The 72,089-nt window shown below is 39.8% G+C and overlaps 4 protein-coding genes across 7 annotated transcripts in view; 2 read left to right on the top strand and 2 right to left on the bottom strand.

The window, feature by feature from the left end:
* Positions 1-13,029, top strand: part of shank3a (SH3 and multiple ankyrin repeat domains 3a) — a 301,560-nt gene extending 288,531 nt beyond the window's left edge. For all 3 annotated transcript variants that reach the window (XM_084123575.1, XM_084123574.1, XM_084123573.1), the window contains 4 exons: positions 276-397; positions 909-1,014; positions 1,299-3,771; positions 7,654-13,029. In XM_084123575.1, coding sequence (XP_083979701.1) covers positions 276-397; positions 909-1,014; positions 1,299-3,771; positions 7,654-8,203 — 3,251 coding nt within the window. In that variant the 3' untranslated portion in view covers positions 8,204-13,029. The remainder of the gene's footprint in view (positions 1-275; positions 398-908; positions 1,015-1,298; positions 3,772-7,653) is intronic.
* A 2,496-nt stretch (positions 13,030-15,525) lies between these two features.
* rabl2 (RAB, member of RAS oncogene family-like 2) lies at positions 15,526-25,449 on the bottom strand. The gene is made up of 8 exons (XM_084123576.1): positions 24,871-25,449; positions 24,729-24,758; positions 24,467-24,546; positions 22,621-22,700; positions 20,663-20,774; positions 20,455-20,552; positions 19,530-19,613; positions 15,526-19,455 (listed from the first exon to the last, which is right to left on the bottom strand). The coding sequence occupies exons 1-8, from the start codon at positions 24,969-24,971 to the stop codon at positions 19,378-19,380; spliced, it is 663 nt and encodes a 220-aa protein (XP_083979702.1). The 5' UTR covers positions 24,972-25,449; the 3' UTR covers positions 15,526-19,377.
* Positions 25,450-31,199: 5,750 nt separating this feature from the next.
* Positions 31,200-36,068, top strand: trim35-30 (tripartite motif containing 35-30). Its single transcript, XM_084124687.1, has 6 exons — positions 31,200-31,677; positions 32,891-32,986; positions 33,076-33,306; positions 33,623-33,645; positions 33,719-33,837; positions 33,924-36,068. The coding sequence occupies exons 1-6, from the start codon at positions 31,276-31,278 to the stop codon at positions 34,463-34,465; spliced, it is 1,413 nt and encodes a 470-aa protein (XP_083980813.1). The 5' UTR covers positions 31,200-31,275; the 3' UTR covers positions 34,466-36,068.
* Positions 36,069-36,075: 7 nt separating this feature from the next.
* On the bottom strand, positions 36,076-50,532 carry cimap1b (ciliary microtubule associated protein 1B). 2 transcript variants are annotated; one of them, XM_084124685.1, is made up of 7 exons: positions 50,101-50,532; positions 38,480-38,593; positions 37,866-38,069; positions 37,658-37,759; positions 37,446-37,567; positions 37,239-37,379; positions 36,076-36,826 (listed from the first exon to the last, which is right to left on the bottom strand). In XM_084124685.1, exons 2-7 carry the CDS (start codon positions 38,586-38,588, stop codon positions 36,734-36,736), a joined length of 771 nt encoding a protein of 256 aa, XP_083980811.1. In that variant the 5' UTR covers positions 38,589-38,593; positions 50,101-50,532; the 3' UTR covers positions 36,076-36,733. The 2 variants fall into 2 exon arrangements, with proteins under 2 accessions (XP_083980811.1, XP_083980812.1); XM_084124686.1 differs by lacking the exon at positions 50,101-50,532 and adding an exon at positions 38,803-39,057 and having other exon boundaries at positions 36,277-36,826.
* Positions 50,533-72,089: the final 21,557 nt, after the last annotated feature.

Raw genomic sequence — 72,089 nt, 5'->3', positions numbered from 1 at the left:
CACTGCTCAATTAGACAGCATACAGCAGGCAGATCTATAGGTTGGAACTGAGCTAGTGTGTCATACTACACCTTTTGCCATAAATGAGGAGCAATGATGCATTGTTGCATTGTGTTAATTCACTTTATGGCATTAAGCATTTCCATTTCATATTTACTTTGTTATTATTTTATTTGAAAGCTTGTGATCAGATGTGATTCATATTACACCTTTTTGAGTACTATTTGTTTAGATGTGTGTAATGAACTTTGTTTTGTATGTGTGTTTGTTATCAGAAAGGCTAGATGAGATTTTGGCCTCTCAGGAGACAGTACTGAGGCCAAAGGTAGAAGACTACAGAGCAGCCACGGTGAAGCAACGTCCTACCAGTCGCCGAATGACACCAGCAGAAATCAGTGTAAGATACAGCATGTGCACACACACTCAAATTATCATAAAGTGTCCCATTTCAGCTGTATTGACCAGATATGTTATCTGTATACAGTGGAATTTCTCATTGAAAAACGGATTTTATGCAGGTTCGATGCTGGTCTAATGCAGGGTTCACCAATCTCGGTCCTGGAGGGCCGCTGTCCTGCAGAGTTTAGCTCCAACCCCAATTAAACACACCTGAACCAGCTAATCAAGGTCTCACTAGGCATACTAGAAACTTTCAAACAGGTGTGTTGGAGCTGGTTGGAGCTAAACTCTGCAGGACAGCGGCCCTCCAGGACTGAGATTGGTGAACCCTGGTCTAATGTACCAGTATAGTTTCACTGTATATAAGCATCTAAAACTCAACATGCAAGGTACGTTCAGCAGGGTTAAAGCCTCGTACAATAACAACGGCAAGCAGAAACACTCTGTTGATAATGACATCATTTTTTGCTTTACCTTTTAACATACATGTCTTCTTTGTTTTTGTGCAGTCTCTTTTTGAGCGGCAAGGACTTGCTCTTCATGGTGCTCTTCATCCAGCGTTGGAAAAAGCCCACATGCAGCTGCCGAAAAGCATGGCTAGAACAAAGTCTTTTGGTAATCCTTTTTTTGGTAATCTTTTACATACAGTGCTCTATTAAGCTCCATAATTTCATACAGCAGTGAAGTGTTACTGTATTTTGATCCACAAATCTGAATGCATTGAAATGCCATATTTTGGCACACAGTAACATTAAAGGAACATTACAGTTATGGACACACAGTAATGTTAAAGGAAAGAGCAAAGACCAAATCTGCAAAATATTGCACACTTGTTTATCATCCAAGCTCAAACAAAACCCCAAATACGTTTGTATAGATCTATCTGTCTGTCTGTGCAGGAGCAACCGAAGAGGATCGACTGTCTGCCCTAGCAGCGGAACACAGGTTTCCACGGAGCTCCTCCATGACGGACAGCCTGAGAGACAGCCATAGTATTCCTCCACCTCCCCAAATGGCTCCCCCACCTCCCCCGTCGCTTTACTATCTAGATACTGGACCCCCTCCTTCGTTCTGCCCACCCCCTCCCCCTGGCCGCATTCATGATCCCAGCCGTTCCAGTTTTAAACCAGGCTCTGAACCGAGACTGCACGCTTTGCCACAGACAATGTCCGCTGAGCTTTATGAGCCGCCTCGCCATGCCTCCCACATGGAACGGCAGAAGAAAGCCCGCTCCATGATCATTCTGCAGGACTCCACCCACCTCCCCGTAGAGCCTACTGACATCCCCAGGCCAGGTCCTATCTCAACTCCGCCCGAGAGGATCAAGCGGAAAGGTCGAGTCATCGATAACCCCTACGCCAATGTGGGCCAGTTCAGCGTAGGCCTGTTCATGCCGCCTCCCAGCAAACCACAGCGGAGGAAGAGTCCACTTGTAAAGCAAGTGCAGGTGGAAGATGCTCAGGAGAGAGCATCACTAGCACTGGCATCCATCCATGCGAGAGAGCACTCTCCCTCTGGGCGCCTAGCTGCCCACCACACCAGCAGGGCTGATTTCTATCATCATCAGCAGCAGCTGTTGAAGGAACGCAGTCAAGCTCAGGCTGAGGGACTGTTGCAAGGGAAAGGACCTTTTGCTGCTGCAATTGCTGATGCTGTGAAAGACCGGGAACGTCGTCTGGAGGAGAGGCGGAAATCTACAGTCTTCCTATCAGTGGGCACTATGGAGGGCAGTTCAGCACCACCCCCTGAGGCCCCCTCACTCACACCATCACGTTCTGTCGATGAACGAATGCTCACACGTGAACTTGGTCAGTTGCCTCCTCCCGCCTTGGCGTTGCGTCCCTCTCCTGGGGGCACCACCTTCATTCACCCACTGACGGGCAAGCCCCTGGACCCTAACTCTCCATTGGCACTTGCGCTGGCCGCAAGGGAACGAGCATTAACCTCCCAGAGTCAGTCCCCTTCAAGCAGCCCTGAGCCCAGAACTAAACACGAAGCAGCTGGAGGGGTGCTGTATATGGAGACCCAGACCAAAGAGGCTGAGCGATCAGAGGGTGAGGGGGAGTTTGCCTCACCTCCCTTTTCCCCTGCGGCAAAAAGAATTTACGAGACCTCCGCTCCCACCAGTAAAATTCAGTGGGGAAGTCCCATATCCACCAGGAAAGAGTTAGAAACAAGGACAGAAAGGAAGGAGGAGAGCAAAATTGAGGACAAGAAAAGTATGATCATCAGCATCATGGACACATCTCAGCAGAAAACTGCTGGGCTTATCATGGTTCATGCAACGAGTAATGGGCAGGCTGTGGGGCCCAGCCCAGAGCACAGTGTCCCCTCTCCTATCGGGGCATTGTCAGAGAGCCCAAAACCCATGTTGGCCGAAATAAAACGCGCCAAGTCCCCTGGTCCTGACGCTCCTTCGATATCAACCCCACCTCCAGCCACAGCTCCAGCTTCCCAGCCATCTCCCAGCCCAGCCTCAGATAAAACTCTGGCTCAGGGTAGTTCCGAGGAGGATGTTGATCCCTACACAGTCACCTTGCCACCTGCCATGCTCTCCTCCAGTGATGAGGAGACGCGAGAGGATCTTCGTAAAATTGGTGTGGTTCCTCCTCCGGATGAATTTGCCAATGGCCTTCTTGGAAAGACACCTGTAACTGCAGTACCTCCTGTTCATACGTTGGGGCAGACAACCCCTTCTGCCCTGCCCTCAGATCCACCCCCACCCCCTGCCCTTCCAGCAGCGGTTGCCGCAGCAGCACAGGTCCCCGCTAGCAGTGGCCCGCAAGCAGCCTCAGGGAAGCCATCTGAGTCCCACCTGGGCCCAGAGTCTGCTGCTGACTCCGGGGTGGAAGAGGTAGACACTCGTAGCTCCAGCGATCACCACCTGGAGACCACGAGCACCATCTCCACTGTCTCCAGCATGTCTACACTGTCCTCGGAAAGCGGCGAGCCCACGGACACCTACACCACCTACGCAGATGGCCAGACGTTCATTCTTGATAAGCCGCCAGTGCCTCCAAAGCCAAAGCTCAAGTCCCAGCTCAGCAAGGGCCCGGTGACATTCAGGGACCCCCTGCTTAAACAGTCATCTGATAGCGAACTGCTCTCACAGCAGCACGCGGCTGCGCTGGCTGCTGCTGCGGGAGCCTCAGGCCCGGCCAGACCCCGCTACCTCTTCCAGAGACGCTCCAAGTTGTGGGGGGACCCTGTGGAACCCCGTCCGCTTTCGGGGGCAGAGGAAGGCAAGCCCACTGTGATCAGTGAGCTCAGCTCAAGGCTGCAGCAGCTGAACAAGGACACACGCTCACTTGGGGAAGAGCCACTTGGAGCTTCACTTGACCCCGGAAGGAAATCGCCCGTGATTGGTGCAAGGTAAGGCATGAATCCTGCAGAAGAGCAAACGCAAATCATTTTCACAACCGAAACAAAACACCCATGAAAATAAACAACACATTTTTAAAGCAACATAGTAAAGGGAAAAAAGAAGTTGTTTATACTGCAAATGCAAGTTTCCTATTGGTTACATGGCAGTGAGAACATTTACCTTGTGCAATTCTTTTCCCAAATCTGACTAACGATGTTCAGTTTAAACTCACAGTTTGTATTCAGTAATATTTAATAAAAAGAACATGCACAAGATATATTAAATATCCTCGTGAAAATGGCATGCCCCAAAGCATGCTAAAAAAAAGCAAATCCAGAACTTTACTTATGTAGAAATATTAAGTGTTAATGTTTAACATGCTTTCTTCATTGAGACGTTTGGAGCCCCAGAACTATCTCAGCATTCGACAACCACTGGTAAGTAACGTAGAACGGCCTCAGGCTGATCTCAAAGCTCTACCATACAACCCGTAGACAATAGTTAGTGTGATATACTGTAGAAATTTCTGTTGATCCATAAATACACATAACCAGAGCTACAGGGACAGTTTGAGTTAAAACTATTAATTAAGTTGTTTCATATAAGAGCTCAAAGGGCAATGCTTTTTCTGTCTTGATTTTTAAAGCACCAGCTTTGTACTATTTTGCATATATCCTCAAATACAGCTGAAGTCCTTTATATCCCAACAGATGTGACAAGGACATGGAAGACAGTAAACCTTAGCTTTTAGCCACTAGGGTAAATCAAATGTCATTCCTTTTATTTTCTATTGTTTAACAATCCACTAATCCCATACTCAATCACTTTTGCTGACATTGCTCTTGGTTTTATTAATAACTTCTGCAGGTTCTTGTGTTCCCTTGTCCACCCTGGCAAATTAACAAAAAAATAGCCATAGTGCATCCGTTTTGGTCATCAGTTTCGCTATGACACCTTCAGTGTACGATACATGATACAACTCAAAAGAATGTAGGTTGACTACATTGACATGAATTGGATTTTAACCATGAAGTGCTTCTTTAAGTTCCTGTCTTTTGCCATTTGGGTGTTCACAAGGTAACAGATGGCCTGAGGGCATGCACCATCTCAGGCTTTGACCTTTCACCTTCCAAACTCTGACACATCTAACTTAGTGAGCTTTTCCCTGCAGCCTGCTCCTCTGTGGCACTGAGCTAGCAGTATGCATGTGGGTCCATGTGTGACTGATGTTTTTTTGCAACATCCTACGATATGAATGTGTTGTTTGACCCATATTACTCACAGTAGTGTTTTGAGATACGTTACTCCTTAAAACTCATGTTTGTCCAGCCCCCATGTTAAGAAAATGCTATTTTTATTCATACACCAAATTGGATTGTAATAAATTAAATTTTTTAAATTATACCAGCTGAAAGTTGCCATTTCCCATCAGAAAATCCAACATAAAACCAACATAATCATCAATCAACAATCTCTCATTCCTCTCAGTCTGCATAGTCGTTTAAAACGTTTCTTTTTATTTCCCATCATTCAGATATGCTGTCCAAGCTTACTGCGCTTACTGAGTGTTTCATTTCTGTATCTTTCTGACACTTTCATCCTTTAATCATGCTAACACAGTGACCGCTCCGGCTTCTTCTTAGAAAAATGGTTGCTCATGCAGTTTTATGCATTGTTTATTTTTCATACATATTTGTTCATTTTGATTTTTTTTGCTTAATTTTTGTTTCATTTGACCAGAATGGCACCTTACCCCAGACACAAGATGTTCAGAGAAATACTTTAATTTCACGTCATCATTAAAAAAAAGTCAGTCATTATTGGCTATGTGTATATGTGCATCTTCCACTATTGAAAGCTGACGTCTGGGGATAGCTGCGCTCTGGTCCGTGTCACTACGCATTTGTTTTGCATTCGATTGACATTGTTGAGGATGTGATGTGTGTGGTGTTTGTTTTTTGTTCTGTCATGGACTGATGCTAACCGACCGCTCTCTCTCTCTCTCTCTCATTGCCCCCCCCTCTCTCTCTCTCTCTCTCTCTCTCTCTCTTTCTTTCTCCATCTCCCCCTCTATCTCCCCCCTTTCTATCTCTTTATTTCTCTCACTCTCTCTCTTTGCATGCTACGCTGCTCTGTCTAGAGCTGAATCTGAGGCTAAGCCCAGAAGAGCCGGGCACCTGTGTAAGTGCGCATGAATCATCTCATCTCTTTTTTCTGTCTGTTTCCACACCTCTAAGTCAAGCCCTGATCATCATCCACCCTTCCTCATCTACTGACCCGCCCTATGCTAATTTGGCCAGGCCCCCTCTGCTTAATTGTCCTCAATCATCAAGTTACACAGGCAAAAGGATTTGATCAATTCAGGTATAGGACATTTGTTTTCCTTTAGATTTTTCATAGGCTGCTTCTACAGATATGATAGATAATGATCAGAGCTTGCATTCATATAGCTAAATAAGTTCTGTCCTCTTCACCCAGATGCATAAATATTGTTGACTTGGCTATTCACGTAAAAATATCAAATTATTATGAATTCTATATAATCCTTTAATCCTAAAATACTATATATGTTGGATATTATAGGATATATATACAACATATTAATCCTATATTATGTATGTAAAAAATAATACATCATATGTAATTTGAAGGTTGAGATGTTATGCGTGTCTCTACATCTGTCTTCTGTCATCTTCTATTATTTCTCATGTGGTGCATGTTTGGTTGTGCTTTCAGTGTTCTGCTGTAAAGTGCTCATAAAATCTGTGTAAATCTAGACACGTTATACATTTCATTCAGATTTCATTCAAACTCACGTAACACCCCAGTCATTATCATTGACCGTTTACTGAGTAATTATGTCTGATCTTCACTTCAGTGCTCACGGAGGCAGGTTTTAAGTGGAAAGAGAGTTTCTCTTGCCTATTACAGTTGTAGCGTGCAGAACTTTAACTAGAACATTAAACACACTTTCAGTCTTGACAAGCTTAATAAATGATTTTAGTGTCAACAGCTGAAATTAAAATAAAAAAATGTATTATGCATATGCATTTGGTCAACTACATTTAACTAGAACATTTTAATAATCTTAAAATGAAACATAACAAAATTGAGAAGCAGCATGCCATAAGATATTGTGTATTATAGTGTATTTTGTCTTAGTGCACTGGATATTTTGGTAATATTTTATAATAAGGTCCCGTTAGTTAACATTGGTTAATGCATTAACTAACAATGACCAATACATTTGTTAAAGTATAATCTTTGTTAATGTTACTTAATAAATAAAAAATAGTTAGTAATGTTAGTAATTGTAGTAGATTAATACAGTACATGCTCATGTTAATGAATGTAGTTAACTAATTTTAACAAATGAAGCCTTATTGTAAATAGTTGCTGATAGTTTTAGATATTTTCACTGAAGAATCAAAAAAGACATTAAATAGTCGGGGGGGGGGTTACAGTGTAAATAGGGTGCATTTTAGGAAGGAAACATTTTAAATTTAAGTTCTATGACAAATATATAAACTCTAAAAACAAAACTATATATTAACTCTAAAAACTCAGATTTGATTTCACTCTGTATAATCTTGATCATGCTTGATCGTACGAGGTATTCTATCTATCTTTGCTGCACAGGTCTCTAACACCTTTGGACTTCTACTGTTAGAGCTTAAATGCGTTAATGAAGCATCTCACTAACACTAGTTTAATGCGTTTGCCACGTCTAACTCAAAGCGTAGAGTCCTAACATAGCTGATGCTGTTACTAAAACTGGGCAAGAGAGCCACTGAATCTCAGGACTCATACCTGCCGTTTCTCTAAAAAAAAAGTTGACTTTCATCCTCTCTCCCTCTTTCTTTTCTCTTGTCTCTGTTCTCTACTTTTAGACTCTTCAGCAGTTTGGGGGAGCTCCATACTATCTCTCAGAGAGGCTACGGCACCACCTACACCATCAGACCAGGCAGCCGCTACCCAGTGACCCGGCGGACGCCCAGCCCCGGTTCCCCGGACCGCTCGGATCCTCTGGGACCCATCCGGGGCTTTGGCCTGGCCACTTCTCCCATCACACCCCCCACCATCCTTAAGTCGTCTAGCCTCAGTCTCCCTCACGAACCGAAAGAAGTGCGTTTCGTCATGAGGAGCTCCAGTGCGCGGAGTCGCTCTCCCTCTCCCGCCCCTTCGCCAGGCATGCCCTCCCCCCTGCTCGCCCTTCGGCCGTTCCACCAGAAGCCCCTCCACCTGTGGAACAAGTATGACGTGGGCGACTGGCTGGCCAGCATTAACCTGGCCGAACACCGGGAGCGATTCCAGGAGCATGAGATCGAGGGCTCCCATTTGCCCGCTCTGACCAAGGAGGACTTCGCTGAGTTGGGTGTGACGCGCGTCGGTCATCGCATGAACATTGAGCGCGCTCTTAAACTGCTGCTAGAGAGTTGACCAAGCGCCTCCCTCTGCCTGTAGCTAGACTCCACACAGTTTTCTTTTCTTTTCTTTTTATTTTACTTGTGATTCTTGAACTTTAAAGCCAAAGTGTGTCATTTTGATGTTAAAATACTTTCTCCTATCCCAGCTTAATATTACCTTCAAAACGTTGCTCTGATCATTTGAGCATCCCAACCAATCCGACACACCAACATTTGCAGTGTTTGTGCAAGCAATGGTACATTTTGGGAAACAATTTGAACGCAATAATTATTTAGCCATTTCTGATTGCCGCAAAAATGACACACTTCAGCTTTAAATAAGCCCTTTATTTCCTAAATCTATCATTGGTAAAGTGGGTGTTTGTTCCATGCCATTTTTGTAGCACTGTCTTAAGCATCCAATCACATGGGTGCTGTGTGTTTGGTAGGGGCTGTGAATTTAGTGATCAAATTGACTACAAAGTGATCGAATTCACACTGTACACAAATCAACATTCAGTAACAAAATCTGGAATCATGTTCGTCATGGATTCTTGCCGTGGTGCTGAACTCATGATTCATTTAAGTATTTTATGCATTTTTGCAAATGCTGAAACCACTCAGTCGTTCACTCATTTACTATACCCTACACTATATAGTTGACAAAACTGAGGGTATAAAAATGTCATACTGAATTAGGAAAAACGACTTTAAATTGGCACTGCATTTAAATCCAATTGCAAAACAAATGTAGTTTGAAAATTCTGATTTCATGTTTAGCGACAAAAATACACCAAAACTTGTCTGAACAAAGCTCATACAGAACATCTCATAATTGATTCTTCAGTTTTATTAGCATGATAAACACCCACTAATCCCTTAGTCCCAAATCCATTTTTCCCCACTTTACTATCTGCTTCTTACCACTGCATCATTAATCCAGAAAAAAGGAGGGATGCTGTTGAGAAAAGGAAGTTCAGTTGCCTTTCAGAGTATTTTTTTAGGAGTGGATGAGCAGACTGGGCGTGGCCGGATCCTCTCTGTCTACCACCTGCCCCCTTCTGGCTGAGGGACGTACTACACTCGGAGAATGTTTAACCAATACTAGTGGCTTTTTTTCATAATCAGACTCTTACTTTGGGTTTCCAAAGGAAATATGACATTAGATAGAATATCTCAATGTATTTAAATAGCTTTGAAAATGGAGAGGGACAGCAAACAGGATGGACTGGGCAAAACTGCACCTGTCTCTCTCCCTAGATGATTTATTCCACCAATAATTTACTCATTTTTACCAATTATATACATATATATTTGACAGAAAAAAAAGTATAGAGATATATGAATATAACATTTTTGTCATAAATATAAAACTTATATATGATATTATATACATATATATATAAAGACAAAAAACACTCTTGAAGATGATTTTTTGATGGTTATCCTTTTATGATGGACTGTAGCATGAAACGTTACATCACCATACGAAATGACAGTTGACTGGTTCGATTGATTTGCATTGTACCACACCCTTTTTTGCTTTTGTTTGTTATAGTTTTACAGAACCTGGTCTTCCATCTTTTATTGAACATCCCACAGTGGGGTGTAATGGTGTGTGTTCATGTTTGAGCCCTTCACACAGACCACTTTTGTTATTTTTCGTTTGTAATTTTTCATATATATATATATTTAAAAAAAAGGTGTTCTTAATACAGTTACACGCTTTCATGCACACAACCACACTAGTTTCTTATCCAAATATGACTTGCTAAATCAAAAGTCTTCTTAATCTGGTAATAAGAAATTCTGAATAAGAAACTGCAATAAGTGTGCGTGTAAGCGAGTGTGTGAACAAATGTGTGTGAGGTGTGCATGACAGAACCACTGTGGGACGAGAAACATCTGTAATATTGCCACTTATCTTGATGGTAATGACTGGTGTTCAACATCTCATAAACAAACCAGAAGACAGAATCTATAATTGTAAAAGTTTCCACCGTATGGCTTATATGGTAACCTGCTGTAAGCAGCATTTGGCTCATTTGTTTTGGCCTTTTTTATTTCTTTATTTAATGTTTTGTTTTTTGTTTTTTTCTCCTCATAGGTGGATTTTGTAGCTTGTGAAATATGATGCTTAGAAGAATTTTTATGAATTCACTTAGAATTAATTTTAGAATGACAATTATTTAAAAGATGAAGCTAAGGACAAAAGATTTAATGAAAAAACAATCAATCAGAAAAAAGCCCAGAGATCCTGCAGCTGTATATATGGTCAAATGACTAGAATATTTGCTTTTTATATCAATCACAAGCAATGTATATAGGATAGTTTTCATATAAATTTTTAAAAATCAAAAAATATATAGATCTATATATGAATGTTTGGCATATATGCATAGTTAACCACCTGTCAAAAAAGGTGAAGATTTTACTCTTTGTATGGAGTTCGGGGGTGATTTGCACAAAACAAGGTGCTAGCATTTCAAGCCATTCATTCCCACCTGTCTGATTCTACCCTCCATTAGGGCTCAACAGATGACCTGTTTGCATATTTAAAATGAAGCCTGGGACATGCAAACACAGACACACTGATGCTCATTTCTGTTCAGTCTTGTTTTTATTGTGTGTTTTTCTAAACAGACTGTGACAGCAGAAAGAGTTAATGCTTCATCCATTGGTCAGCTAAAATCAGTCCGCATGCAAACAGCCAAGGACAACACCACCTTCTCAGTGCTTCATTAGACGAGTGTTTTTGATGACACGCCAGTAACACTGTGTAGGAAAGCCCCTTCCATAGGAGCGACTTTGACTCCGAGTAGATACCATATTTATCTTGACATGAATAAAAAAGAATCTGTGAGCGATCGAAGTACAGCCAGTTCACGGTGCAGCTAAATACACGTCACTCATCTTCTTAATCCCATTCTGTACACAGTTAAATACGGGAGTGGCATTCTACAACTGAATTTACTAGGAATGAAAAATCAATCAAAAATGTAGGTGTCAGCATTATGAGAAATGGATATTATTATTATTTTTAACAATTTATTACTGTTTTTAAAGATGAATGATATGACAAAGGTGTGTGTGTGTAAACTATATGTATTAATTATACCCTATATACACACTAGCACTAGGCTATTATTATTTATTTTATTTAAAGGAAGCGCATTGATCAAAAGTGACACTAAAGACTTTTACTTTGTTTTTTTACATTCTACATTTACTAGATTTCTACTGAAAAAAAAAAATGTATCCCAGTTTCCACAAAAATATTAAGCAGTGCAACTGTTTTCAACATTGATAATAAGAAATATTTCTTGAGCAGCAAATCAACAGATTATAATGATAGACTGGAGTAATGATGCTGAAAATTCAGCTTTAACATCACCAGAATAAATTACATTATAAAATATATTAAAATAGGAAACAATTATTTTAAATTGTAATATTTGCCTATTAACTGGATTTACTGTATTTCTGATCAATTAACTACAGGCTTGGTGAGCATAAAAGACTTCTTTCAAAAACAAAGTACTGACCCCAAACCTTTCAATGGTAGCATGTATATATATATATATGTGTGTGTGTGTGTGTGTGTGTGTGTGTGTGTGTGTGTGTGTGAGAGAGAGAGAGAGAGAAAATATATTCTTTTCCAGCAGAAATTAAGGGTTTTGAAAATAGGGTGTGACCTATGATCTTAAGACAGACTGTACTTTGAACAGACTGTACTTGTATTGCCTCATAGCCTCATTTGTGCTAATGTACTGTAAATATGGTGGTTACTCTGACTTAAAGTTTATTCCCTCATCTTAGATGCTATTTTCTGCAAGAAAATAATTTAGCCCATTAACAGAAATCCTGACCTCCCCTCCTAAAACAGCTGCTCTGCATTAAACCGTCAGTCTGTTTGACTGTACAAGGGCTTGAATGAAGGTGTTGAGGGGTCATTTGGTGTCAGGCTCCTTTTGATAACTGTGAATTACTTAGTGTATGTGTCCTCCAATGCAGACAAGCCCTGACCCTACCATTCAGATCCCCAGAAAAATACACACACCGATTCCTTGTTAAATCCATAGGTAGCTTTTGCATAAAATCTTCCCAGAAATGCTGGAAATTTTTTATTTAAAGATGACCTATTTAATTTCCCCATCCTGCTGAAAATCATGCCCCTCCCTTTAGCTCATCCAGAAGAACAAAAGCAAGTCTGCATATGTTTTTTGTGAATGTCGTCCCACTCTGGAGACTTGGAACTGCATTTCTGAGCCATATGTACTAGTTTTCGTCCTCTCATCTTCTGATAACTCGCGAGCTGTGATTTTCGTTCCGTACACATCACTCATACTTTCATCTTTCATATTGATTTTATGTTGTGTACATTATATTGCAGGAGATGAAAGGAAATGAACAAATGTGCCAAAAAGTAATTATTGTTTTTTAGCTTTTCTTTGAGGTTTGTAGAGAACTAATGCTGTTCGAACCAGCACTATGGTGCCACCTCCTGGAAATCTTGAGACTACAGACATCTCATATTTTCCTTTTTCTTCTCTTTTGTTTCCCCAAATATAGGAGTTTTTATGTTTTTCAATGATTTGCATATGTGGCCCGATTTATTGAATTTCAAGGGTTCATGTCTGGATTTAAGAATCTGTTCTGTTTGGCTTGAATTCCAGTAAGTCAATTAGTGACTGACTTGCACATCCCTGACCTTTGCCCTTTACTTTCCCCCAATGTAGCGCAGACATCAGGGGTTCTGCATATTTAAAGAGAATGAAAATTGTAATTGATTTCTTTGTCATTTTAATCAATCACTGGCAGGACGTAACATAAAATAAACACATCATTCACATGACTACAGTATGTTCTACAGGTTTGTCCATTTTGTTTTCTGAATAACAAAAGCACAATAAAAATGGCAAGAAATGCAGTATACACTGCTTTAATGAGCATTGTTTTCTGGTGGGTTGATTGCTCAGTTGAGGTTGTGACCTGTTGCTAATGGAGACAGAGGGCCTCATTTATAAAATGTTGCGTAGAAACCATCCTACATTTGATTTTACGATCATTTCTCCAATGTGCATACGTGTGATTCAGAGAGCGCACAAAAACCGTGCACACAACACTCTTCTAGATGAGAGATCTATAAATCCCAAATGATTTTGAAATTCTGCACAGCTGAATGGTTTCAGATCTCCATGGCATCTAATTAATGTCATTAGCATATAAAAGATCACCAGTCAATGTCCAAATCCTTTAGGCTTACTTGAGAATGGCGGGCGGCAAGAATTGCTTAGTTCTCTTTCGAGTCGGTCTCTCGAAATTGCGTAATAGCTTACGCTTTAGGGAAACTCCTTTCTCCGAAATTCCTGAAGCCTGATTGAATCATGCTATTGCACTTGTAATAGCCAATGGCACTCAAGCGCTCACACGCTGGGTGGGCCCAGCCGTTATATAGGTAGCACTGAATGCCAGATTATCTCAGAATCTTTCTCCTTCCCATAGAGTTCCTGGACTTGCACAACGAATGAAGGGGCGCTAGGAAAATCTGATTCCCATGCCTGTGAGAACCTGCCTATCAAGATTCTCTGCACGAGGCTCAACGGCGGCCCGCTGGATTCCGCGTGTCCCCCTCCTACCACCACAGAGCCGGCGGAGAGGCCGCAAACAGCTCCCTCGGGAGGCTCTGCTGATGAATTAATGCTGACCCAGCACCCGTGTTCTCATCCTCCATGAGAGCCCCCAGTCTCCTACACTGAGGACAGCCTCTGCCTCAGCCTCTGAAGTCTGGGTCCTGGTCTTTTTTTGGAAGACGACATGTCTACCAGCGCCTATGGAAGAGATGAGCACCACTCCAACTTCTCTGGATGGGGAGCTCATGAGTATCATTTCAGAGGCTGTGGCGGAGATGGGCTTGGAGTGGTCAGTCCCAGAGCAGCCGGTAAAGAAGAAGAAGATGGATGGGTCTTCTCCCCAAGCAGGCCGCCAGTTGGATGCCCCACAGAGACCAGCTCCCTTCTTCTCTGAGCTCCACGATGAGCTCACACGGTCATGGCGCTCCCCTTACTAGCCTGAGCCCCTGCCCAAGGAACCCACCTACTTATGGTGGTGGAAGGGGCAGATAAACATGGTTATCCCCGGTCGCGGCACACCTGTGTCCGTCCCACGGATGGAAGTCGGCTACGCTGCCTTCACAGCATTCATAGAACATTTTCAGTAGTATCCGGGGGCTCCAGCTGACTGTTAGCTGTCTGCCCTATTATTAAGCTTGTGAACTTGGCTCATCCCGCAGTTTTATGCACCAATATACTTGTTGCTTCACTATTATCACTGTGCCACATTAGTCCAGCGTTGCTCGATTGTGTGCAGGGCGGTGCTGAAGTTGCCGTTGCTAGTTTGGCACTCTGCCAGCTAGTTGTAAAACCTCCTCAGGGTCCATGAGTAATTCTCGCTCAGTCTAAAGATTCTGAGAAAATCTGGCTCTACCTATATAACGGCTGGGCCCGCCCACCGTGTGAGCGGAGGCTGGGCGCCTTTGGCTATTCCAAGTACAATAGCTTGATTCAATCAGGCTTCAGTAATTTTGGAGAAAGGAGTTTCCCCAAAGCATAAGCTATTACATAATGCCTTGTTCTCTCCTCTCAGGGAACCATGATAACATTGAGTAACCCAAGACGATTTCCAAATAGCTGCAGTACTCCCACTCTCTGCCACAAGAAAAACATCTGCTTACAATCTGACGTGGTGCTAAAAACTTTTCCACCTCAAAGACAGTTTTTATAAATATGCGTACATTTTAGAATACGGAAAGTTCAAATCTGTACATATGCACGTTTTATAAATGAGGCCCAGAGAGAAAGGGATACTTTCCCCTAAGAGGTGAAAAACAAGGTTTGAAACTCTGAAAAGGTCTTCTTTTGTTAACCAACCGAGTGAAAAGTGCTAAACTTTTAGAAAATGTTCTCATATAATATTAAGATCTATAGATTTTGGCCTTGTTACCAGCTCTGGTTTGTGTGATTTTCTAGCCATGCATGAACATTACATTTAAAATAAAAAAATAAAATCACCAGAATGGGAAACAGCGTTGTATTCTGACTTTCCCATAAACTAAAGGAAAATATTTGATCTTACGATTTTATACTGTTTGAAAATTTTGTTTTTCTTACAATAAGATAATTTTACAATACAATAATTTTACAGTAATTTGGTAAATCTTGGAATGGTTGATGTTTAATATTAAAACCATTTACTTTTCACGCATTGATAATTGCATGTTAGATGCTAGATGCCATAGTGTCAAGTGATTGATTCAAGTGAAAGTGCGTGCTAATAGTTAATTGCTGAATGATGACATTTAAGATTTTGCTTGTTTTTATTTTTCATTTGAACCACATTCTGCTCACAGAAGAAAATGAGAGTACATAACAAAAACACCTGAGTCTTCAGAAATAAGAACATTTTTCTAATGACACACAGGTTGTATCCAGTTCAGATGTGCTGTACAAAGCTGGATCTATTTTAATTCACCAACATGGATGTATATTTGATGTATAAAGCATTTGTGCAAAACATCACAAAAATACACAAACCAAAAGCAATAATCTAAATATTCCTTCACAATTTGTGCAATAAGAATAACTGCTCTTCACAATAATAATTATTATTTCTGATATCTGAGGAGGAAACGCATGAAGAAACATCTGGGTCATAAAAGACTGATCTAAATTGATCTATTTTTAGGACTTTTTCTTTTTTTGAAGCATCCCCACTCACTGTAAGGTGGGAAAATAACTTTAGTACAGTAATGACAAACATTATGTCCAAGCACAATTTTTGTTTTAAAATCAGCATAAATTGCTTTCAGTAGATAATGTACTATTATTACAATTTAAAATTGAAATAATTTACAATCATGACCAGGGCCTAAAATTAACGCTCGCCAAGCGCCAAATACATGTAACAATCGGTGTTGGAAAACACCGTATTTGAAACAATGTCAATCGCTAGTTGGTAAAATTTTTATGAATTCTAACCATGCAATGTTGCGAGAACATAAACGTGAACAAATGTAAACGTGAACAAACATAAATGTGAACGACGCTCTGGACAGTTGACGGGTCAGAGCTGCATCGCCACAAAAGTTTAAGCGCTAGGGAACTTGCGCATAGTGAGAAGTTTTGTGTGCACATCGAAAAAGCGAGCACATAAGGCGCGTCTCAGACTCAAAATACTGAATTGAGCGCTTTCACGTTGTCTTGTGCTTGAACGGTAGCCTAGAAATCTAGACGCACCCTAGCGGCAGCAAAATGTATTTCGCAGCCAGGGGGGTCTAGCAACTCTCAATAGACCTAGCTGCAAAAACCTAAATTGGGTCAGGCCAATCACGTCGTGTATAGAGTAGGCGGGGGCGGGCTTAACATATGACGACAGAGTTGCGACGGCTGCCACTTGAAAACAAAGAATGGCAGCTGCTGATGGAGAACAACGGTCTTTCGAGTCGGCTTTGGCCGCGACTCTGGAGGAAGTTTTTCTTTGAGAAAAGAGCAAAGAACGGCACTTAAGTCATTCTTAAAAAAAGGAAGATGTGTTCGTAGTTTTGCCGCCGGCCAGATATGGCAAAAGTTGAATCTATCAACTAAGCTCCGCTGTTGGGAAAACGCTCTGGTTGGTTGAAGCGCTGTCCTATTGCGTGCAGAGGGAATTTGAAAGACAGCCGTTTATCCCACCCCTCGGATTGAGCCGTGTCTATGGTGAGTTGCCAGACCTAACATCTTGATGTAGGTCTGGCTTGCCAGGCTACTTAAACGGACAAATTCACAGAAAATGATGTCAGAAAAATTCCCGTCTCGGCGAGTATCCTAGTAAACACAGTCAGTTATGTCTTGAGTGAACGTAAACAGTAGAGAAAGAAGCACACAGCCATCTTCAGAATTTTGTGTTTGAACTATTTTTGTGGTAGCTCAGAGCAAACACAAAATTCTAAAGATGACTGTGCGCTTCTGTGTAGGCTATACTAGCTCTGTATTTTTCTATGGCATCGCTGTCAAAAAGTAATTAGCTGGTGAAGTGGATTTACTTATTGTAGAGTTAACGCTTAACGGAAGTTATCAACTTAACAAAGGTCAGTAGACCAGGAAGATTTTAAAACAAGTGGTTCATTCATAAATCCATAAGATCTTACCTTCATGACTGGAAACACAATGAGCACAGTGCTGAAAGGTATCAAAATTGGAAGAGAATTGTGGAATTTCACTGGTATCTAAATTTTTGGTGCCATAAGTTGCAAAAACAGTTTCATGTTAGGTAGAAAATATTTATGGCCGGTAAATTTTCTGAAGTCACCGGCCATCATTTGTGGCAAAAAGCTAGTTTTAGGCCCTGAACATGACAGACATAATTGACAGATTCACTCTGGAACTACCTATAGTCTTGTTGGACAGATTATCAAACAGCTGCATGTCCCTTTCACCCTCTTTGAGATGCCCAAGTCACAAAGACCCTGGGCCTCATTTATAAAATGTTGCGTAGAAATCGTACTACATTTGATTTTACAAACATTTCTCAAATGTGCGTATGTGTGATTCAGAGTACGAACGTATGCACAAAAAAACGTGCGCGCACCTCTCTTCCAGATGTAAAATTTATAAATTTCGCGTTGCTGAATTGTTTCAGATCTCCATCTTGTGAACGTCACCTAATTAATGTCATTAACATATAAAAGAGCACCAGTCAACATCCAAATGCGTTACTTGAGAAATATATTGCTGGGCAAAGAGGATACTGACAATGCGCCGACAGACCAGTTATTTTTTTATGAAACAAAGTATAATTTGTCTTTAAAAAAAAAATAATTATTTATTCAAACTGTGGCTTTTTGTGTTGTGACAGATCGCTGTAGCGCCTCAGTTCAAGTGGCACGTGAACCAAAAATCTCTTCCTATTAGTTATAGCATGAAATAAACATGAATGAACATCAGAAGGTGTATGTTGTTTCAACCACGGAAAGACGGCAATACACACAATTGTTTAAGTTCAAGTTCACCGATGTTAATCTATTAACTCTGTCTGGTTTGTTTGTCAGACAAAATGGTGGATTCGGCGTTATGATTGGTCAGATTGCCTGTCAGCCAAACTCCCAGCGAAGGGAATTTGTGCTGTAATCTGCCATTCATCTTCATTCTAAGACAAAAGTCAATAGTGATTGACTGTAACTTGACAGTGTGTAAACGTCAGTGAGCATTCAGAGCAGTCTCAGCTCTCTTCTTTGCCCTGACTGTCACATCCACACAAACACAATCATATGCTTGAGTTTTCATCATGGCTGTCTTCTCATTAATTCCCAAAAAGATTTTATCCTAAACTCAGATATGCTTGCAACAAATCTCTTTAATATATATTTAAAAAAAAACTCTTTAGTTGGCAAATAAAATGGATATAAACTTTTTTCCATCAAGATTTTAGGTTAAAAAATATATATGTATAGAGGAATGAGTATATTTCAGGTGTGTAACTGATAGCCATTTTGACGTTTTCACAATTGAAATGCCTTAACTTTTTGCAGTTCAAACAGTCCTAGTTTTAAGTGTACTAGTTTTACATGAAGAAACCTAAAAACTGCAGTTAAAACTGCATGTATTTATTAAATATTTCATCTTGTATAATCAGCTACCCTTATTCAAAGATCAACTACTTTATTTATACAGATGAGCATCACAAATTGTTACACAAAGTGTGCTTTTGTTGTAAAATTTTACAAGATTATAAATATTTCACCTAACATTTCAGCTGAAAAATACAAGGACTATCTATATATTCCAGCTGAAAAAAATAACAAGCAATGTATATATTTATATTACATTCGGCACAGACAAAGCTTCACATTCCATAAAGAGTTATGTAGATTACTAAAAGGTTTTTTGCTAAATCTGCATGCTGCACAATTTGTATCAAATTAGTTCAGCAGCTCAGAACTGTGATTCCATTGGTGTTGATCATCGGATAATGCCACCTGTACATTCACAGAATAATAATTTATTTCTGTTAGAGGTTCAAGAAGAAACACCTGTGGAACTATCAGTGGTGTGAGGTAGAGTTCTCTCTGATGCTCAGGACAGTGAGAGGACAGCCATGATTTAAGGAACTCATCAGTACAACTCCAGAAGCAGCAGAGAATGAGAAAAGAAGAGGATGAAGAATCTAACGTGGTCACGCAGAGTCTGGTTTTCCCTCTTGCGTCTCCTCTTCTTTATCAGATGTTTCTTCTTTACTCTCTAAATCAAAGTTCTGCAAAATAACATGAATAAAATCAGTAAATTGCATCATCATGAAGAGAGTATTATTCAAACTCACACACACACCTCTAACTCCCTCATAACTTCATCCATAAAGTCGTTGGAGTTTTTCTTGTAGGACAGAGCCATCTGAATGGCATCTTTAAACACCTGTGGAACATTCCCAGAACATCAGAACTTCTTCAACAAGCCAATGCACAAACTGCCACAAATAAAACTGAAAGTAAGTCCCAGACACTCAACACAATCATCTTCATTAAAAGTAGTGAGACTAAACAATCTTACCAGTGCTTATATCTCTCTCTCTCTCTCTCTCTCTCTCTCTCTCTCTCTCTCTCTCTCTCTCTCTCTCTCTCTCTCTCTCTCTCTCTCTCTCTCTCTCTCTCTCTCTCTCTCTCTCTCTCTCTCTCTCTCTCTCAAAGATTGTGGTCTTTGATATTGATATTAGCTGATGATAAATAAAATGCTGCTCATATCTGTTGCTTATGTTGACTTGAACGATCTTGAATTGAAGATCGGATTTATATTTGTTTTGCGGAGACACATTTATGTGGCCAAGTGTAAATGGAACCGTTTTAACAAATCAGAAAGCTATCCGATCAGTAAAAACGCATGAAGTGACCAGATGTAAAAAGGCACATAGCTAAATAAAATTATTCCACAAATGCATCTGCAAGTCAAAAATTATACAATTAAGTGCTTATTCTTTTTAAAACTACATGTATTATCAATTTAAATAAAATGTAAAGGTGCACTCAAGGTTTTTATGTTCCACTGGCTGTTTTTTAGTTTATATGAAAATTGCAGAAAAATTACAAATGTAGGGTTAATAATTTATATTATAAGATGCATACAAAACAATAGGGACTGTGACATCTACTTTTAAAATTCATACTAAAAGTTCAGTATGCTATAGCAGCTTTTTTTTATTGAATGCTCCCCTGGTACCTGTTGATCTGTCTGTCTAGGATGCTCTGTTCTCCATTCTTACCTTCACCACATTGGTCCCATCAGCAGCAGATACAAAGTAGAAGGGCAGACCTTGTTTCTTAGCAAAGTTGAAACTCTTCTGGGTCACCTTCATGTCAGCTTTGAAACAGCAGAACACATAAAAGAACAAAAGATTAGAGACATGCAAAGACTAACTCTGACTAATAATGCTCTTATCTGTAATCTCACAAAGGACATATGAAATGTACCATCTATCTTGTTAGCGACCACCAGACATGGAATCTCAGGCCGGTACTCTCGGAGTTCTTTGTACCAATTTGGGAGGTTCTTATATGTGATTTTCCTCTGGACATCAAACACCTGGCAAAAGCAATTGGATTAATTCTGAAAGCTTTTTTGAGATCTACTTTTTATGAAAAGCATTCAAAATAGGTTTCAGTTACAAAAAGCCACAACATATTTTTTCACTCACTAATATAATTATTATTATTATTTTTTATAAGTGGATACAGCGTGTGTGTGTGTGTCATTAATCTGCAACTACAGCAGCATACAAATAAAGATTTACTTTTGCTGATTCATGTGTAATTTCAAGGTTGTTATTTTTTGTTTATTAACTATTAAAAAAAAATTTGTTTAATTCAAATTAAGCCAAAAACATACAAATTTGATAAAAAAAAAAAAAAAATCCTTCAAAAAACGTCAATGAGAATGTTGCCTTGTCAACTAACTGAAATAAAATAAGTATAGGTTAAATTACTATAATCATTTAAACTGAAATAAAAAATACATTTAACCTAAATAGAAATATTTAAAAAACAAATAACAAAGGTCATAACAAAATTACTAAAATTTTAAATATAGAAAATAAAACCTAATTAAAAACATTAAAGGTGTCCTATTATGCCATTTAACGAAGTCTTGATTTAGTTTTTGGGGTCTACTAGAATGTTTTCATACTTGATTGTTCAAAAAACACATTATTTTTCACATAGTAACCAATCTGCGATATGTGTATCATCAATCACCAATAATGTAACGCTAACCAGTCACAGCATATTTCATATTTTGGAAAGAGGGGCTTCATCGAAATCGGCGTGTTCGACCCAGACTGGGGAGAGAGGTGCTGTAATAATGTAACAGGATTGGTGTTTGTTAGGATTGGTGTTGGCTGTAATAATGTAACAGGATTGGTGCTGTTACATTATTACAGCACCTCTCTCCCCAGTCTGGGTCGAACACGCCGATTTCGATGAAGCCACTCTTTCCAAAATACGAAATATGCTGTGATTGGTTAGCTGGCCTAGTGTGTTGTGATTGGCAGCGCTTAGCGTCCCGCCCCTCCATAACTGTGAGTTCTTCTCTAATGTAAATATTAAGGATGGTGTCAATTTCAAACCAATTCAAGCCTGATTCAGACCCTGACAATGTAAGCGAACAAGAGGATTGTGCAAAACAGATTTTGAAAGCACAGATTTCACAGGACATTTCAGAGTGGTATGTTTTTTGTAATTTTCTTAATATACATTATAGATACAATGTTATCCACTATTTATTCATGATATTTGTCTAAAAACTAAGGTAATACAAACAGTAATCAATCACAAAACCATGGTTAATTTTCCTAAAGAGCAGTGGACCGTCTTACAAAAGCAAGAGCTTATAAAAGCAACAGAAAACAAGCTGTTCTCCATCAAATGTGCAGCGCACAGATAAATATTGGGGTTATAATGTTCAGGAACAGTGTTTAAAATAAGTTAACCACTTTAAGTTCGTCAGCCTTAGAAAGATCAATTAAATGAGTTTTGGAAACGTGGAAAAAAGCGCCTTCTCTTTGACAACAACAACACTGTCTTCTCTAATGCAGCTCAGCCAGGCCTCTTCCCCTTTTTTGCGTATTCCGTGGGCGGGGGTTATTTAAATGAGTAATATTGTGACTTCATCAGATCCGGAAAAATTGTGTTGTTGTCCAAAACTTCGTTTTAGTTCTTGAAAAGAGGATTCTGTTAAATAAAATATCTCCCTTTGGAGTGGACTTTGAGCTTTGTAATATTGCAGATCTTTTTTACGCTCAAACAGCAACATTACACACTAACTAAAGTTGAAAAAGTGGAAAAGCATAATAGGAACCCTTTAATAAATACCATAATAGTATATAAATAAGAATAACTAAAATAGAGTGTTTTGTGACCGCCTCTTCTCTTACCATGATACAGGCATGAGATTTATGGTAGTAAGATGGGTGCATGCTTCGAAAACGTTCTTGCCCTGCAGTATCCCAGAAATCTGTGAAGTTAAACAAGTGCATAAGTGCTCAGGTTGGATACACAAAGGCATGACTGCTCATCTAACATGAAAACTAAACTAAAACCCCTTGTATTATAAAGCTGCATGATTAATCGTTAAAAGATTGCAATCTCGATTCAAACACCGACACAATCTTACTCCTAAATCCCAGTGAACATAAATCTAAATCTTGGTACCATAAAACTGATCAACTTTCTCTTTGATCCTGAGTTCATAAAGCGCGTACACATGAAAATGTGACATCAGTAGCGAATAGCCAATAGAGATAAAAGAATACATTAGAAGATGAAGCAATAGCATCTTCATCTAATGTTATTATTTAGATGTGATAATAATCTTAAACCATTTTTAATTATAATTATTTACCTTATTTAGGTTTTACACCTAAAACCGGTTCCATAGTATAGTTCCCAGTTGTCATGTATAGGTGTAAAACAGCTTCACAAACTCTTTTCAACCACACAGTATCATTATTTCTGTTACTAGAATTCAAATGATCACAGAAGTACTAGGATAAAAGTTTATAGTTCGGATATAAACACAGATGTGTACGGTAGCGATCAAAATAGAGTAAATCATGTTATATGTGTATACGAACGGAGATCGTTCTGATAACGTTGTTGTCAGAACGCGAAAAACTTTTCAGTTTTTAGAACATCAATGTCATGTACTTAGTTTATCCAGAATCGTATTGGATTATTGACGAGAAAGCATCGCTATTTTGTGATGAAAAATCTCAGTTTGGGTTCAGAAAATTCACTGTGAACATGCACGACAACAACATGTTTCTAAGCAAAGCCAGGACCCATGAAGGGCCTTAGTTGCTCCTGGGGCACCAGGCTGTCTTTGAAGATGCCTGATTCGTTTTTATTTGTAAATTTTAAAGTAGCCTACGTTATTCTAATGATTTCTCTAAACACAATACAACCAAAAAGTGGCAAAAAAGAAATATTGATATTACTACAACTACTATTAATTTTTAATTATAAAATATATGTCTGTATCAATTTCTGAAGGTGTAAACTTTGACCTATATTTTACACTTACTAGGAAACAAAACCAAGAAACAATTACTGGAATACCTTCTTTGTCTTTGACAAATTACCTGTCAGTAATATCAAACACAATAATCATACTTTTTTTAGTTTGAGTAAGCAGCACGTAACATTCACAGAATGTTGTCTTGGTCACATTATTGACATGGATATGACACAGAACGAAAAAAAAAAAAAAAATCTATATAGATCTGCCTGATGAACAGTCTGATAGAAAACTCTTTTCTTTTGAAAACGATAGCTTTGCCGTCTCCGTGTAAACTACAAAAACGTGAATTAGTGAAAACGTTGATGGCATGTGCATGCGTATAACGTGTTCAATCTACAGGTGCGTAGTGTTTTTTACAAAGTGACATTGCAAACTACTGGCCTGACATGCATAATACAGCGTTTTTATCGTTTTGCACGGATCTGTGTGAACGGAGATCGTTCTGATTATGTTGTTGTCAGAACGTGAAAAACACAAAGGAAAAGCTTCTCTGTTTTTAGAACATCATTGTCGTGTACTTAGTTTATCCAGAATCGTGCAGCTCTAATTCTTCATAAGACACGTGTATGAAACTTCATAAAAAAGGTCAATTATGTGCAAAAATGTGTAATGTCTCAATAATAAAACTGCAAAATATAAAATACAGCAAATTGCTCCATTCTTGTATACTAAAATAACACTGTTTTTGATGCCAAACTTACCAACCAGTATAGTTTGTCCATTGATAGTTGTGGTGTATTTGTACAGAGTCAAAGCGTAGGTGGACAGCTGCTGAGGCCGACTGATACATTTCATTAAGGACCTGTCAACTTTGAGAAGGAACGATACACTCGCATACAGAGAGAGAGGGAGATCAAGCAGATCTTGGAGATGATACACACTCACATGCACACATTCAAACATAGAGGCAGTTGATACATATATACTTTGCATATACACACACATAATGATGTCAAAGGATACTATCCATCCATAAGGAATCTCTCCATAAGCCTGAAAAGATATGAAAACCATTAGAAAAAATGCAAAAGCCTTCACTGAATGAAAGCAATAACACAGCTACTCCATTAGTGTCCGTAACACATTAAGTTAAGCATAACGTTACTTGGATTTGCCCACAGCGCTGTCTCCGAGGCAGATGATCTTGACTTGTTCATCAGCGTCATATTTCTCCAGGTCCAGATCAGAAATGCCTCCTGCGTCCATTGCGAGACTAGAGAAGCAGCAGCAGGAGTTTAAACACTGAGCCTCTTAATACAGCGGGATTAACTTAGATAACATCTGACCACACATCTGAAACACGGCACTGCTTTACTCCATCACACGCTTTCTTATTCTATGTATATCGTTTAGTTCATCTTTTCAAGCAATAATTCGTAAAACAAACCGCAAATGGTACATTACCAAACACAACCCGACAGTGTTATTGCTTTGGCTAACGTAACGTTAGCTGACTAACGTTAATTAGCAGATTAGCTCGATTGTTATCTAAGCTATCTAACTGTCTACGCTAAATACATATTTACGGCAGAATATTGTTTTACAATCTTCGGTGGATACATTTAGGGCTTGTCGTAAGTTTGTTTGCATTCACGGATAGATTATTGACGAGAAAGCATCGCTATTTTGTGATGAAAAATCACTGTGAACATGCACGACAACAACGCGTTTCTAAGCAACGCCAGGACCCATGAAGGGCCTTAGTTGCTCCTGGGGCACCAGGCTGTCTTTGAAGATGCCTGATTCGTTTTTATTTGTAAATTTTAAAGTAGCCTACGTTATTCTAATGATTTCTCTAAACACAATACAACCAAAAAGTGGCAAAAACGAAATACTGATATTACTACAACTACTACTATTAATAATAATAATAATAATACAAATTTAGAAAAGAATACGTTAGAAGATGAAGCAATATCATCTTCATCTAATGTTATTATGTAGATGTGATGGTAATTTTAAACAATTTTTAATTATAAAATATATGTTTGTATCAATTTCTGAAGGTGTAAACTTTGACCTATATTTTACACTTACTAGGAAACAAAACCAAGAAACAATTACTGGAATACCTTCTTTGTCTTTGACAAATTACCTGTCAGTAATATCAAACACAATAATCTTACTTTTTTGAGTTTGAGTAAGCAGCACGTAACATTCACAGAATGTTGTCTTGGTCACATTATTGACATGGGAATGACACAGAACAGAAAAAAAAATCTATATAGATCTGCTTGATGAACAGTCTGATAGAAAAGTCTTTTCTACTTTCCCACAGAGGTCAGTGAGTGCATGAGATTAAAATTGAAAGGAAGAACAGAATGGATATATTATATATATATATATATATATATATATATATATATATATATATATATATATATTGAAATACATATATAATGAAACTTTGCAACAGTACTTGGACCCAACATCTAGTCTCTTCTTCAAAATGTTGACATACTGTTAGAAGATGGAGTTGATCTTCTTTTGTCAAAGATGAAAATTTCAAGTGTAATGAAAAACTTCCAGGAAATTTTGTTCATGTGGTGTGATGCAGACCTAACCTCTCTGAAATCAGAGAAGGTCTTGGACAGTATGGCAGGGTGTTGTGAGATTTTCCGAAAGCTTGTCACATATCTCAAGGCACTTCATTTCCCAGGTGATATCAGAGTAATAACCTGATTTTCAGAGAGCACAATGGACAGTATTGGAACAAGCACACAAATGAAAACCATAAGCTCTTAGCCCTTGACTTAAGTGGCACTGTCACAGGTAAAGGTGTCAGCAAATTTAAAGTGGGTGATCACATTGTGTCTTGTTACCCTGTGGCTGCCACCACTAATGTAGTTCTCCCAGCAGCTGTTTGCTGCAAAGCAAAAAGGCTTTCATTCCTTGTACAGCCGAAAAAACTTTGTTGCATTATTAAAACTTCGATACATCCTGTTATCACTCTAAAGCTTCTTTGAAACAATCTGTATTGTAAAAAGCGTTATATAATAAAGGTGACTTGTGTGGGATTACAAATTTAAGAATCTGTTTAAGATCTGCTGATCTTATGTCCTTACATAACATAACATGAAAAACTGAGGTAGTACATTGAATTTAGCATTTAAGGTTATGATGAAGATATCAGCTGTTATGCAAAGTTTCCAGCAAGAGATTCCTGCCAGTCCTGTTCTCTCTATTGTAAGTAAAATGAGTCAGATTACTGAGACTCTCACCCTTTGTCTTTAATGGCTCTTGGAGACCCTGTCCCAGTCTTTGAATAGTTATGCTGATTGGATTAGGACTGGTAACACTCTAGTCTAGAGTCTAGGGCGGGTGCCTTGTGTCTCTTATATGGTACTGACTTGGGAGATCTTGCATGATACTTTACGCAAAGCTAAACAGCAATGGAAATTGGGCATTTTCTCCACTGTTCCTGGCTCAGTTTTGATGAATGTGTTAATTACTATTGCAAACAGATCAGGTTGGAATGTCAGAGTGAGCACGCAGACTGATCAGCTGTCTTGTGATTTTAGTGAGGTTGTGGGAGCTATTCTTCTACCTCCTTATAATGTAGAAACCACTGAAATAGCTAGCAGTGTTAGAGGCATCAAAGACATTGTTCTTGTCTATGACAAACAGACAGAATTTCCATTCAAAACTACAACATTCCGAGGGACAAATGAGGAAGTCCGCTTTCATGCCCTCCTCATGCCCCAAATAATGCAAAACGGGTCTCTGCAAACGCAAATGCCACACATCTACCGTTGGCAGAAATCCATGCATTTGGACAGAAAGCCTTTTCTTTGGAGGCAACAGCTGTTCAAAGAGTGAAATCTCAAGACACTTAATCTAAATCATACTTCAGATGCCAGATCCTTATCATCCTGAACAGTGAAGACAAGAACCAGCTGTCTGACATTGCAGTGATGCCCAATCACAATCTATTCAAGAAAAATGCTGTCTATATACCTTATGTCTACTTCTGGTCCGAACTCACCTGTCCCAGTTTCATTTGCTCCCACCTGTCTACTCTCAGCATTTACCTTACCCTCAGTAAATGAAATGAATGAACTCATTCAAAAATCCAAATCTTCAACCTGCAGATTAGACCCCCTTCCAACTGTGTTTGTGAAAACCACTGTTTCTTTTCTGTCCCCTCTCATTACTAACATCATTCACTCTTCACTTATCACTGGAATTGTTCCTTCTTCTCTTAAAACAGCTGCTGTAACTCCCATTCTTAAAAAACCTGGTTCAGATCCCAACGACCATAATAATTTCCGTCCTATTTCAAATCTTCCATTCATCTCCAAAATTCTATAAAAAATTGTTGCTGCTCAACTCCATACTCATCTTTCTTACAATAATTGATATGAACAATATGAACAACATAGCACGGAAACAGCACTACTTGAAATCACTAACAACCTTCTCCTAGCGGCTGACTCTGGTTTATTATCCATTCTTCTTCTGCTTGATTTGAGTGCGGCCTTCGATACTATTTCACACACCATCCTTTTAGACAGACTCTCCTCTATTGGAATTACTAACACACCTCTTAATTGGTTTCATTCATATCTTTCAGGCCGCACTCAGTTTATTCAGTTAAAATCATTCACCTCTCATTCAGTCCCTGTCATTACAGGTGTGCCCCAGGGCTCTGTTCTGGGGCCCCTACTGTTTATTATTCATCTTCTTCCCCTTGGTTACATCTTCCGTAAACATCAGATTCATTTCCATTGCTACGCAGATGACACCCAGCTCTATCTTTCAACCAAACCTAATTCTACACTTCCACCATCTTCCCTTACTAACTGTCTTCTTGACATAAAATCCTGTCATTGTCATTCTGTCTAGGAGTATTCCAAACCCTAAAAGGCAACAAGAGATAAGTCAGGTCAGTAGCCATCGGGGTTCTGTCATTAAGTCTCTGCCATGTGATATTTCTGTATCTGAGCAAGTGGACCAGACAATTGTTAATATTGGAAAAATGTTTCCATCCAGTCCCATCAAAGGGGTATTTCACAGTGTGGTTGTCCTGCATGATGGGCTGATTGAACATCTTGACAAATCTCTTTATGAGAAAGTTATGAAGCCAAAAGGAAATGAAGTGATTAACCTTCACCGTGCTACCATACAGTGCAAACTGGATTACTTTGTGTTCTATTCCTCCATCTCTGCCTTCATTGGCAATGCCTCACAAACTAATTATGCAGCGGCTAATACACACTTTCTGTACCGCAGAAACATTGGGCTCTCTGGACAGACTATTAATTGGGGGGCTTTATATATATATATATATACAGTGGGGAGAACACTGCCGATTTTGCAGGTTTTCCTACTTACAAAGCATGTAGAAGTCTGTAATTTTTTATCATAGGTACACTTCAACTGTGAGAGATGGAATCTAAAACAAAAATCCAGAAAATCACACTGTATAATTTTTAAATAATTAATTAGCATTTTATTGGATGACATAAGTATTTGATCACCTACCAACCAGTAAGAATTCTGGCTCTCACAGACCTGTTAGTTTTTCTTTAAGAAGCCCTCCTGTTCTCCACTCATTACCTGTATTAACTGCACCTGTTTGAACTCGTTACCTGTATAAAAGACACCTGTCCACACACTCAATCAAACAGACTCCAACCTCTCCACAATGACCAAGACCAGAGAGCTGTGTAAGGACATCAGGGATAAAATTGTAGACCTGCACAAGGCTGGAATGGGCTACAGGACAATAGGCAAGCAGCTTGGTGAGAAGGCAACAACTGTTGGCGCAATTATTAGAAAATGGAAGAAGTTCAAGATGACGGTCAGTCTCCCTCGGTCTGGGGCACCATGCAAGATCTCACCTCGTGGGGCATCAATGATCATGAGGAAGGTGAGGGATCAGCCCAGAACTACACGGCAGGACCTGGTCAGTGACCTGAAAAATCTCGGTTTGGGTTCAGAAAATTCACTGTGAACATGCACGACAACAACGCGTTTCTAAGCAACTCCAGGACCCATGAAGGGCCTTATTTGCTCCTGGTAAACCGTCTCTGAAGATGCCTGATTTGTTTTTATTTGTAAATTTTAAAGTAGCCTACGTTATTCTAATGATTTCTCTAAACACAATACAACCAAAAAGTGGCAAAAAATAAATACTGATATTACTACAACTACTATTAATAATAATAATACAAATTGAGAAAAGAATATGTTAGATGATGAAGCAATAGCATCTTCATCTAATGTTATTATGTAGATGTGATGGTAATTTTAAACCATTTTTAATTATAAAAAATATGTTTGTATCAATTTCTGAAGGTGTAAACTTTGACCTATATTTTACACTTACTAGGAAACAAAACCAAGAAACAATTACTGGAATATCTTCTTTGTCTTTGACAAATTACCTGTCAGTAATATCAAACACAATAATCGTACTTTTTTTAGTTTGAGTAAGCAGCACGTAACATTCACAGAATGTTGTCTTGGTCACATTCTTGACATGGGAATGACACAGAACAGAAAAAAAATCTATATAGATCTGCTTGATGAACAGTCTGATAGAAAAGTCTTTTCTACTTTCCCACAGAGGTCAGTGAGTGCATGACTAGATTAAAATTGAAAGGAAGAACAGAATGGAGATATACATATATATAGAATGGATATATATATATATATATATATATAATGGGAACTTGAATGCTAGATGTAATGCTCTTGCTATTTGTGTTTAGGCTGTAGTGTGTGTGTGTGTGTGTGTGTGTGTGTGTGTGTGTGTGTGTGTGTGTGTGTGTGTGTGTGTGTGTGTGTGTGTGTGTGTGTGTGTGTGTGTGTGTGTGTGTGTGTGTGTGTGTGTGTGTGTGTGTGTGTGTGTGTATAAATGATAAATTAACAAAACTAAATTACTAAAATGAAAACTGAAAATATAAAAATAAAATCAAACTCAAAATATTAATAAATAAATATAATACAGCACGTGACGTTATATTAAAATACAGATATGTAACAAAGACAGAAATTGACCTTCAAATACACCTACCAACATTGTTTTTGATAGTTTTGTATCCAACTTATGATACTGATTTACTAACTTGCAGAAATTCACAGTTGCTGTAGGCTACTTATTATTATGTAACCATAAATATAAATATGTGTAAATAAAATCGATTTTTTTTTTTGTCACTTTATCGTCTATGTTTAGTCTTTTTATTATGATGACACCAGGACCAAGTGAAATTGTCATTTTTTTACTTGATTAATAAAGTTTCTAATGTCTAGTTAATTATTCAAATTAATTATTCCACTCTAGAGTGTTGCTGTAGAAAATGTACTGTAAAAAATAAACACTATAAAAAATAGAAGGTTCTGTTGAAATCCTGTCTTTGCTCTTATAAGCTCCGCCCTAATTTGCATATGTCTGGGATGTAAACACAGAGACACTCTTATGCTACTGACAGCTGGACCTGACACACAGAGAGAGTGAGAGAAAGAACAACTAGGACACATTTAATATACTGTAGGTAGCAAAATGGCCCGTAGACTGTCCGTTACAGAGGAGGATTTCTACTGCCCTATCTGCTGTGACATCTTCAGAGATCCAGTTCTCTTAGCCTGCTCTCACAGCATCTGTAACGTCTGTGTGAAAACCTTCTGGAATCGGCGAGGAACTCAAGAGTGTCCCATCTGCAGAACTGTATCCTCCAAACCCGATCCACCCATAAACATCGTGCTGAGAAACATGTGTGATCTGATAAGAGAAGAAACAACTCAGGACCTTCCCGTGGAGACGGCGGGGTTCTGTAGTCGTCATGGCGAACCTCTTACTTTCTTCTGCGCAGAAGATCAAGAACTAGTTTGTGGAAAATGCAGAAATGCATTACATACAAACCACCGCATCCGTTCAACAACAGACGCATCACAGGACCTCAGGGTAAGAGTGTCAGATTGTCTGGAAACATGATGCTGCACGGCACACTTTATTTAAACAGTTCATTTTAATTTAACACCATTGAATCAGGTTTCTGGTTCAAATGTGATTGCTTCGTGTTAAACTGACTTGAAACAGTTACTCTTTGACTTAACTTGATTTTTTTCATTTTGAAATAACATGTTTCATTCAAGTAACCCAATCAAACTTTCATTTCCCATCATGCTTTGCAAAGGGTCTGAATTGGGACTGTAAATGTTGAAATAAAACAAGATGAGAAAAAAAGTTTCTGTTATGTTAGTGGTTTTGGGGGTTACCATTGTGTTTGGGTTGAGGACCTGCTAACAACAATTCAAATTGCTTTAATAGCCTGCTATGGCAGTGGATGAAACCAGTATCACTCCTTGACTGCCATAACTGAACATCACATGTGTAAAGAAAAGTTATATTTAGTTTGTTGTTATTTAAATCACAGGACTAAACAAGAAGTGATAAATAGGATTAATTTGAATAATTCAATTTAAATGAAAATCATTTATTTAAGTTAAACTAAAACCATTCATTCAAGTTAAGTGAACACCATTGATTCTAGTTAGTTGTACGTTGGGTTTTACTCAATCAAGTGGAACAACTGTCCATGATTATATCATGTTTTTTTTAGCTATTTTGCAATAGTCAAATCAAATGCTTGGTCAAAATGTCCAGCTTGTGGTCAGATTGCACTGATTGCCATGTCAGATTTAATGGACTGGAAAGGATTGAAAAATTAAAGCTGTCTCGTCAAACAGGTCTTAGCATACTGGCCCTTATCTGACACGCATTCACACTACAAAAACAAAGGTTTGTGGGAACTTTGCTGATAAAGTCAAATATAAGCTGGATAGACCTGATCTATTTTGGATATGCAGGTTTTTAACAAACAACCTGTTTAACAATTGTAAACAACGCTGGGAAAATCATCATGTAACAGATTAACACGGAATGACACGTACAGTAAACATCTGAGCATCATAGGCTGAAACGATGACATCACTGTTTTCTCCAGAGTGGCTATTTATATAAATGAACTAAATTTATAACTTTTTTACAACAAAAATGAACCATCACTTTTGTCTCCATTTCTAAGCACTGCCCACTAAAATCTATATAAACTACAATGTACACTGCCTTAGTTAGATATATATATTCAAAAATTTCAATTTCATTTCATTTCTAGTATGAGCTCCAGCAGAAACTAAAGGCCTTTCTGGAGAAACTTAGAGTCTATGAACAATTTAAACAGTCCTGGAATGAAACAGCGGAGTACATTAAAGTGAGTATCGGGAGGAAATTCCAACATTTACACAGTACTGTATTGGTGTATTGTATCAGCCTGATTGTGGTGATATTTTGTGCCTATAGAGACAGAGCCAGCACACAGAGACTCAAATTAAGGAGGCTTTTGAAAAGCTTCACCAGTTTCTAGAAAATGAAGAAGCTGCCAGCCTGACGGCACTGAGGAGAGAAGAAGAGCAGAAGAGTGAAATCATTAAAAAGAAGATTGAGGAGATTACATCAGGGATGTTATCTCTCTCTCATATTATTGAGTCCATCGAGGAACAACTGAGAAGGAATGACTTCACATTTCTAGTGGTAAGGAGCACTTGGTTTGACTTGTTCCATGATGCTTTTATATCAAAACTACAAGGTTTTTTTTCCACATTATATTACATTAAGTTGAAATTACAGAAAGTAATTCGAAAGAAATTATTACTATTATTCTGCCAGGATGCATTAAATTGATAAAAAGTAAAGACATATATGTTACAAAATATTTCTATTTCCAATAAATTCTGTTCTTTTGAACTTTCTGTTCATCAAAGAATCCTGAAGAAAAATGTATCACGGTTTTCTGATCACATAACATAAATTAATCTTTCTGTTTCTATCTACATTTCTTTATTCCTAGAACTACAATACTACAATTGAAAGGTAAGAAGATGTCTTTGCTTAACCTTTATGGTTCTCAGCCCACATCAGTACTGACTCCTAAATGTTGTTTCAGAACAAAGTGTACTCTGCGGGATCAAACCAGACCTTCAGGAATGCTCATCGATGTTGCAAAACATATTGGTAACATAACCTATGAAGTGTCAAAAAAACTACAAGCCAACATTTGTTACAGTAAGTATTGAGCAATAAAAATCTTCTCATCTGTTCCATTATTGTGTCTTAAAAGTGGGTGAACATCTTTATCTCTATCCCTCCAGCCCCAGTAACCCTTGACCCCAACACCGCCCATCCTTATCTGGCCCTGTCGAATGATCTGACTACTATAACTTACAATGATGAGCACTTCCAACAGCTTCCAGAAAACCCGGAGAGATTTGACGGCTACACAAGCATTCTTGGTTCTGAGGGCTTTGACTCAGGGTCTCACTGCTGGGACGTCGAGGTTGGCGACAACACTGCCTGGGCCGTGGGGGTGATCACAGAGTCCGCATACAAACTCAGAAAGAACCCCTCCAAGACGGGCTTGTGGTATGTGGGCTTCTGCAATGGTAAATACGGGAAGGGCTATTCTCCAAAAATCCTGACCCTTCTACGGGTGAGCCAGAGAATTCAGAGGATCAGGGTGCAGCTCGACTGGGACAAGGGCAAAGTCATTTTCACAGACTCAGGCCATAATATTGGTTTGCATGTGTTTAAACACACGTTCACTGAGAAAGTATTCCCTTACTTTTATAATCACTGTATGCAACATCCGTTGAGGATCATACCAGTAAAGACAACCGTGGAAGCACACATTTAGAGCCAACACAACTTGAAACTGGTGAAGTTAAGTTGATAGGTTTACTGTGATAGCAGTTGAATTAATCCAAAGGAGACAGTAGCATGAGAAGTACAGTACTGCGATAAAACATTTATGACATGACTGCAATATTCAGGCCATCTACAAAAACATTATTTTAACCAGAATCATTGTTGTTTTTTGGAGTAATGCATGCTTACAAGTAGATTTACCTGCAAAGGTATTAAAGAGGACTTAATATGCCCTTTTACAATGGCTTGATTTTGTTTTTAGGGTCTACTAGAATAGGTTTTCATGCTTAAATGTACAAAAAAAACACATATTTGACATTATTGATGCTTCACCTCTCTTCCCAGTCTGTCAGTAACGCTCTGTTTAGCCCGTCTCAATGAAGCCCCTTCTTCCGAAAAGTGCAATGTGCTCTGATTAGTCGGCTGGATCAGTGTGTTGTGATTGGTCAGCCGCTTCGAGTGTTTCGGAAATGTCACGTCCCTCACCATAACTGTCAATTTCACGCCACATACCATCATTGCGTAACAACATAATATGTTAATATGCGGTTTCCGAATGTGGATGTATGGATGGATTCGGAACTATACTAGCATACTCTTATTATTTCTGCCATATAAAGATATGGTAAAAATAGTACGAGTAGTATTATAGTATGCGGTTATGAATTCAGCAAGCATCTCTTGGACATGGCAACAACACATTACTAATGCTACTCAACCACGCCTCGCCCCTTTTTTTCTGTCTTGGGTTGGAATTATAGAATATTGAATTATAGAATATTATGACATGTATGTTCCCAGAATAATTCTCAAGACTATATATACAATCGAGGTGTTTCAGGGAGTACAGAAACAGTGTTTTCTAATATAGAGAATAACTCCTTTTGGAGTGACTTTGTAACTTCACAGATTTGTTTTTTCATGCTCAAACAGCAACCTTACACACTAACGAAAGTTGAAAATGTTAAAAAAAGAAAGAAAGAAAAAAGAGATGCTAACGTATGCCACAAAAAAGGAAAAGAAAACTAAGGTATGCCACTCCCAAATGTGTCAAAGTAGCCGGACTTGTGTATTTACGGATATGACGAGCACGCACAGACAAGTGGACCGCACAGACCGTTTTGATTTAAAGCGGTTTACCGCTATACCGCAGGAATTTCTTGCTTTTCAACCGCGGTAAGAAAAAATCCATACCGTCCTAGCCCTATTACCATAGTGAATCAGGTAAGACAAAAAGCGTTTTGGGAAAAGAATTGGTGGTGTATTGACTCATTATTCAAATTAAGTTTACTTTGGAAAAAAAACAAAACATACATATAGTTATATCGTGCAACACGTGACCAGACGTAAATAACCCCTCCCCCACAACTAATCCTAAACCTACCAATACTAAGGGGGTAAATGTCCTAATGTTTAGGTGTGGTCCGGATAACCGTATTGAACCATAAAGCTCACTAACTGAATTATTTTATGTCATGGAGCAGAAAAATGATTAATGAAAGATTTTAAAAAAGGAAGAGTAACAATGAACAACTGCACTATTTATGTAAATATTGTACCTGTACCAAGTCAATAATAAAGTGACAATAACAACGAGGTATCTTGATTCAAAGATTTACTTTCTTTCTTGATTTACACAGTAATCATCATTGCTGCCACCATTTTAGCTCTGTTCCAAAACCTACTGAGCTGCATTGCTGTCTGCTACCTACACAGACAGCATCCAAACTGAAAAGGCAACCATATGAACAGGCATAATTAGAAATGTTTCCTGAGCAGCAAATCAGCATATTAGAATGATTTCAGAAGGATCATGTGACACTGAAGTAATGATGCTGAAAATTCAGCTTTGCATCACAGTAATAAATGACATTTTAAAATCAAAGCAGAAATCAGTTATTTTAAATTGTTATAATTTGTTATAATGTTATTGTTTTACTGTATTTTTGATCAATAAAATTCATCCTTGGTGAGTATAAGAAACCTTAAAAAATTTCACCGACCCAAACTTTTGAATGGCAGTGTCTATACAGAGACACTACTATACAGAGACACTTCCATACCTTTGAGTAGGTGTAAAAATTCTAGTTTGGGTAGACTTAGTTCACTTGGTTTTGGAACAACACAGCACAATTATTGCATCTTGGAGCCTTTTTTTTATTTATTACTGAAACATCATTTCAAGTTGTATATTAGTGATATTAAGACCTGCTATGACAGACTGTAGCTTGTTGGACTGAATTTATAAAGGATCTGTTTAATCAGTACCATCCACAATTATGGGAGCGGTGTACTCAGAATGACGAATTCCAAAGGAGAAGCTGGGAGCTTTGGTTCCTGTGAAAGTAACCTGTTGAGAAAGACAAAGAAAATAGTTTTAGTATACTAATTCTTGTTATTTTAAGTAACAGTAGTTTTAGTAGAGAGCAATTCTAAACTAAAAACTGAATATATATACACTACCGTTCACAATTTAGGGTCTGTCAGATTTTTTAAATGTTTTTGAAAGTAAGCTCACCTAGGCTGCATTTATTTGATCAAAAAAACTATTTCTATTTTAATTTATTTTATATATTAACATTTTATATAATCATATATTAAAATGTAACTTGTGATGAAATAAATGGATTTTTTAGCATCATTACTCGAGTCTTCAGTGCCACATGATCCTTCAGAAGTCATTCTAATATGCTGATTTTTCATTTTTAATAAAAAATCTCACTGACCCCAAACTTTGAAACGGTAATGTATTAAGTACAGACCCTTTCTGGATGGTAGGCTCCAGGTCCTGGTTTCTTGGTAGTGTCCCCAGGCATGAGGTTGCGACCGGTCATGCTGTATTCAGGGGCCTTGTGCCTGTACACACATGAATCTACCACTTTGTAGGTCCCTGGGCCTGGAGTCTGAGAAAAGGATTGTTATCATCTTTGCAAAGAACATAAGAGGTACATACTGTAATGTGTCGGCACCTTCTGAAAATCTTCATGGAAGCTGCCAATAGGACTACGACCACTGAAGGAGACATTTGGACAGGCTGTTTTATTCACGACTCTTGGCCCTAATACTGGGGGGAGCAAGTACGCAGCTGGACCTGGAGACAAGATAATGCACAAATGTCTGCAAACGCATGGGAAACATAACTGTTCTAGTAGTATTGCTGTGTATATCTGTTTGAATCTACCTGGTGTTTGGTCATTGCGGAACAATTTAGTTCTCGCAGAGAGGGAGAACGCAGGGGCCAAGTAATTGGTGGTCTTTATTGCCTTTTCAGGTGAGTAACTGCCTGAAAAAGAAATCAAAAGACAGTTGAACTTTACTGTGTATGTTCTTCATTGTTCTACATTTGCACACAGCTACAAAGCCTGTGTGTTTTTTGTTGTGTGAAATACCTGGGCCAGGGGTCTGGAAGGGCTGAATATCCTTTCGCCGGCCATAGACAGAGTACGCAGGGGTTCCGTTCCGACCCACCCTGGTGATGTTGGAGGGAACGAGGTATCCGGGCCCTGGGGAGGAGTTGGCCTGCAAGTCACGAAGGCGCATGCCAAAGCTAAACGCTGGGCCTTTATGCATCCGCGGGTCATGCTGGTTCATTCCTATAAAGGGCAAAGAAAACCCCCAAAATTGAGATTTACTGCAGGGCAATAGCTAGGTATTTTGGATTTAAATAAAATTTAAAAATTAGTTGTGTGTTCTTAGAATCGTTCCAACCTTTCACCCCATTAGCTCCTGAATTACTGTGTTTATTGTGAATTGTGTGTGTGGCCTAATATCACGTAAGATGTCCTCACTAGTTAAAGGGGCTTATAAATCAACCTAATCATGTTTATATTTAAATCTAGTGATTTGCACAGGTTTCTATGATGGTTACTTTTACAAATAGAGGTTGTGTTATAGAAAACATAATTAACCTGATATAAAAACAATGGAAGTCTATGAGATGTCCACACTAATAGTGAAACAAACATCTGTGTGTGTGTGTGTGTGTGTGTTTAGCCTAAGTTACCAGTTGCCCCTGGGAGAGAATATGCTGGCCCTGGACTGTTATACATTGCAGCGATGGGGCCCCTTGGCCGGTGGGGCCTCCAAGAACCCATCCATACATCCACAGACATGATGTCTGTTAAAAAAAAAAAAATATATATATATATATATATATATATATATATAGAATAAAAAAAATACAAAATTAATTTGCATTTCTAATGTAATTTGATTAAATAGTCAAAACATGTCATAGAGTTCTGTAACAGGTAACGTTAACCGTAGCGTGATATCTACAACAAAACATAAAAATATACAACAAACGAAGGAAACACAATAACTTACCTTAAGTGCAAGCTACTGATTTTGTAAAGAAATAACGTTATTCGTTCAAAGCCACGTTCCTACAATATCATCGCTTAGATGGCGACCTTTATCAAACGATAAAAAGTTCCACTTAGATAACTTAAAACGATCGAATTGCGATGCTGAATTACAATATCTGCACAAAATAACTATATTATTTACATCTAAAAGTAAAAAAGAGCCAAAAAGCTGATAAAACTCGCAACTGCTGCGACTGTTCTTGATACTTTATAATTGTTTTCTTTTGCATCTCTATGGCGCCGTCACCTTGGTGATTCTTTGATGTCAGTTTGAGTGACATTCCAATGGAGAGAAGTTCACGAGTAGCTGCTCTACATGCCAATCCACTGTAACCCGTGCAGTATAATTAATTATTAAACAAACCAAATTCAACAAATGCTCCCCTTAGAGATATTTCAAAGTTTAATACACACATACTGTCTTGTCTATAGATCAGATTACAGACTACTTATACAACACTTATAAAACACATCTCTCTATAAATTACATGAACGTCTGTCTATCTCTCTGTGTGTGTGTGTGTGTGTGTGTTAACCGAGATAGGTCTGACTGCAGAACCGCAGAACCATACGTCTTAGCAGTGTGAGGACGACAGCGCCAGCCTAACAGTCTGGTGCCGCAAGTGGGCGCGGCAAGGCATTGCGCTACTTCCACGTTTTAAAGTTTAAAACAACGTTATTATAAAGACTTTGTTTTAAACGATTTAATTGAATATATATAATTAAAATTGATTAATAATATTATAAATTGAACAGAGCTTAAAACAAAAAATAAATAATAGGCTACAATGAAAACAAAGCTTGAGAGTTTGAACATTTTATTTAATTGAAAATAATTTTAAATAGTCAACCAACATAGACCATACACAATAATATGATGGACTGAAAACACACAAAAAAATATAAATTTAAATAAAATGAGTTTTTTTCCCCTCTGAAATATAAAAATAAATCACACACTAGCTGTTTTCTAATTAAATAAAAATACAAAATACTCCTGTAAAAAATTATCTATAAATGGTGTAAGCTACGTGGTAAATTCAACCAGAGTACTCATTTTGTATTTAAGTTCCATTTCTTACTAAATGTCTTTTTAAAAGTATGGAGAAATTTAATGAGATTTAATGTTATGTCATTTTTGTTCTTTATTAGAAGTTATCCATTACTCCAGTCTAACAGATTAAAGATATATGTATGTATATATGCATGTATGTATATATATCATTTATATAGATATAGATATAGGTATATATATATATATATATATATATATATATATATATATATATATATATATATATATATATATATATATATAATACACACAAACACATTTTAATCCATTTTCTGATGTGTTATTGTTGAAATATGTTACCCAGAACATGCAACTTTATGTGCCTACAAAGCATACTGTAGATGTCATTACTTTATTATTTCACAAATTCTCAAAAAAACAAGCACGTGGAGGTATAGATAATTTAATTCTTAAACGAAATCCTGAATTACAACATTTTCTGATGTGTTATTGTTGAAATATGGTAACCTGAATATGCAACGGTATGTGCCTACAAAGCAAACTGGGGTGTCCTTTCTTTATTGTTTCACAAGTTCTCAAAAAAAAAAAAAAAAACAAGCACGTAGAGGTATAGATAAGTTCATTCTTGAACGAAATCCTGCATTACAACATTTTCTGATGTGTTATTGCTGAAATATGGTAACCTGAATATGCCCTTCCATGCAACTGTATGTGCCGACTGAGTAATTAATGATTTCATATGTTAAAAAAGGAGGCTGTACAGGACTAGATAAACTTTCACTACAGAGTATGCACACACAGCATATATGAATCTCTTTAATCAGCGGTTTCTGCATGAAGGAGCCAGAAAGACGACACTTTTGTAGAATATTTATCACCTCAAACCAGCGATATACCACTTCTTAAGCAATAAAGAATAATTAAGACAATACTGCACTGCCATAATAATTTATTACAAATAAAACAAATATATTGAACATGTAAAACAATTAACAGACACAATCTTTTATGAACAAACAAGTTAAACCTTTTACTGTCCTTTTACTGTCTAACCTGAACTCCGTACACTTCCGGCATCAGACTGCTACCCCGCCCACTTCCGGCATCAGACTGTTAAGGCTTGTTGAAATGACAATTATGGATAGGAAGAATGTAGTTGTGGATATCTGAAATGTTCTTTTTGACTAGGCAAAACTGAATTACAGATATCTGCAACACATATCCAGTCTAGCTGTTAAATGTTAAAATGGCTTGCCATAGACAGCGCCTATGGCAAGCCATTTTAACATTTAAAAGCTCGACTGGATATGTGTTGCAGATATCTGTAATTCAGTTTTGAATTTGACGACAAATGACGTCACTTTTGCCATTCATTTGTATGGGGTTTATCATTACAGATATCTACAATTCAGTTGCAGATATCCACTATGTGAATTACGGATATCTGCAACTGAATTGTAGATATCTGTAATTCTAGTTTGAGATATCTTCAATTTGATTCTGACTAGTCATAACTCCAGTTCAAGATATCTTTAATTCACCTCAATTCAAGATATCTACATGTTCCTTTTCAGATATCTTAAATTAAGTTTTGACTAGGCGAAATGACGTTGTAGATATCTGTAACTGGAGTTATGACTAGTCAAAATGACGTTGTAGATATCTTAAACTGGAGTTAGGGATAGTCATAATTTAATTGTAGATATCTATTATCAAGTTATAGATATCTTGAAATTTATTTTGATTAGAGATATCTGAAATTTGATATATCTGTAACTTTCATTCTGCCTAGTCAAAATGTAATTACAGATATCTTGAATTAGAGTTTTGACTAGGCCAAATGACGTTGCAGATATCGTACTCGGTTACCTAATGTAACCTCGGTTCTCTCTAGAAGAGGGAACGAGTATTGCGTAAGTAGCTTACGCTTCGGGAAAGTTCTCTTTCTTCGAGATCTGAAGCCAAAAAATTATCCTTAATTTGCATTTATTGTCAACGCAGTGCAGCGGCAGGCAGACCAAAGCAAGCTGTATAAGCGTGCTCATTGGCTGCCAGGCGGCAACTGCTTAAGCCTACCAGTGAGCCCGGCGTGACGTCACACCCAATGAGGGCGCTTCGCGCCCTCCACACCCTTCTAACCGTCAAGAAGGGTGTGACCAGTGTGTATATATTGAGGGCTCACAGGCTGAACTCTGGTTTTCATAGTCTGAAGCGCAAAAGCTCGTGGCGCGTCACGGCAGGTTACGCAATACTCGTTCCCTCTTCTAGAGAGAACCGAGGTTACATTAGGTAACCGAGTACGTTCTCTTACGAGAGGTTCTCTCGTATTGCGTAAGTAGCTTACGCTTCGGGAACCCATTGTCAACGCCGTGCGCGCCGAGCATCCAACACATGAATCCCAGGGAGACCGGGGAAAAACATAACGTTGAAACAGGTGGCCGGTCGGGCCCACACCTGTACTAAGCACTTCACTTCACATAAATGATAGAGCGGCATAGCCGGTCTGTATACATCAGTGGAAATGGTGTGGCCGGCAGCGCGGGCCCACACAGTGCATAAACACGTATAGGGAAAGGGAATAGAGCAGAAACACTGGTCTATTTGTGGAAAAGAATCCTTCCCCTGGTGCCAACCAGAAAATTAACCAGTATGTGGACATAGTCTGCGCATAAGCGACTGGGCAGCATACATGCCACTTATACTGATAACAGTTTAGCCTGCAGGGCGGGAACTTCCATGTTATAAAACCTCACGAATGTAGATGGGGAGGCCCAGCCCGCCGCCATACAAATATCGTGAATAGAAATTCCGCTGGACCAGGCCCACGAAGAGGCCATGCCTCTAGTGGAGTGGGCTCTGACACCAAAAGGACACTGCAGGTGTTTGGAGGCGTAAGCTGCTGCAATCGCTTCCACTATCCACCTGGGCAGGCTCTGTTTCGAGGCGGCGAGACCCTTGGTGCGTCCGCCAAAAGAAACAAAGAGCTGCTCGGACCGCCTGAAAGCGGCGGAACACGTGATGTAAACTCTCAGCGCCCTAACAGGGCATAGGAGGTTATCACTGTCCCCGTTATCGGATATTGGCAGAGCCGAGAGGGAGATGATTTGTGCCCTAAAGGGGGTACCAATCGCTTTGGGAATATACCTGTGTCTCGGTCTGAGAATGACTTTAGAGTCATTCGGTCCGAACTCAAGACATGCAGGGCTAATAGATAGCGCGTGCAGATCCCCCACGCGTTTTACTGAAGACAGAGCTATCAGAAAAACGGTTTTGAGCGAAAGGTACTTAGGATCCACAGATTCAAGCGGTTCAAAAGGAAAAGCCTTCAGGGCCTCCAGGACCAAGGACAGATCCCAAATAGGAACCGAGGGGGGCCGCGGGGGATTCATCCGCCTGGCTCCTCTGAGGAAATGGATAATAAGCTCATTCCTTCCGATTGCCCGGCTGCGCGTCATCTCAGCGAACGCTGCAATAGCCGCCACATACACTTTGAGCGTGGAAGGGGACCTGCCCTTTTCCAACAGCTCCTGTAGGAAGGAGAGCACTTGCGGAACCCCACATGTGCGTGGATCAAAGCTCTTAGTAGCGCACCATTTAGAGAACACAGACCACTTAGACGCATAGAGCCGTCTCGTGGAGGGAGCTCTAGACTGCGTGATCGTGTTCACGACCCCTTCTGGCAGGTCAACGGGTATCCGTTGATTACCCATGCATGCAGAGACCATCGCTCCGGATGGGGATGCCAGATTGACCCACCGGCTTGAGAGAGGAGATCCTTTCTCACCGGGATCGGCCATGGGGGTGAGTGCGACAGCCTCACCAGCTCTGGGTACCAAATCTGGTTCTCCCAGCGCGGGGCTATAAGGAGCACTGGGTGCTGTGTTACCCTGATCCTTGTTAAAACCTGTGGTAACAGGGAGATCGGGGGAAAAGCGTACAGCGGGAGGCTGGGCCAGGTCTGGGACAGCACGTCCTCGCTTTTCGAGAAAAATTTCGGGCAATGAGCGTTGTCTTTTGACGCAAAGAGGTCGACCTCCGCTCTGCCGAATAGGCGCCAGAGAAACTGGACTGTCTGGGGTTGCAGGGACCATTCTCCCGGGGGAATGATGTCTCTGGACAGTCTGTCTGGACCGACATTCAGGTGGCCCGGCACGTGCGCGGCTCTCAGCGAGTGTAACGAGCAGTGAGCCCACACGAGAAGGCGTTCTGTCAGCTTGCACAGGTTCCTGGATCTGACACCGCCCTGTCGGATCACATAGGATACCACAGACATGTTGTCCGAGCGGACTAGCACATGGTGATCCTGTATGAATGGGAGGAAGCGCTTGAGCGCGTTCTCGACCGCTATCATCTCCAAACAGTTTATGTGGAGGCATTTCTCCTGGTCTGACCACAGGCCAAAGACCGGTTTGCCCTCGAAAGAGCGCCCCAACCTGAGGTGGAAGCGTCCGTCGAGATAACTTTGCGGTGTGAGATGGCTCCCATTGTCACTCCCCGCTGGTACCAGTCGGCCGCTAACCAGGGCTTCAGTGCTGAAAACGCAGCTCTGAGTCACTCTGATTCGAATGCCGCCGGAAGCCCAGGCTCTGTGAGGCACTCGGGCATTCAGCCAGCGTTGTAGCGGGCGCATACGTAACAGACCCAGCTGAAGCACTGCTGCAGCTGAAGCCATACAACCCAGCATCCTCTGAAATGTCTTGAGAGGTGTGGTGCTGCCCGGCTGGAAGGACGCGGCCAGGTGTCGAATGCAGCGCGCGCGCTGTGTCGACAGGCGGGCCGTCATTGCCACAGTGTCCAGATCCAAACCCAGAAAAGAGGTTGATTGACTGGGCACTAATGAGCTCTTGGTCCAGTTGACCGTGAGCCCCAGGCTGTCCAGGTGGCTTAGAAGCACTGTTCTGTGGGCGATGAGTTCGGCCTCTGACTGTGCTAGAATTAGCCAATCATCCAAGTAGTTCAGAATTCGCATTCCCCGACCCCTCAGGGGAGCGAGAGCCGTGTCCATGCACTTCGTAAATGTACGGGGTGCCAACGACAGGCCGAAAGGCAGGACGGTGTACTGATATACCTGACCGTCGAAGGCGAATCTCAAGAATGGCCAGTGACGGGGTATTATCTGGATCTGAAAGTACACGTCTTTTAGATCGAGAGATATAAACCAGTCCCTCGGGCGAATTTGCGCGAGAATTTGCCCGGTTGTGAGCATTTTGAACGGTCTTCTCATAAGAGCCTTGTTCAAACATCTAGATCCAAAATAGGTCTGAGAGCTCCGTCCTTCTTGGGAACGAGGAAATAACGGCTGTAAAAGCCCGACTCGCTCATAGAAGGGGAAACCGGTTCTATAGCCCCTTTGCACAGAAGTGTAGCTATTTCTGCTCGAAGTAGATGTACTACTTCTCCATTCACTCTCGTCTCGGTACGCGCCTGAAAGCGCAGGGGGCGGCGAGCAAACTGCAGAGTATAGCCCTTTTTTACTGTGCTTAGCACCCATTCTGATGCGCCTGGAATAGCTTCCCACGCTTTTGAGTGTGAAGCCAGGGGCAGAATGGCCTCCGGGCTCTGATCGCCGCGCGTCGCGGGCTCGAGAGCTCGAAACGGAGGGGTGGGCGCAGCGCGCGCGCTCTTGGTGCTTAGATATGGCGGATCGCACGCAGCGATAGCTGGCCGTTTTACACACGGTGTCCCGGTGGCTTGGACGGGGAACATATAGTGTGAGGCGCGACGCGCAAGGGCGGCGTCGGGGCGAAATGTTCGTTAGTATGTGTGAGCGCTCGAAGGCAGGCACAGGACTTACATTTAAAACATGACCGGTCGTGAGAGGCCGTGTGACAGAGCGGGCAGTGAGTAGGTGTGGGCACGGTGAGGTGGACACGTGACCTACTTTTAACACTCGAGCGGCTTCTGCCTGCTTTGTGAGAGTGGGCTCTGTGAGAAACACGGGATTTATAGTGCTTGTGTGCAGGGGTGAACACGGAAACGTGGGCACATTCACTGCATTTGAAACACATACGGCGTGAGCCGTGCAACCAGACATTATGCTCATTTGAGATTTCTCTGGGTCGCCGTGAGAACGGTGGTTGCGCGCAGGCGAGCGGGTAGATATACCGGCTCGATGACTGCGAAGTAAACATCTGCAGTAGCCGTGGCAACGGGGACTGACAGAGCGTGAAGCTTTGACAGTGGTCCAGCCGCAGCGGGACTTAACCGTCTTTTCTTCCCTCGTGTTTAGACGCTCATAAATACTCGAGCACCATGAGTAGGAGTGGTACGAGAGGCGGGTTCATTTTCTGTATGTAAGAAAAACTGTCCGCGAGCTCGGAGAAGCGAACAGCATAAATTTTTATCTGCCGCGAGAGCCGGGATCGAACTCGGGTCTCCCGCGCGAAAGCCTATGATTCTGCCACTGAACCACAGGGGAGAACACATTACCTTTCAGTTAGCGCGAAGATATAAGAGAGCGACCTCATGTTCATTTGCAGGCGTGCGTGTATAAAAACAGGCTCGTTTACTGCAATAGTAATATTTCCAGCCGCCTGAACTTAAGAGGGGACTGAGAAATGTGTGAGAATTGGCGGTTTGTCCGGCCACAGCGGGACTAAAACACTCTCTCTCCTCTTTTCGCCGGTGAGTGAGGCGCGCGCGCTGAACGTTGCTCGTGACCGTCCGCTCTGTTATCCCTTGTGAACGGCGCAATCTGCGCGGCCCAACAAGGGGGAGAGCGGGTTCGCTTTCTGTATGTAAGAAAAGCTGGCCGCGAGCTCGGAGAAGCGAACAGCATAAATTGTTAACTGCCGCGAGAGCCGGGATCGAACACGGGTCTCTGGCCGCGAAAGCCTAAGATTCCGCCACTGAGCCACAGGGGAGAATACAATAGCTTTCGGTTAGAGCGAGCATATAAGAGAGCGTCATGTCTTGTGACGGCGTTTGCTTGCAGGCGTGCGTGTATTTATAACAGGCTCGTACACTGCGATATGAACAATTCCAGTCGCCTGAACTTAAGAGGGGACTGAGAAATGGAGGTAGGTCCGGCCACAGCGGGACGAAAACACTCTGTTCTCCTTTTCGCCGGTGAGTGACGCGCGAGGACGGAGTAGCTTTCTTGTAACGTAAAGAGAGCTCCAAGACCGTCCGCTTCTGCCATCCCTTGTGAGCGGCGCAGTTTGCGCGGCTCGAACAGAGGGAGAGGAAGCTCGCTCCGAGACCATCCGCTTCTGCCATCCCTTGTGAGCGGCGCAGTAGCGCGGCTCGAACAGAGGGAGAGTGTCTATCTCATTCGCCTCATCCTCTGACGCGGCGGCGGCGCGGGCGAGAACCGGCGGTTGAGCGGCCGGGAGGGGGGGGCGGAGAGGGCGAGAGAGAAGCTCGAGGGAGAGGTTCCGGCGAGCTCCTCAGTCACAACAGTCTCCGGTGGTCTCTGCGAGCGGCGCTTCTTCTTGCGCGGCCCGGCAGGGACAGGCGGAGCGACAGCTTGGTCGAAAACTTCAAGTCGAGCCCGCAGGGTCGACATTGAAAGTTCCTCGCACTCGGGGCAGCCGCCCGTAGAGAGTGCGGTGGCGGCGTGCTCGCGGCCCAGGCAGAGAGCGCAGAAGAGGTGGCGGTCTCCGTTGCTGAGCGGGGCGCGGCACGAGCCGCAGGAAAAACGAGGCATTTTGACAAAAACGCCTCGTGCTCTTTTAGAACAGTGAGAGAGAGTGTGTGTCGCAGGGCGAACACACACAGCAGTAATAAAAGGATATGTCGCCGGATAGCGTAGCAGGCACGGATGGCTGAAAGCGGCGAAGGCGGCCGGCTTCCTCAGGCGCTGTCCTAAGCTTGCTGGTACCTGGTTTCGACGGCGGCGGCTTCTCAAGATCCAGCGATGCGAAGAGCTTCGCTGAAGACAAGAAAATCAGAGTTCAGCCTGTGAGCCCTCAATATATACACACTGGTCACACCCTTCTTGGCGGTTAGAAGGGTGTGGAGGGCGCGAAGCGCCCTCATTGGGTGTGACGTCACGCCGGGCTCACTGGTAGGCTTAGGCCGGCTACACACTGGCTGCGTGGCGTGAGCGTGGCGTTTCTGAAGCGTGTCAGATGCGTGGCGGCTGCGTCGCGTTTTCTGTGTCTTTGCACACCAGAAGCGTGTCTGACGCGGCGCTGCTGCTGCTAGGTGACATATTGGTGACATGGGGAGAGAGTTGTGGAAGGCTTATACTTCATGTTAAACATAAATATATAGCAGCAAAGACAACGTCGGCAGTGTTGACGGCAATATAGACTATAGAATATTTCGTTCTGTATTGACAGGTGCAGTATTTGAAAATCGATAATATTTTTTTAAATTGCATTTATATTTGCATTTATGTCAAACCCTAGACACTTTCAAACATCAAAATGACATTTATTAATATGTATTCGTGTCAAAATGTCATATAAACATCTTTTCCTATTCAATTTTGCCTGGAAACGCTTCCAAGACGCTTGCGTGTCGCGTGAAAAATAGGCGTCGGTTCTATTTCTAGCAGGCACGCGTTTTCCGCGCGGCTCGAGCCGCGCCTGAGACGCGCGTGTCACGCAGGCAGTGTGCAAGCTCTAACCTGTTAACATGGGAGCCGAAATAAAAACGGACACGCCACGCAGCTGAGACGCTTACGCCACGCAGCCAGTGTGTCACCGGCCTTAAGCAGTTGCCGCCTGGCAGCCAATGAGCACGCTTATACAGCTTGCTTTGGTCTGCCTGCCGCTGCACTGCGTTGACAATAAATGCAAATTAAGGATAATTTTTTGGCTTCAGATCTCGAAGAAAGAGAACTTTCCCGAAGCGTAAGCTACTTACGCAATACGAGAGAACCTCTCGTAAGAGAACTTGGCACTGCACTTACTCGTGCCCGTAGCGAGACACCTGTCGCAAATACACACACACCTGTCGAGTTTGAAATCCATCGGACTAACGGTTCGAGAGATATGCGAATAACACACACACACACAGAGAGAGAGAGAGAGAGAGAGAGAGAGAGAGCGAGAGAGAGAGAGAGAGAGAGAGAGAGAGGCTACAGACAGACGTTTCTGTAATTCATAGATAGATAATAATACAGTACAACATTTATACAACCAGGGAAAAAAATATTAATCATATTCAAGTAAAATTATTTTCAATAATGAAAATACGTTGTATTGTGACTTAATATTCCTTATTAGAGACTTAATAGAGTTTCTTTTGTTCATTTTTCAGATGTTTTGATATATTCATAAATAACAGCTTTTTATTGATTTTATGGTGAATGGCATGAAAATATTTTTTTTCTCTCTTTTTTAGTGTCAACTTTCATCTGATCGTTGTAAGTGATCAATCTAGCAGTCGTCTGCATGTATGATTTGCATTGTTCTTAAAAAATTGATTAGTCAATGATCATTGATGAACAATCAATACATTTCGATTTGTAAATGCAATATTTCTGAATCAAATTCAGAGTTTTTCTTTTTCTCACCTTTTCCTTCCCTTGTTTTTTTGTCAATAGCTGTTACATACACCCAAAGGCTCCTTTAAGAGCCACAGCACAGTGCGTCTTTGGCTTTGTAAGTATATGCATATATTTGTCACATTCTCAATATTTGCGTTTAGGTTCAGTAAAGCTATGTAGATCATGCAGTTATTCATTAATCATGGCTTAATAAAGACAAATAATTGTTAAAGTATAGGATCATCTCATCTGATTATTGGATTTAAAAATTTATTTTGTGGTGAGTGAACTTTTATTATGTAATTAAACAGTATATTAGCCTATGTGCCTAGTGTAATGTAAAAGTTATTTTTACAAAGATGTTTGTTATGGTTTTTGTCTTATGAAAGACTTTGAACTTGGTCAACAGTAAAACCCAAGTTGAAAATAATAACCTAATTTTTATATGTTTGCTAGTAGTAGCTGGAGCTTATCTGGGTAGGTTAAGTTAGAGGTTATAACATTTTAAGTGGAGACAAATTTAGTGTTATTTGTTTATGCTTAAAATACTTTTAATATAAAAAAAAATCATTTTCAATACTAATATTAAAAAAATAATAAGAAGAAAATAAGAAATGCTTCTTTTTAGCAGCATATTAGTATTATTACTGAAGGATCATGTGACACTGAAGACTGGAGTAATGATGCTGAATATCAGCTTTGCAATTATTAGCTATAAATATATATATATATTAATTAGTATTAGTAATTTATTAGTAATTAAAATTACCCCATTTACTCACCCTCAAGCCATCCTAGGTGTATATGACTTTCTTCTTTCAGACGAATACAATCTGAGTTATAATAAAAATGTCCTGGCTCTTCCAAGCTTTATAATGGCAGTGAATGGCCGTTTCTGTTGTGAAGTCCATTAAAGTGCATCTATCCATGATAAAAGTGCTCCACACGGCCCTGGGGAGTGAATAAAGGCCTTCTGAAGTGAAGCGATGTGTTCGTGTAAGAAAAATATCCGGCAGACGGCAGACAGCAAGTCGACTTACGCCAAAAGAGTAACACTTGACGATGAGTGACGATGCGCGGTTACAAACAAACAGGGCTGGACAACAAACTCAAGCTCCTCCAACATTTCTCTTCAGAAATTGTCGTTTTAGACTTTGATTCGTGACTGGTGTTTTGTTTTGCTCTATCCTCTGCGCTTCCGCGTTCGTCATTACGTTGTACGTCAGGTCAAGTGTTACTCTTTTGCTGTAAATCGGATAGAGGATGACAAAACTAACCTTTGGTACATCAAAAATATGATATTTGATAAACAGATCTCACTTGTTTGCTGTTATTAAATCAGGGTTCACTTGAAAATTCACATTTATCCTCCAGAACTCATTAATGTTTTAATATATTTCAGACCCAGTGGAAGTGAAAGAGCAAAGACAAGAACTGAAGTGAAATCTTCAGTTTCAACCTCCAGGAGTAGCAGCTGAAATCTGTTAAAGAGGAGATTGAAGACATGAGTGATCCAGAACCATCCAGAATAGACCATGAAGATACTGAGGAACAAATAGGTTGATGTCCATTCTTGATTCTTCGTAATAAATTAGCTCTATGAAATATTAATAATCAATAATAACTGGTTATAATTGATTATGAATATTTGGATCAGTTAATATAATTAACTAATAAATATTTAATTCCGGGGAAGGGAAATGTCTTTTCTTACTGTACAGTACTAAGAGCCTGTAGTCAAAATCTAAATCGTAAAGTAAACTTTGTTGCAAGCAGAGAATCAGAACCAAATACATATTGTGCACAAGTTTTATTTACTAAATCACAAACATAACTAAACTAAACAAACATACAACAATGTTACATTCCTAAGAGTGGGCTTTGAAGCTTATTTGTTAAATGTAACAAATTATGTGTCTGATTGTCTCAGTCGCTACAACTGCTTTGGTAGATGTGAATTAATAAGCAGTATATGGATGATAAATGATGAAATGCATCTAAATCATAACCTTGTATATAGCAGTTGTCAAACATGTTTTAACTATATTAAAGGTAGGGTAGGTAGGAATTGTCTAAAAAACTTCTTTTCCAAATTTGTTTAAACTTTATTTATATATCAATACATAATTAAAATGTAAGTACTCTGAAAAAGAAAGTATAAAAATCGAGTGTCTGTAGACCTCTCACGACTGTTTTAAAGACAGCTCATTATTTCCATTCACTCCACCCCCTCCCTTCTGGGCTCCTTCCAAAGCCACGCCCCCAAAACACATGAACGCGCGACGCCGACCTCTGAACTGGAAGACGCATTATTTACCTGAGACGAGCGGAGAGGAAGGAGGGCAGTGCATGTAGTGACATCATGTCAGAATCACATGTAATAAAAAAATCTAACTTTATCATTATGAATATAAACAAATAAGATGTATTTTAGTACTCACTATCAAGCTAGCATATTGATATTGGTAAAGTTTAAAATATATATTTTTTGATTCGCTAACGAGCTAGTTATATCTATAAGGCAAAGCTAAAAACAGGTTGCATTGCATACACGTTTTTCCATTACCATCAGTTAAACTGTGATGAAGATGAATTTCGTGTAAGATTCATAACATATACGGTGTTTTGCATGTAAGAGTTTCCATGATGAAAGCATTGTTGACTCTGATGAGGACTACACTCCAGAGACAAGTACCGCATCGTCAGCTCGAGGACAGGTCCGGGGTCGAGGGCAAAGCAGAGGAGGTTGTGCCGTGCAACTAGGGTCCGAGGATATTGACACGCGTTTTATTCAAAGACTTTTTGTTCATTACCTTTTCTAGTACTGTCTTCCTTTTTTGCCTTGTTTGCCTTCGCTAACTGCATATGCCATTGTTTTGCTATTCCTAGGTTCCGTGCCTCTTGAATTCCTCAAATCAAACGGGTGCGCGCGCATATGGGCAGATCCTGTGTGGCAAAAGGGTGGTTGCCATGGTTGCGAGAGAGTGACAGTCACCTAAGCCAATCCTTTGTTTCGTCCCGAATGGAAATAATGAGCTGTGTTTAATGCAGATTAAACGGTCTAGAGTCACTCGATTTTTATACTCTTTTTTTTTTCAGAGTACTTACATTTTAATTATGTATTGATATATATAGAAAGTTTAAACAAATTTGGAAAAAAGTTTTTTATAAAATTCCTACCTACCCTACCTTTAACAAGTGAATGACAGAACAATTAAATCAGGGTTCACTTGAACTGATTCTAACTGTATTTCTGTGTATTTTAGACCAGCTGAGAGTGAAAGAGCAAAGACAAGAACTGAATGAAGAGGAGGAGGAACATCATAACTTTACAATTCAGAGAAAAAAAGCCAAAAAGACACACACCTGCACTCAGTGTGGAAAGAGTTTCACTCATTCTGGAAACCTGAAAGTACACGAGCGAGTTCATACTGGAGAGAAGCAGTACTACTGTACTCAGTGTGAGAAGAGTTTCACCACATCACATAATCTAGTGAAGCATATTAGAAAGCATTGTTCTGTGTCACAGTGAGCAAATGTTTTGACTGACAATGTGTGATTTTGTGAGTAAAAGGTTTCTACATGATCCAATAATTAATATAAACTCTGAGATTCAGATAAAGAAAATGTATAAATGAAATAAACTTTAGTTCTGTGACGTTAGTTTTGTGGAAGTTGTTTTTGAGTTGTAACTTTCTGACTTGTCATTTAGCTGTCAGTGTAAGGCAGTTCTTTGTCTCTAGTAAAGCAATAAAAACGTCCTGTGGCCTGTTGCACAAAGCCGGTTTCAGTTGCTAACAGGTAAAGTTCGAGATTAGTTTGAGCAAAGTGGATTGGTTTTAGTTGTGATCATCATCATGGTAACTTACGCTACACGGCTAAGCTGCTCCGGAGCAGGTTTTATTCTGGGTTAGAGATCGCAGACCAAAACTGGACCAATCAGTGCAGTGACATGTATCTGATACAATAAAGCCACTCCCCCTCTATCTCTCACTCCAAATCAAAGCAGTTTATAGTGTGAAACAAACTCTAGAGACCAAATTGCCCATCTTTTGCTGCTAATTATTCATTATATTTATATTATATGAATTATAATTTCTTTTGATTCATGAAATATATTCATATAGTTATTATAGCCTATTAATTGACAAGTAAAATTAAAAACTTTGCTTTTAAATTAATATAAAAATATCAAGTTATTTTGGCAAAAATGACATGCTAGAAGTGGGGTACCTTTAAGGGTAAAAATCAATCAATCAGTCAACTTGATTCAAGACACAGAAGTCCATAGAGACAACACAGTACAGATATATATATATAAATATGAAAAACAATACAAAAAACATTTAAGAATGATGCAAATGAGGCATCATTTATAAAACATATACAGGCTTCGGGTCCAATGTTTCCAAAAGCAAGATGTATACCTTGTGTCACTCTTAGAAACATCAACTATGGACACAATGATCATATTCTTAGACCCTGTCCGTCTGCACATGAATCTATACATAAAATTTCTTAAAACAGCGTTAAAAGTGGGCACATTGTTAGACACAAACATTTCACTGGCACTACTCCACCTAGGAATTTTAAGGACAATTCTCAGCGCATCATTATAAGCCACTTGAAGTTTTTTTCATTTTCGACTCACTAAAATGACACCACAGGTGGGCAGTATACAGTGGAGTGCAATAGGTTTTGAAGAGTGAGATTTTAACATCAGGAGTGCACATGTGGAATTTGCGTGCCAGCATGTTTGCCTGCCCATACAGTTTTCCACACTGACGCTGCACATCATCATCATCATCATCATCACAGAGGTCATCTCTTATCACATGTCCCAGATATTTAAGTGGTTCACCTGCCAATGAGAAAGAAGGATGGACACACTTCATATCCTCCTTGGTTCTGGCGATCAGTACCACACTCTTCATTGAGTTCAATTTTATATCAAACATTAGTCCATATTGAGAGCATATTCTAAGAAGTTGCTGCAGGCCAGCACTGGAGGGAGACAGTACCACCAAATCATCAGCATAAAGCATATGATTAATGAGACTATCCCCCACCAAGCAGCCAGTTCTACAGCCCTTTAGCTCCCTAGATAAATTATCCATGTACAGATTGAATAGCAGCGGAGACAGAATTCCGCCCTGCCGCACTCCATTGGAGACATAGAAGGCTGTTGACAAACTCATCCCCCACCTGACTTGCATAGTTTGGTGAGAGTACCAGAACTGCAGTATCCTGATTAGGTAAGAGGGGACACCACGCTCATGTAGTTTACCAAACAGTTTCCCATGATTGATACGATCAAAAGCCTTTGACGCATCCAGGAAACACATGAAGACTGTGCTATTGCGTGATCTGTACCTATGGACAATTTCTTTAAGTGCATAAATACACAGATCAGTTCCATGCTTGTTCTTAAAACCAAACTGATTATCTGTTGACGCTATGTATTCTGCAAGCCTATCCATAAGGATCCCCTCTAGTACCTTGGATAGTATACTTGCAAGTGCAATAGGTCTATAGTTATCTATAATAGTTAATTTACCAGTCTTATTTTTAACTACAGGTGCTAGCAAGACAGATAACATGGATCCAGGAAGTATGCCATGCTTCATTAACCCAGAAAAGCAAAACTGAAATACTTTGACTAGCGTATTTCAGATGTTCTGCTGTAATTCTATCCCGCCCACAGGCTTTGTTCAAGTTTGTCAATAGCATAACATACTTCCTCCGGCCTGATGACTACACCATCACTGTGAGGTATCTCTCCTATGTTAAACACATCACTCTTCACACAGTTAAAAATGTTCTCATAGTGTCTCCTCCATAGCTCTTGTTATGGAAAATTTTGATTTTCATTGACTTTCAGTAAAACATTGAAATGACCTTCTATACGTGGTCTACGTGGTAAAACTGACGTGTATATGTTTCTCTTAATGCTGGGTAACAGGTGGGACGTCAGGAGGTGGCAGAATGAGAAGGGACCTCTGACTTCTAGGGTCAGAGGTCGCCCAATTTAGAACTTGTGAGTTTGTAAGAACAAACTTAGCAGTATCAGAAAACTAGCAGGGAAGCCTCTCCTTGTTTAGATAAGGGCCTGTAAGCAGAAGACCTTGAAAGCAGTATAAAGACTCCTCTGCCCTCCCTCTCGTCGTCGCACTTGTTTCACAGACTGTACTGGTGACTTCTGTGTGGCAACTGGGCCTTCTTGCAAGAATAAAATACTTTTTAATGATCATTTGAATTTCAGAGTGTCTCTTACGCAGTTGATGATTGTTTAATGAATTTTTGCCACAACAATTGGTGTCAGAAGTTGGGATTCCATGGCAGTTTCTTCTGGCCCTGAGTAAAGCGGATTGACGATTGATCATCCTGAAGCACCAGGCTTTAGTCTTACCTCGCAGAATTGAGAGAGAAGAGCCAACTGCTATCAGGGCCGGGAGGAACTCCACTGGAATCAGAAAGAACCCGGTGGCAACAGAAGCATCTCTATAAGAGACAGTCAAATTTATTTTGTGTGGTGGTGTAATTTTGATAATTGTGAGTGAACGTGAACCATATTGGCTGAAACTGTCTCTTTGGTACGAGCAGAGAAAGTTTTGAGGGAGAAATTGATCTGACAAAATCAGACCGGTTTCTACAAAAAACTAGCCCGTAGGTGGACGGAAGTACCACAGCTGATTAAATAGGTGAACGGAAGAGTCACAGATAATCACAGAGCATATTTGCTAAAACCTGGCCGATTTTGGGTGAAAAAATCGGATCTGTTGAAGACGTTTGACATATTAGTAGGACGCACGTCAAAAGGAAAAATCCAAGAGAGGAGATTCAGCCAAAATTTATCTAACAGTAAATTAGACCATTTTTACACACCTATTTTCAGTCAAATGAGAAATAGTTATGGGGGTAAATGTATGGTTGACATACAAAAAACTGATTGGGGACCTTGAGTAAGATAAGACTTAATGTCGTAAAAGAATCAATAGAAAAGAACATAGGGAAGTTGATCAAGTACCATGTTTTTCCCAGGGAGGGAATGTTAAGTGTCACTAGGCTGACAGCGGTGAGAGACGTGTGTGTGGATTGTAAGCAAACAATCGTGTACTGGTTACGGCAGAGCGAAAAGAAAGTTTTATTAAGCAGAGTGGGGAACAACTAGATGTACCGCATGGCGGTACAAAATATGACCGCCGCTCAGGCCTGCACTGGCTTTCCACAAAAATAAATGACGTGGAGCAATTTGGCTGTATTGCGTGTTTATGTATATAAGTTGTATATTTTAAAAGACTGTCTGGAGTATTCCTGTGGATCATGGATAATTTAGAGTTTTGTAATTATTTGCCATTACTATTTAAGTTTTATATCAAAAGTCATTAGTTTAGACACTTAACATCCATAATGTGAAAACGTCACATCCATAACAGTGGTTAACAGTAAAAAGCGACTGAAGTGCCCTTGAGCAAGGCACCTAACCCCTCACTGCTCCCCGAGCAACGCTGTTGTTGCAGGCAGCTCACTGCGCCGAGATTAGTGTGTGCTTCACCTCACTGTGTGTTCACTGTGTGCTGAGTGTGTTTCACTAATTCACGGATTGGGATAAATGCAGAGACCAAATTTCCCTCACGGGATCAAAATAGTATATATACTTATACTTATACATACTAAGTATGAAAAATCTGTGTTTTTTTTTTTCAAAGGACCCTCCCATTCAATTTATACAAACCTCTACCAAACGGTTGAGGTGCCTGTTGATGGTAAAAGTCTGTTATCTGACTTTGGCATGGGTTTGTTGTGTTTTACTGAAATAAAAAACATTTTTTCCCCAAAAAAGTGGTTTTATCTTGTAGCCCTGGTCCCAGAGTTTAAAAAAAACAATGTTAACAAAATTAAACTCATTCCCACTGTACCTAGTAGAACACTTAAGTAAATGTCCCATTGAAATTAATGGGATTTTATGGATTTAGGTGAAGAAAGTGTACACATAATACATTTTGGTCTGTACCATGAAGAGAAAACTGATTCAACTATATAAACTATATATTTTCTGAAAGCGTAGACTCTCAGGATGTGATCTAACATGGCATGAAACATGTCCCACCCACGTCATTAGTATACTGCCCAAGCATAACACATTGGGTATTGGTAAATCGGGTATATGGCTGATACCTAAAAAAAGTAGTAGTATGTGCATGTCTGTCTGTGTGTGTGTGTGTATGTGTGTGTGTTTGTGTATGTGTGTGTCTGTGTGTGTCTGTGCGTGTATGTGTGCGTGCGTACATGTGTGTGCGCGTGTGTGTTTGTGTGTGTGTGTCTGTGCATGTGAATTTGTATGTGTGTGTATGGGTGTGTGTCTGTGCCTGTGGATGTCAGTGTGTGTGCATGCTTGCGTTTGTTTGTATTCCTGCATGTGTGTGTGTGACAGTATCATCCTAAACCAGCAACCCTTCGCTCAACAGCACCATCTACAGGCCGATGAGTGTACAGTCACTAAATGTGCACATAAATGAATTTATTATATACCCCCCCATGGATGAAATTCTACGAAACTTAGCATACCCCCAGAGGATGTCAAGTTAATCATACACATGAAATATGGTGCAGTTCTGAACATCTCCACTGAAGATAGGGGCGATTAAAGCAGAATAATATTGCATTTAAATTTTTTATGGGAGGGGCGCAAATCACAAATGAGTGATTATGGGCTAGGTTGATGTGGGCCCTTAAGACCAACATACTTTGCAAATTTCTTCATCCTCGGTGCCACGGTTCAGGTAGTTATTTAGGAAAAACTGCATTTTTTGGGTTTGGGGGGGCCCAGCACGGGGGGGGAGTGGCCCCCGGGGACCAAACGAAATTTTTCCGTAAAAGTCTAGTGGGGCTACATGCTCACCAAATTTCATGTTCCCCGGTGTTTCGGTGTCCCTGGTATCGTTGACGAAAAATTCAGATGACGAAAAAAAAAAAAAAAAAAAAACTTTGACAATCGATTATGGGCTAGGTTGATGTGGGCCCTTAAGACCAACATACCATAAAAATGTCTTCATCCTCGGTGCCACGGTTCAGGTAGTTATTTAGGAAAAACTGCATTTTTGGGGTTTGGGGGGGCCCAGCGAGGGGGGGGAGTGGCCCTCGGGGACCAAACGAAATTTTTCCGTAAAAGTCTAGTGGGGCTACATGCCCACCAAATTTCATGTTCCCCGGTGTTTCGGTGTCCCTGGTATGGTTGACGAAAAATTCAGATGACGAAAAAAAAAAAAAAAAAAAACTTTGACAATCGATTATGGGCTAGGTTGATGTGGGCCCTTAAGACCAACATACCATAAAAATGTCTTCATCCTCGGTGCCACGGTTCAGGTAGTTATTTAGGAAAAACTGCATTTTTTGGGTTTGGGGGGGCCCAGCGCGGGGGGGGAGGGGCCCCCGGGGACCAAACGAAATTTTTCCGTAAAAGTCTAGTGGGGCTACATGCCCACCAAATTTCATGTTCCCCGGTGTTTCGGTGTCCCTGGTATCGTTGACGAAAAATTCAGATGAGAAAAAAAAAAAAAAAAAAAACCTTTGACAATCGATTATGGGCTAGGTTGATGTGGGCCCTTAAGACCAACATACCATAAAAATGTCTTCATCCTCGGTGCCACGGTTCAGGTAGTTATTTAGGAAAAACTGCATTTTTTGGGTTTGGGGGGGCCCAGCGTGGGGGGGGAGTGGCCCCCGGGGACCAAACGAAATTTTTCCGTAAAAGTCTAGTGGGGCTACATGCCCACCAAATTTCATGTTCCCCGGTGTTTCGGTGTCCCTGGTATCGTTGACGAAAAATTCACGGGGGGCCCAGCGCGGGGGGGGAGTGGCCCCCCGGGACCAAACGAAATTTTTCTGTAAAAGTCTAGTAGACCAACATACCATAAAAATTTCTTCATCCTCGGTGCCACGGTTCAGGTAGTTATTTAGGAAAAACTGCATTTTTTGGGTTTGGGGGGGCCCAGCGCGGGGGGGGAGTGGCCCCCGGGGACCAAACGAAATTTTTCCGTAAAAGTGTAGTGGGGCTACATGCCCACCAAATTTCATGTTCCCCGGTGTTTCGGTGTCCCTGGTATCGTTGACGAAAAATTCACGGGGGCCCCAGCGCGGGGGGGGAAGTGGCCCCCGGGGACCAAACGAAATTTTTCCGTAAAAGTCTAGTAGACCAACATACCATAAAAAATTCTTCATCCTCGGTGCCACGGTTCAGGTAGTTATTTAGGAAAAACTGCATTTTTTGGGTTTGGGGGGGCCCAGCGCGGGGGGGGGAGTGGCCCCCGGGGACCAAACGAAATTTTTCCGTAAAAGTCTAGTGGGGCTACATGCCCACCAAATTTCATGTTCCCCGGTGTTTCGGTGTCCCTGGTATCGTTGACGAAAAATTCAGATGACGAAAAAAATAAAAAATAAATACTTTGACAATCGATTATGGGCTAGGTTGATGTGGGCCCTTAAGACCAACATACCATAAAAATGTCTTCATCCTCGGTGCCACGGTTCAGGTAGTTATTTAGGAAAAACTGCATTTTTTGGGTTTGGGGGGGCCCAGCGCGGGGGGGGAGTGGCCCCCGGGGACCAAACGAAATTTTTCCGTAAAAGTCTAGTGGGGCTACATGCCCACCAAATTTCATGTTCCCCGGTGTTTCGGTGTCCCTGGTATCGTTGACGAAAAATTCAGATGAGGAAAAAAAAAAAAAAAAAAACTTTGACAATCGATTATGGGCTAGGTTGATGTGGGCCCTTAAGACCAACATACCATAAAAATGTCTTCATCCTCGGTGCCACGGTTAAGGTAGTTATTTAGGAAAAACTGCATTTTTTTGGGTTTGGGGGGGCCCAGCGTGGGGGGGGAGTGGCCCCCGGGGACCAAACGAAATTTTTCCGTAAAAGTCTAGTGGGGCTACACGCCCACCAAATTTCTTGTTCCCCGGTGTTTCGGTGTCCCTAGTATCGTTGACGAAAAATTCACGGGGGCCCCAGCGCGGGGGGGGGAAGTGGCCCCCGGGGACCAAACGAAATTTTTCCGTAAAAGTCTAGTAGACCAACATACCATAAAAAATTCTTCATCCTCGGTGCCACGGTTCAGGTAGTTATTTAGGAAAAACTGCATTTTTTGGGTTTGGGGGGGCCCAGCGCGGGGGGGGAGTGGCCCCCGGGGACCAAACGAAATTTTTCCATAAAAGTCTAGTGGGGCTACATGCCCACCAAATTTCATGTTCCCCGGTGTTTCGGTGTCCCTGGTATCGTTGACGAAAAATTCACGGGGGCCCCAGCGCGGGGGGGGAAGTGGCCCCCGGGGACCAAATGAAATTTTTCCGTAAAAGTCTAGTAGACCAACATACCATAAAAAATTCTTCATCCTCGGTGCCACGGTTCAGGTAGTTATTTAGGAAAAACTGCATTTTTTGGGTTTGGGGGAGCCCAGCGCGGGGGGGGAGTGGCCCCCGGGGACCAAACGAAATTTTTCCGTAAAAGTCTAGTGGGGCTACATGCCCACCAAATTTCATGTTCCCCGGTGTTTCGGTGTCCCTGGTATCGTTGACGAAAAATTCACGGGGGCCCCAGCGCGGGGGGGTAAGTGGCCCCCGGGGACCAAACGAAATTTTTCCGTAAAAGTCTAGTGGGGCTACATGCCCACCAAATTTCATGTTCCCCGGTGTTTCGGTGTCCCTGGTATCGTTGACGAAAAAATTCAGTAGATGACGAAAAAAAAAAAAAAAAAAAACTTTGACAATCCCTATATGACCGCTTTCGCTAGCTACGCTAGCGGCGGTCATTATTATATATTTTAGTGGTAAAATAATGATGTCTAGAGAATTTTCATAACAAGAGTTGAAGGTGCAAGCAGCTATAATGGCTGTCTGTGCACTTTAGGGATTGAGATATGAGTTATATAATTTGTTTTTTGTGAAACAGCAGAGATAAGTGGGACTGAGAAAATAATGATAACATTAAGTTGAATCTGCAGACTAACCATTTGATAGAGGAACATTGAAATGAAATTGATGGCATATAGTACACATTTTATACTTTATTAAGAGTCCTGAAACAAACAGTGAGACAGAAGAGAGCAAATGCTGTAAGCAGCAGTGCTCTGAAGCTTTGGCTTCAAAGAAATGTGATTCAAGTCAAACAGAAACATGTGAAAACCCCTTAGAATATGTTGAGTGATTTTCTGTGCAGCTTATGAAAATTAATGTGCTGCCAATGATAATGATGAAGATTATGATTCGGCTAATGTGATTGAATCCGCCACTGGTGGACTGTAAAAGAATACAGAGAACTGCTTATCAGTGGCTCTGTTTACATTCCTGATCGGGACACACTGCTTCAAGGGTGTGCAGTAAGTTGGAGCCGTTTGCAAGCTCAATGATCAAACTATAGGCAAAGAGAGTGTTTTAATTATGGTCAGCAGGGCCATTTAGCCCGTAACTGTAAATGCACACTCAGAAAGTGTAAAAGAAAGTGAGAAAATGTGAAAGTAACAAATTTCTGGTTTGAAAGTAGAACAGTATTTAAATGACGATATTAAAGTTTTCGTCTGAGAAAGAACTAAGAATGTGAATGCAGTGCTAAAGAAAGTGAAAAGAATGTGCAAGTAAATAAGGGAGAAAAGAAAGTTAAAGGAAAGTTGATAGATGGAAGTCGTAAGAAGATTGAAGGTTAAAAGAAGGTTGAAAGATTTATGTCTTAAGGGAATCCTTTTGAAGGAAAGAGCTAGTGAATTGATGAATACAGGTTGATGTAAAATTACAGATAATGACAAAATATGAGTTGCAAAATACATAAAAGTAACTAAAGGGATGATTGTGTTTTAATGGAACACTTTAAAAGGGTTTAGATGATATAGAGAGACTAATCTCACGGGTTATTTACAATGATAACTGCAAAAGATGCATCACAAGCGGAGAGTGCTAGCCTCCTCAAAGTTAGTGTGAATCCTAATTTCAGATTTATAAACTCCTAGAAAAAAACATTGAAGTAATTGACAACTAGAATTTAGATGAAATGTGATCAAATAAGTAGAAGCAGTATTACTGGATTAACAGTTGCTAAATGTAAAATGTGTAGAAAGGCATCTGATTAAACAAACAGTTTGTTAGTGTTTTGAACGTGGAGGAAGAACTAGGAGCTGATGTTTTGCTTTCAAAAGATAAGCTTGTGATTGGCTGAAACAGTTTGCTTATCTGAATCTGGTGTGTGCTGTGGCTGAAACGGCCAGTGCGACAGAGACACGATCTGAGTGGAAATTTGTAATGTCTAAATTCCCTGATGTGGGCAAAAGACAAATATAAAAATTATGTTTATTTGAAAACGCATGTCATTTCTGGCAAAGATGCCTTAAGCTGGGCTAGAGTTAAAAGATGGTAGATAAAGTTTGATTTTAGAAGTTTATGAGAGTGCAGTGTACCAGTCCTGAATGCCTCAGAGTCTCTCTCATTCAATGTCAGCTAAAAGCTGTTATCTGAGCCTGTGTCATAATATAGTAAGGCACAGTGTTTTAGTTGAAAACCATAGACATGGAGATGTTAAAAGAAATCATGCTACAAGGCAGTTCAGATTTCATACATTTAAAGGGAAATTTGTAAATGTTTTAAAAGTAAAACTGAATGACTTTAAAGAAGTCTTAAACAATAGAAGTGACGTTTTTGACTAGTTTAATTCAGGGCCAGTAACTACTTTGTCTCATTTTAGTCTCCACCATGCAGGGCCGATGGCTCTGGCTACAGATGTAACAGTACACTGAATGGACGTAGGTGATAACTAAATTCACTGAGTATAAGCTCAGTATTGCGATTTTGCTGATTTGAAGATGTTTAATGAAGATTAAATGCTGCTTTTAGTAACCTGTCTCCCTGTGTTAACACTATTAGGCAACCTGATGGCTCTGGTGACTCTTGAATGTGCCTTCCTTAAGCTCCAGAAAACAACTGATTATGTTGAAGAAAACGGTTTAAGGTTCTGTTATGGGGAAGAGTGGTTACCAGTGTGCACGAGGTGATTACTCAGTGACGGGTAAGATCCTCTTTGGCCAAACGAGGACAACCTAAGGCAGGGGGTCACCGCTGCCACTGGGCATCTCCTGATGGGAGGTGTGTTATGTGAGATGGGTATGAGAGTCGAGCGATGCCTGTGAGGCCAGCAGCATCATAATATCATTAAGGGGAGATGAGCTGTGAGAAGTTACGGCAGTCTGACCCAAAAATGTGAGTTCCTCCATACCACTCACCAGAAACCGCATTCATTGGATGACTTGTTTTTCATTGTGACAAGTGTCTGCAACTATGCCAGGGGACAGCACCCTGAAGAAAAGGAGATTATAAAGAGCTAATGGGAATGGGCTTTTAAGAACCAGCTGAGACCATGAGGTGTTGTCATTATTTGACGTGGAGACAGTAACAAAACTTCTTAATTTATATCAAGTTGGGTGCCTTATAGGCAAGAAAAAAAAAATCTATAGAAATGTTGATTTTGAACTATTATGTCAATAAGATAGTTTTAACTCCTGAAGGTCGTTAGACATGTTGGTGGCTAAAGATGAAGACAGCTTTTGTAGATTCAAGAAAAGTCTGGATAAAGGTTAATGGTCAAAGGTTATTGAAATTAATTTATTATTACATTTTGTCTAAGTTACAGTCTTAGGAGGCTGTTGAAAGGATTATTTGTTTATAGTGAGAGAAACTGTTGAGTGGAGGAAGGGATGGTACTCTGTCTGTCTTTCTGTTATCGGCCTGCTAAAGCAAGCTGAAGCAAAATAATGATAATGAACCAAAACAACCCAGCTGACTTTTCTAAAATCAAATGAATACTGAACAGAAATGTTTTGAAACTGGTAAAGAAACTATGTAAAATGAGATAAAATCGAAAGAAAAATGTGAAGTAAATATTTTTAGAGTTAATATAAAAAAGTGAACATTGAAAATGAGCATTTAACGTGTGTGTCTAGAATGAGTGTGTGTGATGGTGACTGCACTTCATGTCTTGTATGTGTTCGTTTGTGTACTATTCCTGATTTTGTGAATATTGTGTCATTAACCTCTGGAATGAGTGTTTTATCATTACAGATGGATTAAGTGAAACGACAAACTTTAAAGAAGCTGATAATTCTGAGTCAATCTGATGAAAAGACGATACAGAACATTTGACGAGCTTTAATTGGATTGGTTTTCCGGCTCTGTCTGCTACTGGTAATTATGACTACTTTTGTCATTTATGATGTTGATCTGAATTACTCTCTGGATTAGTAGCCTATTTATGTAAATTGGAATTGTGAAGTTTAAAATTGTCATCCATTATGGGGTAAAAACTCTTGTCTAAATTCAACTGAGGGTCTAAATTTAAATAAGACACCTAGATGGGATCATAATGGTAAAAGTAAAAATAATAGACTTGATGGCAGAGAGACAAAGTGACACATTGGCTAAGTCACTATCCAAATTATCCAGAGAGGGCTCCCTCATTTTTATGAAAGGCCGGTGGGCGAACAAAGGAGGAGTGGATATAACTTCTAAAAAAAAAAAAAAAAAAATTTTTATTTCTCAATCCATTAAATAGATGTATGACATTAGATGTCTAAAAAACAAACAAACTACAATTTAGGTAATAAAGGTTAAAGGAGAAAGCAGCTATATGGCTGTCTTAAGGGTTGAGATTCGAGTAGCATAATATTTTGGTTTGTGAAAAACAGTAAAGATAAGTGAGACAATACTGATAATATTTTTGGGGATTTTCAGACTAACCATTTGATAGAGGAATACTGTGAGAAGTAGTTATAATGGAAAATAAAGTTAAAATTAATGTTATGAAAACAAGGGAATTGAAGAATTAATAAAATACCATGATTCCCTAAAGAGGGAACTTTAAGTGTCACTAGGCTGACAGCGATGAGAGACTCTGTAAGAGGGTTGTTGTATGAGACGTGTGTGTGTGGGGATTGTAAGAATACAGTAATGTACTGGTTAGATGAGGCATGTAGGGAAATAGTAGAAAAATGTATGTTATGAAAATAAAATTTCTGATAAAATGTATGGAACTATTTATGAACGCCTGTCCAGTCAAATTAAGTTGAAATGATATGAAAAGTGAGTTTCAGATAAAAATAATAAGGCATTGAGTATGATTAACAGGTATTAACGTGATGTAAAGATAAGGAATGAACAAAGGTTTTATTAAGTAGAATGGGGAACAATTCTATATTTTAGTGGTAAAATAATGATTGAAATGATTATGTGAATTTGTTTTATTTTATTTCTCTTTTTGAAAAAAAAAAAGGTACAAGATGTTATACAATTAAAATGGTACATGCTATTTGACTAAACTGAAGGATGAATTCAGTAGAGACTTAAATATTATTTTAATTTTTTTTGTTGTTGTTTATTTTCAGTTTGACAACCATTGTGTTTTGAACCTAAAGGGTCTATAATGGGGGTAGTGAAAAGAATGGATTAACTATCTTTCTTAGTTTATTGCAAAAGGAATTGGAAATTATAGTTTTATAAAAACTAGTGCATGTATCCTGGTATTTATGATTATAAACAATGTCTGTAGTTAGGATCTGAGTAGTGACTGTGGGTCTAGCCCATGCTAGGAATACAGCAACAGTGCTTGCTTATTTAGCCCGGCTTCCAGAGAATAAATATGTACTTTTTTGTATCAGTTAAGTTGATGATAATACCAAATTAGCCAAGATGAATAACAGCTGTGCAAGACATGTAAAGACAGCTATGTCAGCAGGTTCTGGAGATCAATAATATTATATGGGATATTATGTTCATGTTAAGTCCTTGAAGGAAAAATATATTGTCTGTTTTATAAAAAAAATTAACCTGACAGAGGAGCATGGGTCAGAAACCTAACATTTTGAAGCAGCCTTTTTGGAAAGACCAGATGTGGTGTTTAGGACCCCACATTGGTCTAAAACGGGGGACTGAAGGGGGTGGATTGTAATCCACTGCTGCTTCAATGTATATGTATTGAGTGATTATAATCAAGGTATTAATCAATATTTTTCCTTCTAAATATCAAAGTTGAATGACTTCTCTGGAGATTTTACTTTGTTATAGAAGTTACCAGTGTGATTACTGAAATGTTCTTTCATGTATTCTTTAATGTCTGTATTTGATATCTGAATGCAGTAACATTGCTTGCCTATTTATCCCAGCTTCCAGAAATTAAATAGGGACTGGTTTTGTGTTTGAGAAAGGTCTTCAACATGTTAAAGCATATAGGGGTCATTGAAGTCTATAGTTTAAGGGACCATTTGTCAGTTAAAGCCTATAGTTTCCATTTAGACTAAAGTGTCTGATCCTGAGAGAAAGAACTTGTTATCTTGATGTTTTGAGACGAGACTCCTGTTTATAGTTAGAGCCTGGCCAAATCCAACCTTGGAAAAGATGTGTGTTGGGTGTGTGTGTTAGTCTTCTTGCTTACAGGTTAAGGAACCACTGGCATTGTTGGAGATTGACTGAGTTGTTGTTCGAGACATGCTGGCACCCAGCAACCCAAATTTGCGACCTGGAAGGTCACGACGTGCCTAACTTCAGGGTCCGAGTGTCAGCGGCATAATCTATGGAGATATGCTTCTGTCTAGCTGTATATTTGTGGAAAATTACTATGTTTATCAATTTCTTAGCCAATCAGAATCATTCAGCCTGTAAGCAATGACGTAGCTTAGACCCTGGAAATGGTATAACTGCTGTGATCTTTGTAACTGTAAGTGGGGGGGGCCTACGAACTCCTGTGTGAGTCTTGAAGCTGACTTCTGCTGATGAAACTGCAAACTATCTTCAGTAAAACTTTTCTTCAATTTTTTATAATTCTGACTCCGGGTCTTCTTTTCAAACATCTGGTCCATGGGTCCTAAACTGGTACCCCTAACACAATATAGCCTACTTATACTGTACATGTGTGTTTTCTTTCTCAGCTGTTAACTGACTATGATGACCTGACCTGATGTACTTCATAAGAAGAATGGCATCTACGCTAATGTTAGTCTTTCTGCTTATTCCGAGGTTTACTGCAGTCAGCCAGATCTGGGCCAGATCAGATGGTGGACCTGCGCCTAGACCTGTTGAAAAGAGATGGTATTCATCCCTCCTGGGATGGTGCTGCTCTTCTCTCTAGTAATATGGCTCATAGTCTTAGAGCTCAAACATGACAATCTGGGGCTCAGGTCAGGAAGCAGACAGACTGGCTAAACCGACCGTCTGCTAGCTGTCTCGCGTCACCAAGGTCAGATAAATCCCATCACATAGAGCCTCTTTCACCTAGATATCATCATATAGAGACTGTGTCTGTTCCCCGAATTAGGACATACAAAAAACTCCTAAACCCATTCAAGGGTAAAAATTTAATTGATGTTCAACAAATAAAAAACAGCTATAATACAGATGAGCAAATGCTAAAGCTTGGGTTGCTGAATATTCGATCCGTTACTTAAGTGAAATTAACAGTTTTGTTTTGATAGCTGGTAGCTTTATTCCTTACCCGTCGAAGTTTATAGTTCGAATCGATCTGCCATGTTTTGTTTTTTTGTTTGTTTTTTGCATCTTTTATCCACACTAGTATCCACACTCTGTTAATTTATTTAAGTTTAGACAAAGCTTCCATGCAGGATCTGGGTGCTTGTTGTGTGAAAAATCGATCGATAAACGGATATATGGCAAAGGAAGTGCATTTAAACTGGCTTGCGCGTGCACGCGAAGGGGAGTGCGATTTGTCCGGGGAGTCGGATTTCGGTACAACACCGGTCTTGGAGGTACGCGCTTTGGAATCCCCAGACTCCACGTCGCAACAGACGGTATGCGCAGGAAGCCTCAGTTCGCACAACACAGTACATCGTCCACTTCACACAGTAATCGCTAACTTCACTCACTCTCACAGGTCCAACCAACATACCCAGGTGACGAGCTCTTTCCACCTGGTAATATATACCTTGCCTTCATTTCCCTTTCCGCCGTTAACCCAGCAAACACAAAACGTTTTTACAACGTTTCACAACGTTGTTTTTTGGTTGCAATTAGGTAATGTTGCAGTGCAACGTTTTTAAAACGTTTAAGAAACCACACCTAAAATAATAAAAAAAGAATGTACCCAAAATAAAACGTTTTAGAAACGTTGTGAAAATACCAACCAGGTATGTTTTCTTTAGGTAGCCAAAAAAACGTAAATATCACGTTTTGTCTACTACGAAAACAAAACCAGACCAAAATGCAACTTTGGCGAGACGTTTTATTTAGGTGTTAAAATAACGTAGTCTGCACGTTGAAATATGTTTTAAAAGAAACGTCACGACAGTATTAATACAACCATGCCAAATCTCCAATGGTACGTTCTGTTTGTGTATAAAATATAACATTATAACATTTTAACATTAAAGCGATTCTTCATTGACCGAGCCAAAACAGACGAGACCGCTGTAGGCAGCCTGATTATCAAGTATTCTGTGGGACGTTTTATTTGGGTGTTAAAATAACGTAATCTGCACGTTTGAATATGACGTTTTAAAAACGTCATTACAGTACCAAAATACAACCAAATCTTTTAGCACGTTTGTGTTTTTTTTTCCATTTCATGCATGAATTATGATAACCTCATTCAGGATTTTTTCCCCCTGTGTTTTTATTGCTCTTAGGGCATGAGAAACAAGATTTGAAATTTAATTTCTTTTTTAAAAAACATTTTGCACATAGATTTTCAGATGTGCACTTTAGTGGACAGCATGCATTTATGGTTTAAACTGAAGAGATACTGTATTAAACATAATACAGTAATAACACAGGAATATTGTGTGTACTTAACAAACCAATCAATATAATTACATAAAATCATGTGAAAACTATAAAATATAGACAATAAATATAAATGCAAAATAAACCTTAGGTGTATATGTGTGTGTCCCGAATAAATAATAATAATAAAAAGGAATACAGTTCAAAAGTCAAACTGTAAGCGAATGAGGCATGATTGCTATTCAATTCGATTCGATTGCGATTGCTATTGAAATGGTAGGTGAGACAGAGTTCATTAAGAGTATTTAATTTGTATCCATAGGCCTATTCTGTGTAGCTGGCCCACCATCTACTGGCTAAAAAAAAAGATTGGCCCACAGCCAAAGTTACTTGCCGACCCCTGTTCTAGGTATTATCAACTGGACGGAATTTTGAGGTCGCAATAGACGTGAAGGACTATAATGCGTTAAGAGCTTGCTCAAGTACTGCGGAGCTAAACCATTTAGTGCTTTGTAAGTAATCAGCAATATTTTAAAATTTATACGATGTTTAATAGGGAGCCAGTGCAGCGTTGACAGAACTGAGCTAATATGGTCATACTTCCTGGCTCTGGTAAGAACTCTAGCTGCTGCGTTTTGGACCAGCTGTAATTTGTTTATTAAGCGTGCAGGGCAACCACCCATAATATCATTACAATAATCTAGCCTTGATGTCATGAACACATGGACTAATTGTTTCCGCATTTGTCAGTGAGAGCATATGACGTAATTTAGATATATTTTTAAGATGGAAGAATGCAGTTTTACAGATACTAGACACGTGACTTTCAAATGAAAGATTGGTATCAAAGAGCACACCCAGGTTCCTAAACCAACGATGAAGACTTGACAGAGCAGCCATCAAGTGTTAGACAGTATTCTAGATTATTACGTGAGGAAGTTTTTTGTCCAATAATTAGAATCTCTGTTTTTTCAGAATTAAGTAGTAGGAATTTACTAGTCATCCAATTTTTTATATCACCCATGCATTCCGTTAATTTTGTGAGTTGGTAAGTTTCGTCAGGGCGTGAAGAAATATAGAGCTGAGTATCATCAGCATAACAGTGAAAACTAATTCCATACTTCCTAATGATATCTCCCAAGGGTAGCATGTACAGAGTGAAAAGCAACGGTACTGAGCCTTGTGGTACGCCATACTGAACTTGTGATCGATGAGACATCTCTTTATTTACTGCTACAAACCGATAACGGTCAGATAATTATGATTTAAACCATGTTAATGCAATTCCACTTGTTACATCCCACATAAGTCTAGGGGTAAATGGGGACGCAACAAAAGTAAAACCAAATTTTAAAGAGCGTTAATCTAAGTCCTGCCACAGCACCACAAGCCACAAGTACCCAGAAAAAGATTTTATTTCACAGATCAAATACAAAGAAAAACACAAAAGGAAGCAATAGTTTCAGGAGAGGATAAGGCCAAAATAATAAACAAAAAACAATATAACTGGAATAATTTACCTCTAACTAGACTAACAAAGAAAAGAAAAGAAAAATAACAGAGTTATACCCTAACTCCCTTACTAGCCCCAAAACAGGAGAAAACAGGTTTAAACAAAAGGGCATCCACCTCCCTACAGCTTCCAAATAAAACTAATAAACCCAAAACACAAATAAGCAAACATTAAGGTAGCTGCTAAATAGGATGTTAATAGTAGCAGCTATTAATCAAGCAACAAACTCAAAAAAATAAAGAATATAACCCTCTTTAACTAACATAAAGTAAGTGTTTGGAAAAATATCACAATGAACCAACAAGAATACTACAATACCAAAATAGAATAATCAGCAGCTCAATAACCACCAATTGTAACTGCAACAACAGGCTGGGCAGGAGAAAGACAACGCTCTGGAGAAAGCTCTTGGGGGAACGTTTTCTCGCCGTCTGGTAGTTGGAGCTCTGCTTTTATGCTGGCTCACTCTTAATTGGTAATCAGTTACAGCTGGGAGCGATCAACTACCTGCCAGGCAGATTGAGTAGAAGGAGCAAAAGAAAAAGAAACAAGACACATTAGAAATAAAAATAAAATCAATAATTACTTCGTCTCTGGATGTAACACACTAATGCCAACATAATTTTCGAGTCTATTTAAAAGAATGTTGTGGTCAATAGTATCAAATGCAACAGTGTGTGTGCGTGTGTGTGTGTGTGTTTGTGTGACTATAAAGGCATATTAATATTAGCGGAACAAACTTTCGCGCCCATAGATATATGTGTAGCTATATCTATGTTTTGCGCCGATGGGTAGCAGGCTAGTGTGGGCAATAAATAAATTCTGCAATGCAAAACAGGCTCATTGCAGCCACTAATACAGGGATAAATAGACCTGTCTTGCCAAATGGATTTATCTTCTTTTCTTTTTTAACAGATTGCAAAGTGGCACTTTTATTGCTTTTCTATTTTTGATATTGATACAAATTATGACACAGCTGCACTTTTATTTTCACTATTTTTGTATTTCATGTAAATTATGACACAGCTGCACTTTTATTTTATTTATTTTTGAACTTGCTGTTATTTGATGTAGATAGTTAGTTTGTATTTAGATATAACTTGTTACTATACTGATACTACTTGTTAATTCAATAAATTTGAACATTTTATTTCTTTAGCATGTTGAGGCAGGTGGGGCTTGGAAATTCCCCCTTGTCCAAAGTGGGGAATTACCGAAAAAGTTTGAGAACCACCGATTTAACGAGTTTAACGAATTCTTCCTCTTCTATAGCAACGATTGAATAATTTTTTTCCTTAGGGAGACTACAATGCACTGCCTGATGTGATACTGTAGTAGACAGTTGCATAGTTATAATTTTCTCCCTGATATTATCAATCTTATAAGTGAAGAAGTTCATAAAGTCATTACTGCTGTGCTACTTGGAAACTTCTGAGCTTGAAGCTTTATTTTTCGTTAGTTTAGCCACTGTTTCAAATAAATACCTAGGGTTTTGTTT

The sequence above is a fragment of the Abramis brama genome, assembly GCF_963993115.1.
Source record: "Abramis brama genome assembly, chromosome: 9".
Classification (NCBI taxonomy): Eukaryota; Metazoa; Chordata; class Actinopteri; order Cypriniformes; family Leuciscidae; genus Abramis; species Abramis brama.
Note: the sequence above shows the minus strand (reverse complement) of the source record. Positions and strands in the feature narration are given on the sequence as shown.

What these genes read in the sequence shown, in the direction of transcription:
- rabl2 (XM_084123576.1), bottom strand. Translation starts at nt 24,971, where the DNA reads ATGGACGCAGGAGGCATTTCTGATCTGGACCTGGAGAAATATGACGCT. An exon ending in AATCTCATGCCTGTATCATG is followed by an intron (nt 20,775 to 22,620) that starts GTAAGAGAAGAG and finishes TGCTTTTGCCAG; the next exon opens with GTGTTTGATGTCCAGAGGAA. An exon ending in AAGTTATGAGGGAGTTAGAG is followed by an intron (nt 19,456 to 19,529) that starts GTGTGTGTGTGA and finishes GTTATTTTGCAG; the next exon opens with AACTTTGATTTAGAGAGTAA.
- trim35-30 (XM_084124687.1), top strand. Translation starts at nt 31,276, where the DNA reads ATGGCCCGTAGACTGTCCGTTACAGAGGAGGATTTCTACTGCCCTATC. An exon ending in AAACAGCGGAGTACATTAAA is followed by an intron (nt 32,987 to 33,075) that starts GTGAGTATCGGG and finishes TTGTGCCTATAG; the next exon opens with AGACAGAGCCAGCACACAGA. An exon ending in ACAAGCCAACATTTGTTACA is followed by an intron (nt 33,838 to 33,923) that starts GTAAGTATTGAG and finishes CTATCCCTCCAG; the next exon opens with CCCCAGTAACCCTTGACCCC.
- cimap1b (XM_084124685.1), bottom strand. Translation starts at nt 38,588, where the DNA reads ATGTCTGTGGATGTATGGATGGGTTCTTGGAGGCCCCACCGGCCAAGG. An exon ending in TTCTCTCCCAGGGGCAACTG is followed by an intron (nt 38,070 to 38,479) that starts GTAACTTAGGCT and finishes TGCCCTTTATAG; the next exon opens with GAATGAACCAGCATGACCCG. An exon ending in CTTCCAGACCCCTGGCCCAG is followed by an intron (nt 37,760 to 37,865) that starts GTATTTCACACA and finishes TTTCTTTTTCAG; the next exon opens with GCAGTTACTCACCTGAAAAG.